The 69281-nt window shown below is 41.0% G+C and overlaps 3 protein-coding genes across 3 annotated transcripts; 2 read left to right on the forward strand and 1 right to left on the reverse strand.

The window, feature by feature from the left end:
- Positions 1–5365: 5365 nt before the first annotated feature.
- On the forward strand, positions 5366–7267 carry LOC145785687 (kelch-like protein 9). Its single transcript, XM_082597378.1, has one exon. The coding sequence runs from the start codon at positions 5366–5368 to the stop codon at positions 7265–7267; it is 1902 nt and encodes a 633-aa protein (XP_082453504.1).
- A 6560-nt stretch (positions 7268–13827) lies between these two features.
- On the forward strand, positions 13828–33567 carry LOC145785612 (solute carrier organic anion transporter family member 3A1-like). Its single transcript, XM_082597289.1, has 13 exons — positions 13828–13940; positions 15117–15279; positions 15625–15698; positions 16715–16853; positions 20342–20546; positions 20740–20801; positions 21354–21610; positions 21957–22089; positions 22858–23041; positions 30064–30196; positions 30994–31216; positions 31331–31473; positions 31818–33567. Exons 1-13 carry the CDS (start codon positions 13842–13844, stop codon positions 31944–31946), a joined length of 1944 nt encoding a protein of 647 aa, XP_082453415.1. The 5' UTR covers positions 13828–13841; the 3' UTR covers positions 31947–33567.
- A 638-nt stretch (positions 33568–34205) lies between these two features.
- LOC145785357 (putative ATP-dependent RNA helicase DDX43) lies at positions 34206–47008 on the reverse strand. The gene is made up of 17 exons (XM_082597012.1): positions 46777–47008; positions 41382–41474; positions 40968–41012; positions 40792–40847; positions 40156–40300; positions 39695–39752; positions 38998–39144; positions 38655–38808; positions 38259–38377; positions 37957–38067; positions 37728–37869; positions 37332–37520; positions 36785–36912; positions 36271–36380; positions 35778–35906; positions 35456–35553; positions 34206–35381 (listed from the first exon to the last, which is right to left on the reverse strand). Exons 1-17 carry the CDS (start codon positions 46922–46924, stop codon positions 35241–35243), a joined length of 2013 nt encoding a protein of 670 aa, XP_082453138.1. The 5' UTR covers positions 46925–47008; the 3' UTR covers positions 34206–35240.
- Positions 47009–69281: the final 22273 nt, after the last annotated feature.

Raw genomic sequence — 69281 nt, forward strand, 5'->3', positions numbered from 1 at the left:
CAGTAGGCTACAGGCTTAGCCAAAGCAGCACCAGTTTTTAAGTCAGAACAACAGAAATCGTTCAGTGATATGGAAATCAGTAGGCTAGGCTTAACTGCATCAGATTTTACGTCTGGAAGAAGTTTTACATTGCCTAGCCTATACCATAGTACGAGAATGATTTGTTATTGGTGAGAAACATCTGAAGTTACATTGTCACGATTTCTTTCTATCTCTTACCAGGAAAAAGACTTGGAAAGGTTCAATGACGTAGTTTAATGGGTCAAACCGAAAAGCAGTCAATTAAATGTCGAATAATTCTACTAGTGAAATGATAATCTGACTTCTTGAAGAACTTTAACGAACGGCTTCTCAAATAACTCTAATTTCTGCATCAACTACCAATCCACAACTCATAGCACACCTCTCATAATCAACTCATAATAATCATCATAATAATATCATCATACAAACTACACCACTATTTATATAGTTGGTTGTTCAGTCCAGTAACCTCGAGAATGTTACGTAGTGTTGCATCACACGAACTCATCGTCGGTCACGTAGCATTTAAATGTAAACAACAGAAGTCTCTAGAAAGTCACGTAGGGAAAATGATTCCAGAAAACACGTTTTACATAATACAGATTTCGTAATCAGAGGTTACTTCAGGTCATAACCGATAATAACATACCGCTCAAGAATTCCACAATGAAAACAACACGCTTGTTGAAGATACAAAGCAAGCCATCGCAAGGCATTGCACCTTGATTGTGACATACATCTACAATGATCGAAAAATACTTGGAACTTTACGCATTTCATTCAAAAATTTGTTTATTTTTAAGTTGGTGGGCCTATACAGTTTTACTTTTGTAGTACTAAAATGGGCTCCTCTCAAAAGTGAAAATACAAAAAACTACTCGTTTTTCCGTTACAATGTTATGCTTGGAGGAAAATTTGACTGACCCCCTCCCTCTCGGAGCCCCTGCCTGTTGCACACGAGCTCTTGATGTTGGGTTTTCCAGAGAGACAAAATCGACTGTTGTGTTTTGTCAAAAACAACTTAGGTGTGTGTGCGGAAAATGTGTTTAGCTGTTTCGTGCCACCCCATCAGCTTCAGTGGGCTTGGTTCGCCCGAAACACACAAAGATAGAGTGCCCTGTGTTGTTTTGGACATCGGGGGGCAGGAGGTCACTAATGGGCAAGAACTCATGATGTTAGGTCTCTCAGCAAGGCAAGTCGACCCTTGTGTTCTGTCAGAAACAACTTAGGTTTGGGACAGGCCTACCGATAAATAAAGCATTTAGCTGTTTCGTGCCACATCCCAACTACCGGGTCGCGAGAACACTCTATCTAGGCCTACATGTAAATGGTCATTAAGAGTGCGAGTTGGTTGAAAGTACTCAGCTATAAAATAAATTGATCAGGATATGGTGAAAATACTTGCAGGCTTCAGCCATGCACCAAATACAGTCATGCAAAAACATCGAAAAAAACTTGTAAATTTTCATCAATTTTGCAAAATTTTCTAGCTCTCTCATAATTATTGTTACGCTGGTTGTTAAAATGTTAAAATCCCATTAAATAAAATCCCATTAACATAATGAGTAACATTGGAAACCAAAGACGTAGACTATAGCCAGGGGGCGTGGGAAAGTAGGCCTAATTGCTTTCCGAAAATGTTTAATTTTTCCCAAAAAATGGGTTTAAAACATGAATGTTTTAATTCAATGAGATTGCTCGATTAGGCTACATGGCGTGCATCGGTGTACTCCTTGCGACGTACACCTGACCCACGCTGCATCCGACGGCGATGTCTGTTTCCGGTTGTCTACTCTACTTATGACTTAAATTTGGTACTACCCACTACTCGAAATCGATCATTGGGTAGAGGCAATTATCGTAAAGTTTCTTGCCCAGAGAAACAACAGCAAGTGCGGGTAGCTGGAGTCGAACATGCAGGCTCTCGACTGCGAGCCCAACGCGCTAACCACTCGGCCACTGCTGCCATATCTGCCACTATATCTGGATCTAGACTAGCTGGTAAAAAAATCAAACTCCGGCTCCTGTTTTTGCAAAGAACTTTAGACTCTGGCAGAGTCTGGCTCCACTCTGACTGCGGCTTTTAGAAATACTCCAAAACTCCGGCCAGAGATGGGCGTGATCTTGATCTTGAAGATCACAAGTGATCTTGAAGATCAAGATCGTGATCTTGATCTTGATCTTCAAGATCACTTTTTTTTTGGTGATCTTGATCTTGATCTAAGATCACTTTTTTTTGTGTGATCTTGATCTTGAAGAACAATAAGATCAAGATCACCTTAACATTGAATTTTACTTCCTAGATAGAGGCATTTTTTTAGAATTCGTACTGTACAAAGTAGTTAGTGGCAACTACTAACATTAAGCCACTGTTAATATGATATGTGTCCAACAAAAGACGATTTAAAGTCTCCATCTAATCTGGTCAGTGTTACCATTTCAAAATTGAAAAGTTTTCTGTGTTGGTCGTAATAAAGAAGTCAACTTCCGTGTACTTTATGTTGACGTATAATAAAAAATAAGTTAACTTTGTTCACAATTTCCATGTGTGAATTTTAAAGAAATTTTTTCTTTCTTTGACCCAATTTTAGATGTTTCAAAACTCTAGAATGGCGGTGTTAAAAAATCTGGACTCTAGGACGCCGACTTTGGTCATGTAAAGTGGTTTATTGCAGCAAATCAACCAGACCAAGACTTGTTTAGGGTCTGAGTATGGAGCGGTTTGTCTGACCGCAAACCTCTGAACTTTTTTGATAGCAGACAACAGCATCAAGGTTGCCAGATGGGTAAATGGTGCAATAAACATTGACATAATGCAGTGAAAGTTAAAACTGCTTAGTAACACGAATAAAAACTCCCACATGAACCAGACAAAAATTTGGTAAAAAATGATGCAGTTCAAAGTTTTTTTTATTTATTTATTATAAATAAAACGTATAAAACTAATTGCAAATTTTGCGACTTTTTCAGTACTCCTGTAATTAACCTCGGTCTTGGGTGTGACGTTGCAGTTCTACGCAAAGTACGTCAACAATTGATAGGCCTAATAGCAACAGTCACTAACTTATTACAATTCTTAGGCCAGCGATCGAGTAGTAAAAAGTAAAAGTTAGCAATACCAACTATATACCTTTACCCAGGTTGCTTATAATAATTATTTTTTGCAACATCATTGATCAAAAAATTCATTTTTTTTCAAGTACACAAAAAGTGATCTTGAAAGTGATCTTGATCTTCAAGATCACGATCTTGATCTTCAAGATCACATAGTTTGGTGATCTTGATCTTCAAGATCACCTATTCTTGGTGATCTTGATCTTGATCTTCAAGATCACCAATACTGGTGATCTTGCCCATCTCTGACTCCGGCTATTGTACAGTTTTTGTACCCTACTGATTCCGACTTTTTTTTCCAGAGTTGCCAACAATATCTTTGTAATGTCTGATCTGAATTCTGACTGAAATACTGAATACTAAAAAGTGAAAAATTTCGATGTTTTTAACTCCAGGTCAGCACCGTCAGCTCAGCATATATTCAATTTTTCTTACAATGGATTAAAGTAGAAACACATGAGTTGTTTTATTGCTTCGCTAACGTTTCATGCACACTGACAAGGCGCATCATCAGAGCTAACAACATAAAAAATAAAACATCAAAATTATATAGGTTCCCTAGCGTAGCCTAATGCAGTGTGGTTATAAGGCAAGAGAAAAAAGTGTAAAATACATTACCGTATTTCAAATAGTCAACAAAAAATGGAAGAATGATCACCTAGTTTAGATTAGATTATACATATGATTGTGTAGTTTGCATATGGTTAATGGCTACCGTATATACGGTACGGTACATTAGATAAAATAAAACTTTCGAACAACTCAGTGCAGGCCAAAACAATTCAGTACAGGGTAGGCTTCATGCCTATTTTGGCATAGTTTGAAACGTTATTGTAATTTAATTTTGTCTTAAATGTTTTGTTTGTCTCGATTGACTGATTCTGATATTGCTTCAGCCTGTAGGCCTACTTAATTGTTCTAAACCTGTGGTATGCAGACACTGTTGTCAACAATATCTTGTAGGTTGAATCAGAGAAAGCTTGTCAAGCAATAATGGAAAAAATAAACTATACTATAGCTAATTGGAAAAGAATATAACATTAAAATAATCACACAAATGGTGATTAAATTACAAGAATAGAGATTAAGATTAACTATTGAAAATATCGTAGTTAACCAAGTCAATTCACCATTGCTTTTCTTAACCGAGATACATAACATTAAGCATTAGGCTACTGAAAGTGGTAGATGTAATATGGAAATATTGAGACAACTAAAAATAGCAAATACGGTAGTAACTTTGTGAAAATAAAAACATCCAAGACATCTACACTTGAAAACGAGTTGTAAAATTATATAGCCTACCGTATATTAACTATTTTACTGTACAATGACAAAATATGGACATTGTCATCACAAATGGCAAAATGATTTCACTCGTTTAAAATGTGAATTGATAGAAAATGTTAAAATTCTCATAGAATTAGACGAAAAACAGTATAAATGAAAGTGCGCTATTGAGAATGCACACCAAAATAGAAATTCTACAAACAGTTGTAATAAGAAAACTAATGTATATATATTTTGGCTAAATGATTTAAAGTTATTGTATTCAAAGACAACTATTAGAAAGAAAAATGAATGGAAAATGAAATACTTAATGCAGACAACCAAAAATTTAGATTAATAATGTTGAAGGCTGGACAAGATTTGACTACAAAACTGCAATTGAAATATTTTACAGCAGAAAAATTTGGCCTTTTATTCTGTCTAATCTTCGACAAGAGAAAGGAATGAAGTTATGATGATAAAAATATAGCCTACGCCCTACAGTCTGTACATAATTATGGTTTATTTTAAAATCAAAGCACATAAGTATCTGCGGTTTATTGCAAGCTTCTGTGTTTCAGTTAAAAGTGTGGTACCATGACATGGTGAAATATAGCTAATAATAAGCAAAAGCATGTTATTGTCTATTTTTAACAAAATGGTTACTGATTTTAAGATGCATATCATGGGTAATGCGACTAGCTGTTTTTGTAATCTTACAGTTATAGCCTGGCTATTAGTTAAACAAGAGTGTCATATCCATACAAGCACTGATTTTACAACCAACGTAATATTGCAAATTATCAGAACTAAATTTTAGTGGGGTATTTTTTCCAGGAACTGTGTTTAACATTATTCACCATCGTGAAAAATTGAGACTAATAAGCTTAAGTTTTTGCCTGTTAAACAAGCTTGCCTCAAGTTTTTGTTCAGCAATATGATGACTGAAGATACGTCCATGGAAACAAATAAATTTCCACACTTACATCCAAATTCATCCAACCCAAGTGTAACTAATGCCTTACCATCAAGTTTGGCTGTTGTTTCATCTAATGCAGATGGTTGCTCATACACCTCAACAGGTCATAAATCATTAGTTCTTGATGGACTAAATGAGCTTCGAAAATCTGAGTATTTGTGCGATGTTCATCTGATGGTGGAAGGGAAGAAATTTAGTGTTCATCGTGCTATATTGGCCTCATGTAGTCCTTATTTTCGTTCAATGTTTACTTCTGAAATGAAAGAACGCCAGCAAGATGTGATTGAACTTCACGGAGTATCTTCAATTGGTCTGCAAGCTGTACTTGATTTTATTTATACATCATCTGTGAATTTGACTGTTCAGAACATGCAAGATATTCTTTCAGCTGCCAATCATTTGCAAATTATGTCTGTCTTGGAGTTTTGTTGTCAGTTTTTACAGTCTGAATTGTCAGCACAAAATTGTGTTGATATAAGCAAAATTGCAAAGTTTTTCAATTTAGCTGAAGTTGAAGAGTGTGTGAGAACTTTTATCCTTGCAAATTTCACACAATTTGTTCGCACTGATGAGTTTCTCCGTCTTTCGGAAAAAGACATCTGTGCTTTATTAGCGAGCAATAAGATTCGAGGTCATTCTGAATTAGACTTATTTGAAGCAGCACATCGTTGGTTAAGTCATGAATCTTCTCGATTATCATCTGTATTTTCTGTAATGCAACATATTCGTTTTCCTCTTATCTCTCCTGATGACATTGATGAAAAAGTCCACAACATTCATTACATGCAAACAGATGCTGAATGTCTCAAACTCTTGCTTGAAGCAACCAAGTATCACATGTTGCCACACAAACAACCATTACTACAGTCTGCTCGCATGCAGGTTCGTTCAGTTATGCCTTGCCTGGTTGCCATCGGTGGTAAAGAATCAACAAATCATGTGTCTCGAGAAGTACAGCTGTTTAATAAAGAAGCAAGTCAGTGGTTACATTTAGGTGAAATGGATTTGCCTGCTTATTGTCATTGTGTTGCTGTATTGAATGATTTTTTATATGTAGTTGGTGGGCAAGAGATGTTTGACAACAACGGCAGCACAGCGATGTCTAATGTGTGCAGGTACGATCCCAGATTTAACCGGTGGATGAAAATGGCCAACATGTTGGAGACACGCACAGATTTTCATGTCAGTGCCATTAATGGCTACTTGTATGCTATTGCTGGAAGAAATGACACCGGTCCTCTTAGTTCAGCTGAACGATTCAAAGTTGATCAGAATAAGTGGGAGTCCATTGCTGATCTTCCTCATGCTGTGTGTGCTCACTCTGGTGCACCTTGCTCCGGGATGATGTATATTGCTGGTGGCTTTGCATCTGATGGTTTTCAAAGGGAAGTGTATTGTTATCATCCTCATGAAAACAAGTGGGAAGCTAAACCAAAGCTGAAAACTGAGCGAGGCTTGCATTGCATGGTCGACTACAAAGAACGGCTCTACTGCATTGGTGGCAACAACAAAACGAATGGAGCACGTCGCGATGTCCTTACCACTGAAATGCTTGACTTAAAGAGTTCACAATGGACTGAAGTTGCCCCTTTATTTGCTGGACAGAGCGAAGCTGGAGCTGCTGTTGTAGATGGGAAGATCTATGTTGTCGGCGGGCACACTTGGAGGGAACGGAAAGATGTACGCACTGTTGCATGTTATGACCCCGAGCGTGACACTTGGGAAAAGGCCACTGACTTTCCTGAACCTCTGACCAGCGTATCATGTTGCGCACTTCGCATTCCAGCTATATTGATGTCAGAACTTCCTGTACAACAACCTCGTCGACTTAACAACAGCAATGAAAACATACAGGGTGAGGAAGATGTGGAAATGACATAGGAATGTTTTTTAGAGTAGGCTAGTCTACTCTACAGTCTTGATGCTTGTACACTTTGTTATGCACTTTTACAAACACACTGCTTTGTACATGTATTTGCATAAATCATAACAAATATGAGTTGTGATTTTGGTAAATGTTGTTTTTGCAAATTTGCAGATCTTAACTTCAGAAGCCTTTGTAATGCAGTGTGTTGCATACAGGTTGGCCTCATTTTTTCGCAATGCATTAAAGATTGTTTCTTTTTTTACAGCAAACTTTAATTTAATGTTTCATGGCTGTTCTCATGATCCTTCTTTCAAGTTCATTTTCTTAAGAGTCAATTTTTTTAAATGAGAGGCCCATTTTTCTTGGCAGCTCTAGACATGAGCACACTGAATGCATGGCCAACTGTTGAAAAATATAGATATTCTTTCTTTTTTTTATTAAATCCACATTTAAACATTGTTATTTGTTTTAACAATAAACTTTATACAACTGGAAGACTTTAACTTGACTAACATTATCAGAACCAGTCATGTGTACCAAGAAAATTTTAATAAATAGAATACGTTACCTACCTTTTTGTTTTGCCTGAGTTGTTAGCTGTAAATCAGCATTCAGTTATTGCAGTCATTTAGAACTTTTGCGCTTTAAGTTGTCCAGCTCTCTTTGTGTGAGATACAAGAAAAAAAGAGATGTGTGCTTCAAACTGGTATGCATAAGCTGACAAGAGTCCACCTTTCTGCTCTATAATAGCTTGCAAGTGCGTCATCTTTCATGGTTATATATTATCAGATTTAGAAAAACTATAGTATGTGTATAGATGACTGCATGTGAGAATTACTCTATGTAAATATATTTCTTACTGTTGGTAAAATTAAAAGTATATATTTATGTTGTATAATACTTGACAAAATAATTTCAAAATACTACATTATATATCCATTTGTAACAGTGCTTTCTTGAATAGACTAAAAATTTATAGTGTCTAAATAAGATGATAGTGCATAAGGCAAGTCACATTAGAACTTCTAGCCATCGAAATAGTATTTTCTAAATGCCCCTTTTTTGTGTGCTGCATATGCCAGTAGGTTTATAATAACAACATGACAGCTTTTAAATGTATATAATTGATGAAACATTGAATTGACTTTGTGATGATGTTGTTATTTTCAAAATTTCTGTTATTGGAAATCTATGTTTGTTTACAGTATTTTTCCCACTGTTTTTTTTGTTGTTGAAATCTTTAACTCTTTTGCTAAAGTTGTTGTTTTGGCAGTGCTGCTTTCGAATGTTCAATTTGTAAAAAACATAAATTCAATGGCTGTGAAGCGGCTGATCTTGCATCGCAGTAAAATTTTTCAGATTATGTTTATATAATTGTTTCATTCATCCAATCTACTTTATTTTTGACTCATCTGCTGATTGGCCTTTTGATTTTGGTGAGTGGTGCAACTCACATTAGATTTCTTGCAATCATTTACCTAAACTAAAGCTAAGGTGTTTCCTATAACATGTCATTGTCAAAGTATGGTACTGGCTATGTCGGAATGGCCCGTTTCGGCGAGTCCGATTCGACTAGTCCGATTCGGCGAGTTCCCTATTCGGCGAGAGCCTTTTTCGGCCAGTGCCCTATTCGGCGAGTTTTTGAAATTTTTAAAAGGAAATTATCGGGTACCGTAGCCTAATTACAATTGCCGTTTTTACATCGTTTTAACGTCGCTAAACGTTGAAATCGTGCTACATCGTTTTAACGTCGCTAAACGTTGAAATCGTGCAGAAAGGAATAAAAATAAAATGTTTGAACTATTAAATTAAAATTCGTCGTGTCAGTTCAGTTATTTTTATTTTTGACCATCATATCAAAAAAATACACGTCAACATAGCAAAGGTAGAAGCGACAAAACGCGAAGGTTAAAACGTGCTTGAATTTGTCATGTCAGTTCAGTTATTTTTATTTTTGACTATCATATCAAAAACAATACACGTCAACATAGCAAAGGTAGAAGCGACAAAACGCGAACGTTAATACGTGCTTGAATTCGTCATGTCAGTTCAGTTGTTTTTATTTCTGATCATGATATTAAAAACAATTCACGTCAACATAGCAAAGGTGTAGAAAAAGGTAGAAGCGACAAAACGCGAACGTTAAAACGTGCTTGTGACCGAAGTAAGTTATTGAGTTGAAAGAAATTTGGCAAGGTTGCATCACCTTCAGAAAAATTTAAGATATGAAGGAAAAATAAAACAAAGAAAATGTCATAAAAAAAATAATGTTTATGTCTATAAGTTAGTACTTTTGAATAGTTAAAATCATAGGCGCCTAACTATTTTATTGGCCGTGGGGGCGAAAGCGTGTTTCATCAGCAGCAACGTAAATTCAGCGAAATGTCACGCAGATGGATGACGTAATTATGTCGTCACACTAGGATTGCTTTTATTGCCACACTCGGAGTTATCGCTACGTTCGACCTGCCGTTAATTATTATAAACAAAGCTCGACCAAAACACATGCTATGCGTCTGCGTTGGCTAGCGGTTGATGGACTGCGACTCTTTAAGCTAAGCACAACATAAAGTTTAGCAACGAACTAGATTTATTAGCATGAAACAAGAGACGAAAAGGTTTACTAAAAGGTATACTGTAAATGGAATGAAAATACTAACTTGATCATATGCTTGAAAATATACCTGTTGAAAGCAAAATCATTCATGTTTGCATCAATTCAACAGCACGTCACCTTTAATAAATTTAAAAGTTGCTGACATCCGTAAACAGCCCTTGAAAAATAGTTACAGAGAGACGTTTGATTAAGTTTTCGACTTGACATTGCTCCCTTTTCACTACAATATCGCAACTTATGGCTGACCAGCTTTCAAGTTCCAATTCGCTGTAAAGATGAAAACAAAAGATGCGCATATTCCCCGCCTTTGATCGGGTTTCCATGGCAACGGACGTGTGTGCGCCATGCAGTTTGCTCGAGGCCGTTGTTGTGTTGATTATGCCGCTTGTGCGACTGTGGGCAATGCGGTTTGTACCAGCCCTTGTTACGTTGGTTAGTGGTAACCTCGGGCCGAGACTTCAAGTTCATTTTCACAGCAAGCGATTCACTGCCGCGACAATTCTCTGCAGAGGTTTCGACTTTCGAAAGCGACAGCGAGGCAGTTTGCAAGCGCATTAAGTTAAACGCACGCTGCGTCAACGTAGCAAATTATGTTGTTTTTGAGTGCATTCAACATCTGATGACATGGAATCGACGCAAAATGGTAGATTTTTGCTATGTCACAGGCAGCAAAATCATTCATTTTTACATTGATTCAACGTCTGCAGACGTTAAATCAACGTAAAAATGACAGATTTTTTTGTCGGGGGTGGGATTGTAGCATCGCTACTCGTTCTAGTGATTATTTACTGCGAAGCTGTTGCGGTTTGCATTTAAAAATGTTTTCCTGCTGCCGATCGCTAGTTCATCTATTGTTTTATGTATCAATGCCGCATAAAAAGTTGCTCCCACGCGGAAATATGCGTGGGGGCCTGGTCCCCACGGCTTAGGCGCCTATGGTTAAAATGATTAGTTTGGATCAACAAATGTGTGACCTACACTCCTACAGCTTAGATTGAAAGGAAATTATCGGTTAGGCTACCGTAGCCTAGTTATCCCAACCAGCAAAAATTTGTTCCAAGAACCCAGTTAGCCTAACAGTTCATTTTTACATTGTAGTAACAGAATGAAAAGGCTAACCAAGTGTGTGGCCTATCGTTTTAACGTCGCTAAACGTTGAAATCGTGTAGAAAAGGGTGCTTAGGATACGTTGAAACTGAGAAACATTCACAGAAGCCCTACGATACGTTGCATTTTTAAGATAATGTATTCAGACGTTGAATCAATGTACAAATGAAATGTTATGCTAAATGGGTTCTTGGAACAAATCGTAGGGCTTCTGTGAATGTTTCTCAGTTTCAAAGTATCCTAGTCAGCAAAAGCTCCCTTTTCTACACGATTTCAACGTTTAGCGACGTTAACACGATAGGCCACACATTTGTTTAGCCTTTTCATTCTGTTACTACAATGTAAAAATGAACTGTGTTCTTGGAACAAATTTTTGCTGGTCGGGATAACTAGGCTACGGTACCCGATAACTTCCTTTCAATCTAAGCTGTAGGCCACACATTTGTTGGTCCAAACTAATCATTTTAACTATTCAAAAGTACTAACTTATAGAAATAAACATGATCTTTTTTTTTTTGTAACATTTTCTTTGTGTTATTTTCCCTTTACATCTTAAATTTTTCTGAAAGTGTTGCGACCGTGCCAAATTTCTTTCAACTCAATAACTTACTTCGGTCACAAGCACATTTTAACGTTCGCGTTTTGTCGCTTCTACCTTTTTCTACACCTTTGCTATGTTGACGTGTATTGTTTTTGATATCATGATCAGAAATAAAAACAACTGAACTGACATGACGAATTCAAGCACGTTTAAACGTTCGCGTTTTGTCGCTTCTACCTTTGCTATGTTGACGTGTATTGTTTTTGATATGATGGTCAAAAATAAAAGCAACTAAACTGACATGAAGAATTTTAATTTAATAGTTCAAACATTTTCTTTTTATTCCTTTCTGCACGATTTCAACGTTTAGCGACGTTAAAACGATGTAAAAACGTCAATTATAATTAGGCTACGGTACCCGATAATTTCCTTTCAAAAATTTCAAAAACTCGCCGAATAGGGCACTCGCCGAAAAGGGCTCTCGCCGAATAGGGAACTCGCCGAATCGGACTAGTCGAATCGGACTCGCCGAATCAGACTCGCCGAATAGTAGCAGACCCGGCTATGTAGGCACCGGTTGATTTGGCTTCTTGAAATACATCATGTCTGACTAATCATCAGCAATTCAGCATGTACTTTGATTACAAGATCTTGTTGTATTTTAGTTTATTTTTCCTGAAGAATGAATTGCGTTTTGAATTGAATTTTGGTTCAGTTGTATTATAAACATGCTACAATTATCTGTCGCTAAATGTTGAGATTTAAAATATAAGGCTAAAAGATTCTGAAGAAGCAACTAGAAGTTTTTTTCAATACTTTTTTTGTCAGTTGAAAATGTGCATGTGCTATGGTAATAGTCTTTGAGGTATCTCATTTCAATATAAAAAAGCTGTATCCTTGGTGACATTATACATAGATTCTATTTGAATAAGACCTTCTGATGATCCGTTAGGTGAAACAGTCTGTAAAGGCTTCAGATAGTAATAACTATATTTGATTTAATTCGCTCTGCTTTGCTTTCTTGCTTAGCATTGAGCACTTTTTGTAGTATTAATAGTTTTCATTGTTTTAGTTTTTCTTATATATCTGCAGGTTTATGAGGAGTCAGTTTGCTAGCAACTGAAACAAAATTTGAATTTATCTATTATTGTTCAATCAACGGTTGAACCAAATAATTCTCACCTGGTTACTTTAAAATACCAAAGTTTCAAACTAAACATGTGCTCCTTTGCATGATGTGTTTCACTGAAATGCATGGTATGGTAGGAAAGTATGAAGTTTTGAATAGGATCAAAAACATTACTGTCGTATGGAAGTTATTATTATTTTTTCATGTGAAACTAATTCTTCAAAAACCCTTGACCTGGAGTTTTCTGATTGTGTGATTTGCCTTCTAAATTTCGTGATCACTATATTAATGTTTATTGTCATGCGTTTTTCTGTTTATTTAGAAATTATTTTTACTCATTGTCTAAATGTCTAACCTACCCGCCACACAAGTGTAAATATTGAACCAGCTCAGTTTGCTTGCCTGGCCATATTGTGTTTGGGTATACTTCAAGGCAGAGGATTATTTTTCTCGTTAAATGATACTTGATAAAGCTTTTTTGTCATACTCAAAAGCAATTTTATCATCAAGGCATGACTAAGTTGCATTTTGGGTTTGATACAATGTGATTATTTATGCAATTGTCAATATTTATTAAGACGCAATTTGATAACTTTTAACCACCATTGATTAACTACCATTTGATTTACTACCATCATCAAGTCAGAGTACCATTTAAGAATTTAAAACTTCGACATGTTTAGACGGATTGGGTCATTTCAAGACATGCTTTAAACATGCTTTGAAATGAACAACATTCCACAAAAAAAATATATACAAATAACATTACAGTGTCATGTTGTGGTAATTATGTTAATTTATTTATTCATATATTAAACCAAAACCAATGATGAAACTATATATAACTTGTATGGCTGACCATATTGTATCTTTTGCATATTGAATTATTGCTGTTGCAAAATATTAAACAATTTTAATGCGTTTTTGTGTATTTTTGATCACCATTGTTTAGATGGGTTCATGTTATTATTGCTTGTGGTGAAATTTTCTTTATTTTCTCATTACAGCATAATTTTTATATGGTTTTTGAAAAATTAGATTAGCGTATGTTTTTTTATCTTTAAATACCATTGTAGTCATGTAGCATTTTGTCCTGTGTTGAATCAGTTTTACGTTTGGTTCTTTAAGAAAGTCAAGATGTGGCATAACATCAATGTTTTTTTTGTGGTGCTGTCAACTGTCTTGTTGGTAGAGATGGGCTGTTCCAGATACACCAAAAGTATTCTCACTTCACTTGAAAGAGAATTAAAACTCACTAACAAGCAACTAGGTGTTCTAGGTGCTGCGCAACAGGTAGGTAATTTCAACTTCAACACCTAATATAATGAGTCTGCTACTATTCGGCAATTTTTAAAATTTTTTTTTAATTATTGGGTGCTATTACATCGTTTTAACGTCGCTAAACGTTGAAATAAGATCCTAACCCTTACCTCTAACCCCAACCCCTAAAATGGAAATGATAATTAGGGTACGGTACCCAATAATTTAAAAAAAAAATTCAAAAAATCGCCAAACAGGGCACTCGCCGAATCGGACTAGCTGAATTGGACTCGCCGAAACGGGCCATTCCGTAATATAATACACTAAATAAAACAAGCTGGTTTTGAAACTAAATAAAATTTATTAGTAGAGCTTTCCTCTTATTCATAAATAAGTTACTATAATATTATTAACATATCACAATTAAGACAATAATTAATATAATATTATTAAGATAATAGAATAATATTAAGATATATTATGATTCTATTTGAGTAAGAGTACTGATGAAGCCGCCTTTACGGTGGCGAAAGCTTTACTAATAAATTTTATTTAGTTGCCAAACCTGTTTGTTTTATTTGTTCGACTGATATTCTTTAACATAAAGATCCTAATAAAATTTAAATCTGCAATTGTCTCAACAACGAGAAGCCAGAACAGAGGTTTAAGAGTGACACACCAGAAACACTTTATTACTTGTTATCTATAGAGTATTATATAAAGAAGATTAAGTTCCTTTATCTATTGCTGTGTTGCTAAACTATGTATTGTAACTTCACTTATATATATAATATGTGATCTCATGCTTTTAAACATAAATGGTATTTGCTAATAAGGGATTTTAAGTTAGTTTATTTTTTAAAATTAAAAAGTGTGTTCATTTTCTTGTGTGGACACAAACTTGTAACATGATACACTATCCCTTAAAGCTTAAACAATAAATTGTTTTCTTTTTTCTGTATACCAAGCAATCTGGATTATATTTTTATGATGGATAGAAATGCGTTTCTTCCCAATAACTCTTCAAATGCTGATTCAATCAGGCTTGGCCTGTCTGCAAACAATTTGAGCCACTGCTACAAATCTGGAGATAGTGTTAACCACTTATCCACACTTATGTTTATTGCGAATTAAAATACGGTAAACTTTTACTAGCCTAGTGATCATTTTTTCTGGAAACAAACTGAACTGTTTTTAATATTATTTCAGATTGGTGACCTTTCGATTTGTCTCTTTGTGAGTTATTTTGGTGGATATCGCCATCGACCTAGAATACTTGGTGTAGGATGTCTGTTGATGACAGTCGGGATGCTTCTATCAGCATTTCCTCACTTTTTGATGCCCAAACATGATGTGGTGTCAAACTATACAGGTTGGTACAGGCATTGCACATGCTGCAGTGTCAAGGTTAGCAAAACGCACATGTAGTTGAAGCGCTAATAAGTGTTCAGTCACGTGGTCATCTGAAGAAAATGATTAGGCTTATAACATTCTCAATTGATCTCAGCATTGCTTCCTGAGCTTGACAAAAATCGGTGGCACATTTGTGGTGGATATTTGTACATGACATTTGCATATTTCATAATAACATCGATTATTTTAGACTTCATCTATTTATGAGATGCCACGTTACTACTATAGAATACTGTACAACATTTTAAAGCGCATAACTACTTGCCGCTTCTTCCTTTTGATCTTATTTTTCAAACCACTGCAGGTCATACCCCAGCTTTATGTGGAAAGATCTTTCCTCAATTTAATCTCACCATGCCCAGTTCAGGCAAAACAGAAGTGAGTAAAAATATGTAAGTGTGAGTTTCACATTTTTTCTAAATTATAATAAATGAGGTTTAAGATATGTTCTGTCCGAGTACTCTTATTGAGTTCACAGTCTTTCCTTGATCTTCTATAATAATTTAGAAAGCCATTCAGCTATAATTTCAATACCTTGTGCATAGTACGGGATAATTCCAACTACATTCTTACACTGTAGTATTATCTAGTAAGTGTGTCGTTTCAGTTTTAAAGCACACTTAAAAGAACTGTTCAAAGATAGTCTGCACTTCAAACCCATTGAAAACATCCATCAGGAAAGCGTTGATTTTGTTCCATTGCATTCATTCAGTCAAAAAATGCCTCCAGAAATGTTCGCGTTGTGCTTGATTACTTTAAAGTGCACTGACACAGTGTAAACAATTCAGGATATTTTATATAATAAGCACTAATTTGTGCTTATTGGCAGTATTTTAGATAATACAGGAGTAATCATAATTGTGTGCATCACCAAATGCTCTTCATGATCTTTTTTGCACAATACTCGATTCAAACAAGTCTCAATGACCGCGTGTTGCAATTTTGGGCAGGCTAGATCAGCAAAATTAGTCCTTTTTACCTTCATTTAGCGGTGGCATTAAATCAATCTGCTGCAATCTAAGTTTCATTTAAGTTTATTTTCTGCATAAAATTTCCATTAAAAATGAACAAATTTTCACTTTGAAAGATTTGGCATTTTTAGATTATGACAATTCTAAACTAGATTATATAATATTTCAATGATACATAGCAAACAGGAGTTTGAATTATCAAAAGTATTTTCATCAGGTTACTTTTTCTTTTAATTTTTTTGTTAAGCCAATGAAGATTTTTACAATGAGCACAGTGATAAAACCTGAAACGGCATAACAAACGTGTTTTTTGATTATAAATAATACGATAGTGGTATTTGGTATAAGATGCTACGACATTATGATAATGATTGGAGGTCTATAATAACCTTGAGGTATAGCTTAAACACCACTGTTGCTCAGATCTCCACGGGCGGAGGTTATTATGTTATAATTTTGATTGGGCAAATTGTATTTGGATTTGGAATGTCTCCTTTGAAACCACTTGGTTTTTCATACATGGACGACCATTTGCCCAGAAGCAGATCAGCTCTCTATCTTGGTACATCATATATTAGTGGTCGTAAATGGTGCATGAGTGACATAGTTTACCATATACAAAATGGAAATATTGTACCCATTGGCACTGGCGCCGACTTACGGGGTTACGGGGTGGCCACGCCACCCCGTAACCGCTGTGGAGGGGTGGCAGCCACCCCGTTTAGGTTACATTACTTACTGCAAATAAATGTAATTTGAACGGACGTTTAAATCTTTTTTTTGATCATTGGTTTTCGCTTCAAGTCAACGTAAAGCAAGAGGTAAACCAATACAGTATTGCGAAGAAAAATTAATGATTGTTTTTGTCACAAGCATGATACTCGCGTAACATCAAGCAAGCTACGTGAAGATTACGCAACACGTGGCTACGAGTTTTTTCCTTGTTGTTGCGATCGTTTTATTTGTTACTTGTCATAAGTCATTGTTACATTTGTTAGGTATGCAATGAAATTTATTAATCAATAAAATACGATCTTTCCATTGCCTCCCTCAAAAATCTTTTTTGAAACATTTTAAACTGCTCATAATGTCGCTATAAATTATGCCAACTATAAAATACTTGGAAATAAAATTATCTCGATGATTGATAGCTCCACCCCCTAAATCAGTGGTTCTCAAACCTTTTCAGCTTGTGGCATATTAGAAAAAATATAAAATGCACGCGGCACACTTACAAAAGAAAAGTTGCTTTAAAAAAATTATTTTTACGTGTCAATGCGATGGATGTGCTTGTTTGTATCAGTATAAGCTTCGACTGAAACGAGGTTGCATTGTTGACAAACATATACCCGAATTTCATCGTCAATTTCAAGCAGTCTCTCTCGTTTACAGCTTTTAATTTCAGTCAAAACAGAAAAGCCATGTTCACATAGCCATGAAGATGCAAATGGCAATATAATTTTGATTGCTTTTGCACGGATTATGAAATAGAATTTGGAAGCAGACAGCCAAAACGCATCCAAGTTTTTTTGTGGAAACAGCGTTTGAAAAAATGGGTCGTTTCGTAAATCGATGAACTGTTCTTCTTCTGCAGAAAGATTGCTTGATTCATTGCTTCCAAATGGTGGGAAGTACTGTTAGCAATAGCTAACATAGCAGCCCAATAGTGACGTGGCAATTACCCTGCTGTATCGGCAATGCCATAATTGGCTTCATCGTCACATGTGCTTATTTATCATTTATTGAAGGAGTTAAAGCGCTTTTAAGTCGCATGCTTGTCTGAATGGCTTATTTTAAATATTTATACAGTTCTTTTCCAAAATTTCAAAGATTTGCGGCACACTTGAGAATCTGTGGCGGCACACAGTTTGAGAATCACTGCCCTAAATGAATATCTATTTTCAAATTTCATTAAAAAAATGCAATTTTTGAAACTTATTGAGTTTTATTTAAAAAGTGCACTTAGCAAAGTCACAGCAGTTTTAACGTTCTGCAAATTTGCACGTTAACATGATTCTATTCGAGGAAAGCTACACTCCTTGCCAATTCCCATAATAAAAGCAACCTTTTTCAATTACTTAAAATTTTGCATTTTGGATTATTTTCCGATTTCAATTGGAGTGTACTGTCATCTACTTCATGCTTTAATTTCTGCTTTGTTATCTACTTCATGCAGTAAGTTAATATTGCGTGGCAAACTGTGAGGCGGGAATGTATTGGTCTGACATAGGAGTTGCTTGTTAAATCATAAAAAAAATTACGAAACGTCGTACTGTAAAAGTCTGAGGCGGGAATTTATTGGTCTGACATAGGAGTTGCTTGTTACACCATAGAAAAAATTACGAAAAGTCGTCCAGTTAAAGTTTTCGCCGACATTCCAGTTTTATTCAGCTTAAAGATGCCATCGAAACGCGTTCAAAATTGCAGCCCTCCATTGAGTCATTTTTTGTTGCGTCTAGTCAGGATTTCAGCCAGCATGAAAGTGACCAAAGCCTGAACGAAACGAAAGTGTGCCAATGCTAAAAAGCGTTAGCACGATCAGGGAGGTGGAAGAACCGAGCACGAGCAGGATAATCGTTATTGAAGGGAGAAGCTGTCAAAAATCGTGGGAGAGTGAATTCCCGTGGCTAGAATACGATAGATGCAAAGATAGAGCATTCTGTCCGATTTGCAACTATGTCGCAACTGCTTGATCTATTTGCAAGCAATGAAACAATTTCATTAATGCTTCCAAACATGGTCTGCATTGTGAAAATATACTTTGCCTTTGAAAATATACTGAAAATATATCGTTGCCTTCCACCACCTGCGAGGCGGAGCGATCGTTTAGTGCACTCAGGCGCATAAAAACCTACTTGCGATCTACCGTGACGCAACAGCGATTGAACCACGTCCTAATTTTAAATGTTTATCAAGCTGAAGCTTCACGGTTACAACTTGACCAGTTGATTAACAGTTGGATTGACAGAGCTGCTGTTCGCAAAAATACTTTTGCCAAATGTCAAGTGTCAGAGCAGCAACGTAACAATAAAATTCACGACATACCTCCTGTGCTTTGTTTTAAAATTGCTTTGTAAATTGCCGGCTCGGTGGCTTAGTGGTTAGTGCGCCCGTCTCTGAAGCGGTAGGCATGGGTTCGATACCTTGTCGGGTCATACCAAAGACTTTTTAAAAATGGTACTGAATCTAATTCCTGCTTGGCACTGAGCAATGGAGTGGATTCGGGTAATAATGTACTCAGTTGCGCCTCTATACGGCTGCATTGACACTGTCTGTTATGTAAAGCGCTGTGGAGCAACGCATTCTGCGATGGATACAGCGCTATATAAAAACTAACATTATTATTATTAAATTATCGAGCTACAAATCAGGTGTGAAAGACAGTTGCATCTACGAAACACGCTTAGTAAAGATCAAACAAAAACATGCAGTTTGAAAGTTTTTAGGTTGCCATGTTGTGCTATCCGCCACCCCGTGCAAAAATAAAAGTCGGCGCTTATGGCCCATTGGTACAATATTCAGCAAAGTAAGTTGCATAAAAATTGCGATTGTCTTTCTTTAAAGGTCTGATAAATTCTCTCAGTGCTCTTGATTCAGTTGAATAGCTTAATTTTGTCCTTCAAAAACTCCGAAAATACGGCCACCTTGATTCATGTTACAACTTAAACATATTTCTCATTGAAAGAAAGCAATTTGGGGTGGAATTGGTTCAATAAATCCAATCCCGTGTTAAGTTTGTTTTTTATTTGGGCTGAAGTTTTACTGAATATATATTTTGCTAATTTTTTATTATAGTATATAGCTTTTATATCCACTGCTGCTTATTACTACTAATTTATTATATGCAATAATACATCATCGCGTAGTTACTAGTTAGGGTGGCCCCTAGCAAACTGTACTGCTATTACTTTGTTTATTTTATTTTGTAGTTCGATAATGGAGTTGAGTTTTTCGTACCACAAACAAGTGGTTTGGTTATGTTTGTAGCACTGCTATCACAAAATATCGACTTAAGCATGTTTTCTTCCTTTTTCGTTTTTTTTTCACCAGGTGTCCTTATCAGTACTCAATTTGGTGGCCCTGTCTTGGGCTTTTTGCTTTCGGCATGGACAACTTTTTTGTGGGTGGACCTCACTGACCCCCCTACAAAGATGGACCCTCGTAACCCGGCCTGGATATCCGCATGGTGGCTTGGGTTCTTAATCTTTGCTTCTGTAAACGCAGTGGTTGGTGTGATGTTCTTCTGCTTTCCAAGGTCAGTTATTGCTTCATCACGGCAAATTTTGTTTTTGATAAAAGACTTGTTTAGTGTTTACTCCCGTGCGGAATTAGCTAATATTGTCCTTGTAAGTTTAGCCCAATTTCATATTTCAGATCATTTATTACTATTTTATTTTAGTAAGCAAAATTAACAAACCTGTTCTTTATCTTTGTTTTCTTTTCTTCAGAAAAATACGTGGTAAGACTTTTGGAGTTCCGTATGATTCCAAGTCCGTTGGAGAGAGCAAAGGTATGCAAGTTTTTCTTTGTGAATCCGCTTGTAAGTGGTTCATTTATTGGGAATTTTTGTTTAACCACGTACACGTCACACGTAGTGCACCCTATTGTAACGTTAAAATGAACGATTTTTGCTCTCAGAATTGCACTGCGAACTGAGCCGGATAATCGCATAGTCAGTTTATCTAGCTTCTATATGCATTTTAACCGCTATATGCGAGATATCTGGATCAGATTGTGCACTTATATTTTGTGGTGAGATTTAGGAACCTTCGCGATAAAACGGTTTATGGTGTAGTGTGGTTGTACTGCCGTTATGGCTTCAAAAGATTATATAACTCTGCACAGAGTCTGCATGCTTTGGAGGTTTGTTGTTGAAGGCTTCCCAGACATCAAAATCCGTCATTTTTACATTGATTCAACGTCTGCAGACATTGAATCAATGTAAAAATGACGGATTTTGCTGTCTGGGTTGTTTCACTTTCCTGTTTGAGGCGTGGCTAACAACTGTAAAGTTTGACCCAATGCGACTTTTTGCGTTTGATTGATTTATGTCTATTCTTAGGAGAAAGCAAAGAATGTTCTTCAGAAACCAATGATGCGCAACGTCAGCTGTTCATAAAAGACGACATTTCACGTGACCAATCTGCCACCAATCAAACCTCTCAAAATAACCTCTACAACGGTGATGAGAGATTGCGCCGAAATCTCACCAATTGGTCGGGAAATCTTTTTTTCGAAAGGCGCTGTGATAGTAACGTTAACATGTCTTTCAGGGAGCACTTGCAGCAGTTACTTTCATCAGGAAAAAGTCTTTTGGAGGTTGGTCGTCGTAGAATTTAGATGCGCACCCGTAGTTGGTTTTCAGCTGTATATTTACGTCACTTTTTTTAAATCCACGTCTCTACCAGAAAAGCTATAGCCTATGTCATTATATTCTTGTACCATAGTGTCTCCTTTGCGCATGTATCCTGCGTTTAGTATTACTATTGTTATTTTTCCTGTAATCTGTAATGAGAAAACTGTTGCAAGTAAAATGAAAACTGTTTTTGCTTATTTGATATGAGATGTCTTCAAAGGAACATCACACTTAGATCAAAATTGACTTATTCGACTTATGAGCTCACTGTGCTGTAGTTTCAAATTAACAATTATTTTTTTGTTGCAGAATAAACTCTTTATTCTCACTGTGATTGGATCTGTCTTCTTGTGGGCTTACATTGTGGCTTACAGCGTTTTTGTCATTAAATACATCGAACAGCAATTTTCTTTGACTACTTCTCGCTCCAACGTTCTTTTTGGTAAGTTTTGTGTACTCTCATTGAAACGAAAGGGTCTTCTTGAGCCTTCCCGCTATTTTCCATTTAAAAAACAAAATTAAGTACAGAATTAAAGCGTCAAAATGCGCATTTTTCTGTTCAGAGAGGACGAATGGTTCTATCACTTCATTTCGTTCAAGTTTGAAAGTTCATGAAATGTCAAGTAGTGTGTGGTTATATGGTCTATTTTGCTATTGCCGAAGTATTTGTGTCTCCGTGCAATGAACAGAACGTTGTGAGCATCAAGATAGTTACAATTTAAAACATTTCATCCTTGAGTTTTGGAGCTAAGTGTGCATTTTCACATTGCATGCCAGATAATGGAAAATTTACTACAGAACAGTTGACTTTCGGTCAAAATCATAATCAAAGGTCTCCAATCATCATAATCCATAGTCGTGTGTAGATTTCAGTTCTTTTACTCTTCTGTTCATTCGGTACAAAGCAAACAGTTTCAACACGATTGTATTGAGGCGCAGCTTTGTACATTGTTAGCCTCACGCTCTATTCTGTGTGCTCAGCAAGAACAAAATACACTACCTCGTAGCCTATGTATGATCTTTAGTATAAACCGAATGCCAACATTTACCAAGTAGGCACCCTTTTCATTAGGTCAGTGAGCAATACAGTACTATTCAGGAAGCAAACGCTATGTTACCTCTCACCACTTTTTTAGCGGAAATTCATGAGTTCTCATCTTTTTTTGAAAATTTAATGTTTTAAAGACGTATAAAAGGTGTGTTCTAACAGGTTTGGTTTCATCTCCGTTCACTGTGATGGGAACAATTCTTGGCGGATTGATCATAAACCGCTATAAGTTCTCCTTGGCTGGGATATACCGTTACCTCGCGGTGGTATCAGGCTTAGGGCTTGTGGTACACTGCGTGTGTTATCTTCTTGTGTACTGCGACAACGCTGAAGTGGTCACAGACTTGTAAGTGCTGTTTTGTTTTCTGTGAAGTTGAAGTTTTAAAGTATTAATTTAAATTAGCGTTGTGTCCCAGACAAAGTTGTCACCACACTGAGACGGTATATTGAAACGTTTCTGTTGTTGTAGTGACAGCAAAGCGCTCTTCCTTACGTTGGTTTGAAGGACAGATGTTTTGGCTGGTAGCAAGCAGAGTTATTTTTTACACGTTTACGTACGGAGAAAAAGGAGATGTCAAATACACTGGACAACATTTTTTTTTAACAATTTTGTTTATCATAATTTTAGAGTGTTTTGTATGTTTTTTGGGTCGCTGAATTTAAAAATGGCGTTAAAATTTCTGTGATGTTAATGGGTCTGTCACAATTTATAATTTAATAAAATCATGATTTCAAGTTAATATTTCTCACAAATAGCTCTTACATGGCAAAAAAGTTGCGCACTACATCTACATCCCGTACCAAACTCCAAATGTAATCTCCCATCATGACTTCATCCCACCTCCCGTGGTATCCTTTTTCCGTAACTAAAATGTCTTGATGAAACCTTGCTGAAACCTTTCACCCTGCTCCTCTCTTACATCGCCCTAGTTACACCGAAAAAGTCCACTGCTGTTGTGATGCTTTCATCATTTTCTTTTTTTTTAATTGTAATCATTTCAACAGTTTTGCTATGTACATTGTGTTTTGTCTTGTTATGCATCTTTTTCGCAGCAGCCAATAAACATCTATCTATCTATATATCTATCTATCTGTCTGTCTGTCTGTCAAATGAGAATGCAAATAGTGCAATTTTAAGGACATGCGGCATCCAAGCTTTTGGTAGCTTCCAATCAAATTTGACACGACCATAACGTGGTCTGCTCTTGTATAGTTACCAAGACATCCTTCCACCGTCATTCGAAAAGCTTGCTAATCCCTTTTTTCCACAGCAGTCATTGATTCGTCCAGTTTTTTTTGAGGCCAACATTTTCCTTGTTTGAGCCCAACAAATATCCCACCCTTTAGCTTCAGAAAGGTTTGGAAACATTGAGCGAATGTGTTGAAAGGCACAACTTGCTGGACCCAATGCTTTACAAACTGTTTAACAAGCCCAAGTTTTTATATGTGAAGGTGGAAGTAATACTCTACTCTTTTCAATGAGGGGTACGTTTTTGACATTCTAGAAGCCCGGGGTGAGTTCTTCGCGTACTGGCCCGTCTTTTATCAAGTAGTGCTGCTCATCTGCTCTGCTATTCCACAAAATAAAGAAAGCAAGAATGTTTGATATAGCCTTCTTGCAAACCCCACAAGAAAGCAATCATTTCAAATTCTCCACACACGTCTCAATTGTGGTTCTTGTACTGTGTCAAGTCCAGCAATATTTTCACTGATTTACGATCTTTCATTGGAACAGAAAGTGCAATTTAGTAGTTTAAACCATGCAACTTGGGTCGTTTGGGCGCTTCATTTGCTTTTCTCCTTTTTCTTACCAAATTAAATCATCTAATAGCAAGCCAGCACTATCAACTGTTCATTGCAAACTCCTCTAGTCACTAACGTTCTTTAGACGAGTCAATATAAGGTTGAACCCCAAAAAAATTGATACAAAAAGTTTTTCAACGGATTCAGTTACCTATGGGCCTACTAAATAACATACTAAAAGTCTACCAAAATCGGACCTCCAGAAAGGGGTCATTTTCAAGATGGCGTCCAAGATGGCCGCCGGGATGTTATATTGCCTATATCTCAATGGCTATTCAAGCTAGAAAGGCGGTTTAGGTGTCTATCCCTAAGTTTTCGGGGTCAATGAATCGAATTAAATAGGTTAAATTACGATAGGCTGATTATCTACTGAGATACGTATGATTTTTATATAATATACGACCTGGGGGAGCCCGGGGACATTTCGGACGCAGCGATAGGCCAACATCAGACAGAGCAGAGCACGATATTAGCAAATTCACTTGAGGCTTGAGATAAACCGCAAACAAAATCATCTTGACTTCCATTATGTAACACGAGCTTGAGAAAAGTGGTTTTCCAACATTTCAGTTTCTATACTTTTGGCAGCTTGATAAGCCGAATAGTGGTAAAATTTTCAGAGACAACTCCTCACTTTTCATCTGAATAAATTCCATATGTATTAGTGCAAAACGGTTTCCAGTACACTTTGAAATAAAACATTTTTTCGAAAATAAAACACTCGAAAATCCGTCCGTAGTATCCCCAATCTCCCCTAATAAGATGGAATTATCATAGCAGCATACTACATGCGGCATAACAGGTCCTATCAATACAGGCATCTAAGAAAAACTGCAACCAACAGGAGGCTCATATTTGGCCTCCTACAGTAGATGAATACAGGGGATTAATCTGTTCCTTTGCTAGGAGCGATTGGAACACTGATGAACGGCACAGGACTTCAGGACATTCTAGGGGTAGTTTACTGTGAAAATTCTGTAGCCCATATGCTAACAGGCAAAGCAGTTCAGAGAGCATTCCATGGTCATCTGCTTGTGGACAAATGTCTTAGCCGAATGATGGTATCAGAGATGGAAGATGCTAGTCCCGAATTCGCATTGATTGTTCAAGAGTCTGAAAGGATGTATATTGCACTATCAAACGGTGAGATGGCATTAGAAACTGTATTGATATCAGCGACCCTCAGGAAGATAAATGAACAGCTGGAGAAAAGAAGGATAGAACTGGGTGCTAGATCCAAGACAAGTCAATTGTGGCTGAATTTCCAAAGCATGGTAAAAGTTTCCAGGTCACTGATAAAGGCAGATCGAATAGGTTCTTGGCAGATGCACCTACGTGCTGTCAGTGACTGCATGCCGATATTTGCCGCAGCTGGGTATTACAACTACTTGAAATCGGCATACTTCTATATCCAACAGATGGGACAGCTTCACATTAACCACCCAGGTGTATTCAGGAAGTTTGAAAAGGGTTTTCATGTTATCCGTCGCAGCAGCCAGTTCTGGGCAGGCCTCAGCTCAGATCTCGTCATCGAGACAACATTGATGAGGTCGTTGAAAACCACTGGGGGTATGACGCGCGGAAGTGGAATGGATGAAAAGCAGAGAGCCCTTTGGACCATGTCCAGTCCAGGTCCATAACATCAGAGTACAACATCTCTATGCAGGAGTTTACAAACTTATCATTCACGACATCTGAACAGCACAAGGATTCAACAAAGGCAAGGATGAAAAGGGACGCTGCTGACCTGGAGAAGATCAGTTCAAAACTTGTCGTATGTTCACCTTTCTTGCAAGATGCTTCGTTATGGAACGTTGTCACTGGTGTTGTAGCCGATAATAGTGTGAACGTGTACGAATATGAGACTGTTAGACAAAAAATCTTACAAAAAATGACAGGACAACCTGCATTCGCATACTCATTCAGTAGAAAGGATAAAGCCAAGACCCTTGGGCAAAAATCTGCTATCAAGGTCGCTCCTGATCGAATCATTGATACTGCACTTCCTTTTCAACGTTTCATGGTGGTCTCCCAAGCTGGACATCTATCACTGGAGCAAGTTATGTGTTACGAGCTTAGTTCTTTCCCTCCTGCTCTCTTTGAATCGAGACATGTATTTTGAAAAGCTGATAAGTCACAGTTAGCACACGCGATCTGTGATCACGCAAGTAATGCAATCCTACATTCTGTGCCAAAAACGGAGTGCCACGTACTTGATGGCGGTTCACTCCTTCACCGCATACCATGGCAGCGTGGACAAAGCTATAGTGAAATAGCACGGTCATATGCTGATTTCACCATCCGGCAATATGGATCCGGTACGAGCATTGTGTTATTTGTGTTTGACGGCTATGAAGAAGGGTCGACCATTGAAGACAACATGCATCAAAGAAGAGGACGTCATCTTCATCCCGTTGTCAACTTTACAGCGGAGACTATGTTCACAGGCAAGAAGGAGGAGTTCCTTTCACAAGATGCCAATAAACAAAATTTGATTTGGATGATAAGTGGTAAACTTCGGGAACAAAATTGCACCGTCGTAAATGCATCTGGGGATGCTGATGTAGAATTTGTGAAGGCCGCAGTGGAGACATCTCTTATCCATACAACAACGCTGATTGGAGAAGATATAGATCTCCTTGTGTTAATTGTTTACTATGCACAAGAAGATAGTAAGGGCCTTTATTTCAGGTCAGACAAGTCCAAAGCTGATGGCAGTACCAAAGTATACAACATCAACCGTTTGAAAAAAATCTTTGGACATGACATGTGTTCTGAGTTGATATTTATCCATGCCATGACTGGTTGTGACACTACGCCTCGGATATTCGGTGTTGGCAAGAAGACTGCTTTTCGGAAACTTGTGCATGGAGATCCTGTTCTTCGGTCTTGTGCTAAAGCATTCACTGCCTCAAACCAGACCACAGAGATTCGATGACCTTGGGTGCCAAGTAATGGCTGTCTTCTTTGATGGCCAGAGCACAGATTCCGTTGCGACAATATGATACAACACCTTCAGCAAGAAAGTTGTCTCTGCTTCATCATTTGTAACGCCTAAGCGTCTGCCACCAACTGAATCTGCTATACCCGATTTCACTGTCGTCGAGTTTACTACCAGATAATGGTCTGGGTGGGAAAAGCAGAGAGTATGGATGTCATGAATTGGGGGTGGAACCTGCAAAAGAATCGGCTCATCCCACTTCTGTCAAAAATGAAGGCTGCTCCAGACAGTCTCTTGAAGGTCATTCATTGCAACTGCTCCACTGCCTGTAAGACACTCCGCTGCTCCTGTATAGAATACGGACTACCATGTACCGCTGCATGTGGACCATGCCAACTGCAAGAATGTGACAATCTACATAACAAGTTTCTTCTAGACAAGTCGGAAGATGATGAATAGAGACAGCCGTAGGCAATAAGACAACAAACGAGTTGATCACCCTGGTTTACGATGTACCTTTGTAGCCTACTGTTGCAATTCCGATGATTTTCTGAATGTGTCTGTGTCCAGACTTTAATGGTACGCCATTCTTCAGAACAGATCAATCCCCTGTATTCATCTACTGTAGGAGGCCAAGTATGAGCCTCCTGTTGGTTGCAGTTTTTCTTAGATGCCTGTATAGATAGTACCTGTTATGCCGCATGTAATATGCTGCTATGATAATTTCATCTTATTAGGGGAGATTGGGGATACTACGGACGGATTTTCGAGTGTTTTGTTTTCGAAAAAATGTTTTATTTTAAAGTGTACTGGAAACCGTTTTGCACTAATACATATGGAATTTATTCAGATGAAAAGTGAGGAGTTATCTCTGAAAATTTTACCACTATTCGGCTTATCAAGCTGCCAAAAGTATAGAAACTGAAATGTTGGAAAACCACTTTTCTCAAGCTCGTGTTACATAATGGAAGTCAAGATGATTTTGTTTGCGGTTTATCTCAAGCTTCAAGTGAATTTGCTAATATCGTGCTCTGCTCTGTCTGATGTTGGCCTATCGCTGCGTCCGAAATGTCCCCGGGCTCCCCAGGTCGTATATTATATACAAATCATACGTATCTCAGTAGATAATCAGCCTATCGTAATTTAACCTATTTAATTCGATTTATTGACCCCGAAAACCTAGGGATAGACACCTAAACCGCCTTTCTAGCTTGAATAGCCATTGAGATATAGGCAATATAACATCCCAGCGGCCATCTTGGACGCCATCTTGAAAATGACCCCTTTCTGGAGGTCCGATTTTGGTAGACTTTTAGTATGTTATTTAGTAGGCCCATAGGTAACAGAATCCGTTGAAAAACCTTTTGTATCAATTTTTTTGGGGTTAGGTGCCTTTTTTCCGTATATTGACTCGTCTACTTGCCTTCAATGGCTGAATAAATAACAAAGACTTTGCCACTAGCCCAACTCTCCAGGAAATGTGGCCAGTTGTAAACAGCCAAAACTTTGACCAATCACGTGTTAAAAATTTTCACATTGCTAGTTTGTAGCTTTTCACAATCATCTAGCAAGTGATAAAAAGGAATAATAAATGATTAAAGCAAGTTGCGTGATATCGAACAGCACTTCAAAGAAAATTGTAACCTCAACTAATGCACAATATTTCGACTAATTTTCAAATATCAGTAAAAACACTTTTCTCAAATATCCTTCAAACCATTGACAGTAGGCAAAAACTAGCACCAAATTCGGCACCAGCGACCTCAAAAACATATACAAACACTGAATAAGATAAACAAAAATTGTTGTTTTGTTTTATTTATGCAGACAATTTTTTTAAGGTTTCTTTGCAAAACAATATTGTTTTTATCAAAGCAAAACGATCCATTTTTGTCAGTAAACTGCAAAACATGTGCTTTAAATTGTGCATTTTGGTTTAGGCACCATGTTCATGTAAACTACACTTTGGTTTTACGTATAAGAGCCCTCTTGCTAAGCTGATGGTACTTGTTTTTGCGGATATGTGGCATTGCACAAGCCTGAATCAGAACATCTACGTGCGGCTGTCCTGTAACCAGACTGTAACTTTTAGCTTAGTGGCGAATAAGAATTTTTGGAATGTTTTTTTAAGCTAATTGGGTGGGATGGGATTGTTTTGAATAAGTTTTCTTTGGGTAAAAAAACAAGAAGCAGTTTTTTTGTTGTGATGAATTTGGAATAATAACAATTACAAAACTGTGTGCGGTTATTTTACAACTGGCGAGTTTTAGACTAATCGAAATGAATTTTTTGAACATGTTTTTAAACTGACGTGACTGAAGAAAAGTGGTTGAAACAAATTCTCTTTGGGTGTAACTTTAAAGCAAGTGTGTGTGGTGACAACACTTGTGACGTCATTGATGCATGAACTATCTCGCCTGCAGCCAAGATGTTTTCGATTTTCTAAGTTTAAACAAGGCGGTTTCAATTGTTCTCATATACCCTATGGAAAAAATGATGTGCGGTACCGTAATAAAAATGTTTTAACCACCTGAAGGATCTACAGTATGTGCACGCGTTATACAGAATAAGAAGCCACTGATATAAACCTTTGGGAGTCGTGCTATGTTTATTTTCACTTGCAGGCAGCGCACATGTTCTCACAACTGCACCTGCATGAACCGCTTTGAACCTGTTTGCGCTGGCGGTGTGACGTATTTTTCTTCCTGCTTGATTGGTTGCAAAGCTTATGCTCCTGATTTTCTTCACAAGACATTGGTATGAACGCAAATTATCCTCATGCTTAATATTAGACAGTTAGCACGTTATTTTATATGGCATGTCACTGCATTGACTACGCTATTGAATCCTTCTAAGATACCTATTTTGTCAGCTTCATAGAAAGATTATATCACTCCGGTTCATCCCGCATATCTCACTGATCACCCGTGAGAATGTCATGAGTAAAAATGACCAAACTTACCTTTATGTTATAACACGTTTTGTTGTTAAATTGACAACAGTCTGCGCTCTCATGAAACGTGTAAGATGCCATAGACGGTTTTGTTTCAAACTTTCTTTCGTATACAGATTTTAAACATCCAGCGTAGTTTATAATAGCAGAGACACTATGCAGCAAAAGTAAACACATGACATTTCTGTGATTGTATGTACAAGTAGCCTACGTTGTACAGATGAAATGTCTTCTTAATTTATATTGTTAACAAACTTTGTGCGCCACGCAAAACTGTTGTTTACCAATGGTGTAAGGTTTTGAAATTATTTTTGTTTAAGATTTAAATCTTATGTCAAATTTCGCACATCTTTTCGATTTTTTTTTTGCAAATTTTGCACCCTGCGCAAAGCTCTGCGTCTTGAAGACATTTTCACACGATGAAAACTCAAAAGAATTTTGAAGTTCTGGCTTTTGTACTGGCCGTATCTTGATCTTATATATAATGCACGTTAGTTCTTCAATAGAATTGCGATTGTTCCATGCAAAAATGTAAACTTTTTAGTGCGTAAACCCGCTACGCGACCTTCGCTCAATGTAACGCCTTTGTTTCCAACAACAGAATTTCACCAACTGCTCGTGCATTCTGAGTGGCACCGCCATCGCAGGCAGATGCAGCAGTAACTGCGTCTCGTCTGTTATTTACTTCATGGTGCTCAACGGGTTCGGGGCTGTGATGTTCGGGAGTCTTTGTTCCGCCAGTCTCGTTGTGATCATGAGACTCTTATTTAACAAAAACAAATCATTTGGTCTCGGTATAACGCTGGTATGCAACAAGTTTTTAGGTATGTGGTTGCTAAATTATTAATTTTACTTCCATTCAATGTCGAACGATGTCTAAATCATGTTGAAACAATATTTACATTTTGATATTTTGTCACAATGTAGAATTTCTTCAGGTGCCATCCCTGCTCCTATAATAGCCGGTGTCATTATAGACGAGGCCTGCAAAACAAGAGGCTTACGTGGAGGTGCGGCCTGCGTTTTGTATGACCTTCCTCTTTTCCGTCTCTACTTTGGTACAATGCTTTTTACGTTGAAGGTATGACAGATAACCGCTTTGCTGCCAAAACATTAATCAAGTTTCTTTGTGACCGCTTCTTTGTTGGCTTGTGCTCACAGAAGCAGTGTGTTTTGTTCGTTGTGGAATTTTGTGACGATCCACATGGTCACTACACGGTTAATTACATTTTAACATTGCCGTGCTTAGCCAGTTGGCCACTTTTAATTTTTGAAACATGTTTATGACACCACGTGAGGCTTTAACCATATTTCCAACTCATTTGCCAAGAATGTGCTGATGTAGTTACCAGTCTGGTGAGAGAAGTACAACGTTTATACATTTTCCTAAAGTCATTGAATATCAATTTGTTACTTCTTTTTCAGATGTTGTCCTTTATAGTTTTTGCGGCTATTGCCTTCCTGACCCGCAAAGATAGCTTTCGTGAAAATGCAAAGTGCGAACAAAAAAACATCAAGACTTCCCAAGACTCCTCTGAACAAGATTCAGCTTGACAATGAGCCTCCTGCACAGTAAAATAAACTGAGTTTTTGTTTGTTCCGGTGCTTCGCCCCTTCGTGGTGCTGTATTGGCTTTTCCGCTGTCTTTATACTTGTCATTCCTTGTCCTACACCTGGCGTCATTTTCTGTATTTTTGTATATGTAATTGTACAACTGGCAAGCACGTCGTCTTTGCGTTGTTGTGACGTCCCTTGGGGTTTAAAATGATAAAATTCTTTAAGTTTTGTTTTGCTGGACGGTGCCAAGGTTTCGTCTACCGTGGGAAATTTGTTGTTCCTTTGCTGCCACGAAAGCAATTGCTTTATTTTTTCTTGCTGCATCCATTCCGTACGAGGTGTTTACAAAAGTTACATTATAAACACGCACACCTCAGTTAGGACATCCAACAGGATCCGTGTTAGTGTGCTCTGAGTAAAACAGTAGCTGACCAGCCAATCAGCGCCGAGTAGTTTCGTCATCAGCCGGTCATACCACTGCTGGCAGATGACCTCCATTTACATTTCCAGACCATTTTGTTTTTCACTGTTCGCATCCAAGTGATACCAATCTTTTTGGTCTCTAGTTCTATTTCGCATCTCTTGGTGCCCACTCTGTGGTTATAAAATCGAAAAAATGACAAATGCGTAGCAATACCCACCCCAATAATGTTGAGAAGGTCAAGCTATTGTAGTTGAATTTTACTGAGCGTTTTCATACCTCTCGCATTGTTTGGATACTTTAATTAATGGTGCCAGTTACTGATATTCAACGATGAATGTTTGTATACGGTTTGTTTTACTGTACAGAGTGGGCCAAAAGTAGGATTACAGTTATGAAACTTTGACCAATTTGTTGGAGAACAAGTTGAAATGTTGGACAAAATCTTTTGGTCAGATGAAGCTTGCTTCAAATTATGTGGTTAAATTTAAAAGTACCCACATGAAAACAACAAATTTACTTTTAGACCCAAATCCTACTTTTTGTAACTGTAAGCCTACTTTTGGCCCACCCTGTATAAGTGTATATCATGTTATTGACTATTGTAGATTGACCGATTTGCACATTTCTTAAACCGCAAAAGGTTTCACAGAAGCAATCATGGAATATTTTTTATAACTCAAGTCGCTTTGCTCATCGCGTGGTACTTTCAATCCTTCACTGTTAACAATTCTTTGTTTTCAATTTGAAATGCAGCAAGAAGTTATCTATGGAGACTGGAGAGCACAGATTTGTCTTGGCAAGACAGATAATGCCATTCTTCTAAATGGACACAAAAATTATCTTGTTTGCGTCAAGGAGATTGTCAACCACCACTTACAATCCAGGATGCAATGAAAAAGCTAACATCTGTTCTTTTTCCAAGTGCTAACTCATGAAGAAAATTTGAGGTTCTTTCTCAATTGCGTTTTTACGCTTGCAAAGACTTGCAGAACGATGATTACGGTATATTATTAGCCAAATGCATTATAAACAATCCTTACTTTACTTGTTTCTAAATTTGTTGAAGTAGAATCATGTGTGCTAATTAATTCTTGTCTAAATCACTGTCTTGCAATCGAACTATTTTGCTTTTTGTCTCGATGAGCGAAGTACCATTGTCGACTTTCACTCTACGGTGCTCACAATAAAAAAAAATCAAATTTACAAACGTTTTCTCCCATGGTGGGAACTGGGCAAGGGAATAGTCATTTCGATTGCGTGGGTTCCATTCCCACCCTCTGCTAATGCTCTTTTTTCTTCTTAATGACTGTAATCAATCGAGTTTATAAGGAAAATTGTCCTACCTTTCTTAACCAATGCGCCGCGGCGCAATGGTGGTAGCTGGTTCGCACGGAAAACTGTCCTATGTTAAAGTGACTACCTTTTCCCATCGGGCTCTGAATGATCTCTACTTCATCGCAGTCTAAATTCGAAGGTTACGTCGATAACAAGAAATGGAAATGGATAACAAAAATTTTTTTCTGTTGGAGAACTCTTGCAAGCTCGTTTCAACGCGTGCAGTATCACATCGTCTACCAATGTCCTATATAGCCTACCGACCCCAGAATAAATACGTGGACCTGACAACGCTCGATGAACACACAGCCAGGATATAACAACGTGACCTGCGGCGGCGTCACCGCAAGGAGAACGTGTGCAGTCCTAGCTACAAAACTCAAAAGCACCAGGAGGTAACTAGTTCGAAGCTGAAATTAAATTGCTGTGAGGTATGGAACGTGGCTAGCACATAAGTTAATGGTACACCAAGACCAACAGAACTGTGAAAGAATGTGTAGGGAAAATGTCAGTGTGTTTATTGTACGCCAAGCTAACAAGAAAAATAATGCACATAGCAATGATTGATCTTTACATAAAGATTCAAACAAAACTTGTGAACGCTGCGACGTGTCGCAGCGTCATGTACGATGTTCGGCTACACTCTTCCTGTGGAATTGGTGCCTAGACAGCAAAATCTGCCATTTTTACATTGACTCAATGGAAAAATAACGGATTTTGCTGTCTGGGTGGCCGTCACTACCAGCAAGGTTATTTCAGTCCATGCAAATACCGATGTCGTCAGCCACCCTTGTTTTCGTATGCTCAACAAAACCAGTTCAAATATCAAAAGGCAGTTGTGAGAGCTGGGATCACGTTTGGCGCGCAAACGATCTGAACAAATGAAGTGTCTGTTCAAATACCGCATGACGCCCTTTAGGAGGAAAACCACCCCATCGCGTTATATCAGTAAACGACATATGGTGGGATGAGAAACAGCAATAAATAGGCGACGTATGGTATTTGAACCAAAGTTCAACATCAATGTGACACTCCTTAATCGTGAAAAAAGGAAGAGCTAAAAGAATTTCATTTCAACCCTGTTTGAAGGGAGTGAACTCTTGGCTGTTCGAAGTGACATATTTAAGTCTGTATTAAACTAACCACAGTGGTAAATAAAAACGCTCAAAATTTAACTGGGATAGTGACGACTTTGGCAAAAGTGATGTCAAAAACCAAGCTAATTTTACGAGTGCTTCATCACTTTTTCCCAAAAAGTTGTCTGCAAATTAGCCTACCAAGAAAAAAATGTGACATTATAAAGGCAAACAACTTTCTCAAGCGTGCTTTGCACTACCGTAGCATGACTTGCAATGTGTCTGTGCCGATCTTACGTCAACTCTTGTAATCAGACTATCCCTGATCGATGACTACATCACTGGCAGGAAAGAAAACATGGACACTGGACAGTATAAAAGCAGAAAAAAGTAACATTATCTGAGCCACATTGCTGTTCCAGCAGCAAGATGATGATTCGGATGTTGGACAGGACTTCACCAGCCACCGCGACGGTATCCTCCGCGAGATCTTCCTCGGCCGCCTCTTCCTCCCCCACCACCACGCCTCTGCATAGATTTTCGCTCTTTCATTGCAGCAAATCGATCAGCCATTTGATAAAGCTCGGCTGGAATTTCCTGGACAGAATTTTATTTTAAATAAATTTTAGATTAGAACCATCCGGTCAAAATTACAAGACCCATTTAGTCACCTGTTGCGCTTCCTCCAATATGGCAATCAACTCCTTCGCTGTTCCCCAATCATCTCTTGTGACAAGTGAAATAGATACTCCAGTCCTGCCAGCGCGACCTGCATAGAAGACAATGACAGAAGCGAACAAACAAGCAAAACCGGCTAGCTCTAAAGAAGGTGTAGCAGTCATCATCATTCGTTCATCTTATCTCCAATAAGTGAAACATGAAGTTTGTTCCCGTTAGTAGGGTTATCTAATGAAAGGTGTAGTGATAACAATGAAAATACACAAATAAATCTAATATCAAACAAGTTTTTGACAAGCTTTGACTCGCACATACCTGTCCTTCCTACCCGGTGAACATATTCCTCAGTGTTGCGTGGAAGATCGTAGTTGAATACGTGAGTGATGTCACGCACGTCAAGACCACGTGATGCGACGTCAGTGGCGATCAATATGCGTGTGGCACCTGCAAGTTGGGGCGATTTAGCACACTCAAGTAAACACAGTTCAAACCAAACTTCTGGTGACACTAAATTCTTCGTCAATGGAGCTTTCTAAGGCGTTTTCTACTATAAAAAGCTCGTACGAAAGGTGTAGAAAATGATCAGTGACTGTATTTTATTTTCCATCTTGTTAACATACCAACCCTAGCGCTTTGTACAACCCTCTGCTTGAGACGACATAAGCCAGGCGCGCTAGTCTAGCCAAATTAACGGCGACACACATCATAGTGTATGTCTACAACAGCCGAGCACATTAAGACAATTTTAAGACAAAAGTTACACAAATGTACAAGCGGCCAGTAGTAGCAAGTTGTAGTGCATTCTAACCTGTTTTGAACTCATCCAAGGCTTGCTCTCTGTCGTACTGCTCCCGACCTCCGTGTATTGATTGACAGTTGATATCGATGTGGAACAAATCGGCGGATACGTTGTCACAACTAAAAGATAGAAACTCGATTGCAGACTGACCGAAAATAAGATAAGACTTGCATTTGAAAAGACGCACAACAACTATTTATCGACACAAACCCAATTCTACTGTTGCAATGACCATGACACCAAACTAGACCGACTACTGCAGTAGACTGTTTAACCCACGCTGTTCTGTTGATAAAAAGATTTATCCATTTAAATTCAGTTAAGATGTGACATTGGACAAGTAACAGCTCCAGCGCCATCACAAGAATACAGGTTATATTGGGCAATGTTAATGCGAACGAGTCATACAACCAGTAGTAAAAATATGTGTAAACCCAATGCTTCTCTTTCCATCACTTGTTATATTGAACCAATCGAACCGGCAAAGTTTTTAAGACTTATTGACAGACGTAGAAGAACGTACGTTGACTTTCGTCCGACAAACACCAAGACTTTGTCTTCATCGCCCATCTCTTCTATGAAACGAAGCAACCGCTCTCGTTTTTCCACTTCTTCCACAATCTCGATGATTTGCTCCACTGTGTGGGTTGCCTGCATGAAGACAAAAAGCGCATTACAGAAAAAAGTTGCAAACAGAAAACAAACCGTTCAGATTGAGAAAAAGTTAAATCGTTCAAATCATAAAAGCCTGGGATGGACCCTCCGTTAGCATGCAGGTAAATAAAAACATAATTCACAAATGTAACCCAAGGTCTTCTTCGCTCGCTTTGTTGCTAAACATTGGGGCACCCGTCGGTTAGCCACTGATTGGTGTCTTTGTCAATGGAGATTAGCCTCTCACAACATGGGATAGTCTGTACAGTGGGTAGCTTTTGTTTATATGGCCTGCTGTTTACGTCTTAAACGTCACATGTTCAAGTTGATTTTGAAAAGATAATCACAGAACGCCGGTTACGTAAACAGTTTTCACAACAATTTACACTAAAAAGTTATCTTTTTTCTTTTCTTACCGCTAAATCCAGAGATCCGACGTTTACTTGAAAAGGTTCCTTCAAGTGGTTGCTGGCCATGCCGCGCACGTTGGGTGGCCATGTTGCCGACGTCATGATCGTCTGCCGATCCGGTCTGATATCAATCAAAATTTTATTGATCTCCGGTTCAAATCCCAAGTCGAGCATTCTGTCGGCTTCATCCAAAACCTGAAATAAATCGCCTTCTTTTGATACACTGCAAAATTACACCAAAACGTTAATGCTATATATTCTCAGCAGGAAATAGTTGCCGTTTTCACAACGTTTCAATATCTGGCGACGTTATGGCTGGGATAGATACGTTCTGCGTCGGTAGCTGAAACAAGCACAAATACTATAAAAAAAAAAGGTGTACAGGCTTCAGCCAATCCTTACCAAGAAAGTCACACTCATCATGTCAATGATTTCACAAGCGAGGAGATCGTTGAGTCTGCCTGGAGTGGCGACGATTATCTCCACACCGGCTCGTACTTGGTCGACCTGCTGTCGTCTGTCGCCACCTCCGTAGATGCAGACGCTGCCAGAAAAAATTCGGTCGGTTAAACGTCTAGCGACGTCATATCAACGCAAAGAAAATGGCTTGTTTGTTGAAGATGTGACTCACCATCTCATGTCTTTGTACCGGTATTTCTTTATTTCTTCGACGATTTGAAGGGCAAGTTCACGAGTCGGTGTGATTATAACCGCGCTTGGACCAGATCTCTCCTCCCGTGGCCTGAAAGTTAACTAAAATTTGAGAAAAAGTCTCTTGGAAAAGTCTTCTACACTAGCTACGTTAAAACATGTTCACAAACGACTGGTCAGGCGCTTTTGCTACTTGACAATGTAGCGTCAATTTTTAAGTCATGAGACGCAAAGGGTCAAACAGCGGTTGAGAGAGAGCGAATGAAATTGTCGGCTGCTTACGTGGATTGTAGATCGATGTGGATCATGATCGGAAGTAAGAAAGCCAGTGTCTTCCCTGTGCCCGTCTGTGCGATGCCAATAGCGTCGTAACCCCGCAAGGCGACCGGCCAAATCTGAGACTGCAACAAAACTTGAGTTAGCAGGTTTCGAGAAGGCACACCTGTTGGGCATGCACTTTGGGCGCCGAAAACCTTTGTAGCGAATGCACAGACCCACAAGTAAGTTGGCGGTGATTTGACACAAGGCAAATTAAGTATTTCGTAGAATACCAGCACAATGAATAGCTACTTGTAAAAGATCTTTTGATATACCAGACGTGCTACTCTACTTTTGCTTTGGATCAGGGAACAAGAAGATAACGCAGAACATGCAGATAATAGTAACTTTTTTCCGTACTTGGATAGGGGAAGGCTTTACAAAACCTTGCTTTCGAATTTCTCTCAGAACCTCAGGATATTGCGAAAAGGCTTGCTCGAAAGTGAGCACTGGATTCAGAATAGGCCTGTTTAAACCAGATAGATCTTTGATTGTCAGGTCAAAGTTGTCCACCCTGAAGAGCAAGTAATAATATCGGTGAATTTTGAGCCCATATAACATTTTCACTCTTTTCAGTTGTGGAGTTTGCAAAGCAGCTTCATTTCCAAAGCAAACCATAAACGAAATCTTCAAACAACACAATGTTTTTTTGCCAAAAGATAAAATTTCTTATATGATGCAAAAACAAAGTAAAAGCACACACCTCCATTGGGCTACTTCGCGGTCGGACATATCAGCAACGTCGGGATCTTCAACGTAGAAGTTCTTCCGTATCGCAGGAAGGGCGCCCCACTTCTTTTCAGAGAAGATTTTCCCTTCGCTCAGTATAGCATCCCAGTCTAAATTTCCACTGCAAAGCGACATCGCCATTTTAACTATTTAGACTCAAGTAGCAAGAATTACATCACATTCATAGACTTGTGAAATGAAGACACATTTACAAAACCATGCATGGAGTGGACCTCATAATTTACCATACTGAGTAGTAACAAGAACAGTGAGTAAACCACATTATAAAAGCAACACTGAACAACTTGTATTACAGTACTAACAAGTTGACAATATCAAGTAGTAACACTAACAGTTTGTCTGTAATCAGCTCGCTAAGTGGTAAAAATTGTAATTATTGCTCAGTTATTCAATATTAATTATTCACAGTTATTTAATTTTTGTTTTGATGTAGTAGGTTATTTCCTAATAAGGGTATAAAGAGTTTTGCCGAAAACGTTAGAGTTTAATTCGTATGTTACTTTGTTAGTTATTGTATTGATTTTTAAATAGTGTCATTTAATCCAGTTAACTTGTTGTATTTCAAAAACTACAGCGTAAAACCAACACAAACATGATCCAGACTGTTCTGTTTACTAAAAAGACCAGACTATAGATAGAATCCTACTCACTTTGCAAGGAAGCCTGTCTGGGGTTGGCCATTGTCTTGTTCATTGTTTGTTGATTCGTCTGAAGAAGCAAAGTAAATTGAGATGAGGAAAATTATTTACCGTTAAGTCAACCATGGGCCAAACCCAGGACTCTTCAATGGGAGGCAATGATTAATTATCATATCAGGACGGGTGCTGGCGAAATGCAGGGTTGTTGAGTCGGGCGAAAAATGCACGACTCCGATTTCTCGGTTTATAACTGGCCGACTCCGACTTTAGGGTTGCCAGATTTTTTTTCATTTTTGTCTTTTTCGTTTTTTTTTTTTTTTTTAATTTAAATTCACTTAAGTTGTAATTGAAATTGAAACGGCAACTTTCATTAAAACTGACAACACTTTTATTTTATTAAAAATTGAATAAGATTATTCACCAAGCATTTAGCTAAATAACATGATATGATCTGGCTATACTAGTATACTTGCCTTTGGCTACGCTCCTGGTCTTGCCATAGTATTTGTCAGTTTCATCTAAGATTTCTTGAATTAATTTTCGGGCTGACTCAACACATTCAGGTTTGCCACTAATGGCAATTGGAACTGCATTGCCACCCCCTTCGTCCTGGAGAATCTGAAAGTAAAATAATAGCAAATAGGTCAAAGTACCAATTTGAAACCACTATCGAGAAAAGCATCGCATATTCAAAATATTGTACTTAGATTAATCCGACGCTCAAAAAACACTGCTCTGCAGTGGATCGAAACGCGACGGCCGTTCCTACGTAGCAACGACTCAAACGGTAAGAAAAAATATAGTCTCAAGCTTTGGAAAGAAGCTATGGAGCTTCTAATTTCAACAATGGAAACAACCTACTTTAATTCACAAGTGTAGACACATTGACACAAACGACCTGTTTTAGCCTGATGCTGCGCGTTTGCTGCGGTGGTGGCAGTTTGCTATTAGCTTTAGGAACACAGTTTCCTAAAATCCCTAGTCATGTGCATTGTGCAATGACTGCAGTCTGCAACAGCGAACCCGCAGCATCAGGCTGAAACAGGTCGTTTGTAAAATAACAACGATTATGCTGCAAAAAGCGAAATTCAATCTACTACATAACTTACTTTAATTCGGGCACCGGATTGCTTTTGCATATCTTTTATATTGGATCCTCCACTTCCTGTAGAAAGACATCCACATGAAGTGATTGGAATGTAACTTACTGCAAATGATTACTAGATGCAATTTAAAGGCAATGATATTGCTTGTGAATTTCTATTTAAATAAAATTCCAACTTACCGATAATCCTTCCTATAATGCTGTGGTGCACCATGACTTTCTCAGCTGAAAACAAAAAATAACCTGCAGTTATGGTTTGTCATGACTTTTTAGCAACAATTGGACAACTGTTTCATGGCATAAATCGTATTTCAAATTGCAAGAAGCACAGAAAAGAACATCTGGGCCACAACATATTAAACTGAATGAACTGAGATTCCAACTTGTTAATTCTTGATAAACTCAAATTGTTTAATATAGAAATGTGTACTGTGGATTGCAACGACATGCACAAAACCTTATGCATTTACCATTGCTTTGCCTGCACTGATCTAATCTTTTGTGAAACATAAAATCTAGTTAAAATACTCAAAACGCATCACAGTAAATCTATTGAACTACTTAAAATAAAAATAGTTCTTAATAAAAACATACCATCATCATAATTTTGACGTTGGTTTCTTGAGTAGCCATTTTGGCTTCTGTTATAGCTGCTGTTGTCGTAAGACCTTTGAAATCTCTGGTTTCCTGAACACAATACATGAAAAAGTGATACTTATGCAGCAAATGTAGACAGCATATACATTTTCTTCCGTATATACAAAAGAGGCAAGGAAGTCAATTCAAGCTAGTCAATACTTATGAGACACAACCACATTCTCTGACACCTTTTCAAGAGTCATGCATGGCCTTGCAAGGGTTTTCATTACTCAGCGATGCAACCAACTGATAAACAGACTTTTTTTAGGGAAACAAACAACTTGTACAACAGCAGCAATGAAACAATGATATTTAAAGAACAATGTTAGGCTATTGAAAGAACAACGACAACTTTAAATTGCTTGTACCTATGCTGAGACGTCTAAAGTGTTCTCTTTGAAGAAAACAAAATAGGTGTCTTAGAAAAGAATCTATTTTCTATCACGGATCGGTTTTAAAATAAAAATAACTTCGCAAACCAGCGATATGAAAAACGAAATATATGTATATGACAATTATTTATAGCGGTTTAAACACACTTTAAGCAAGATTTGAAAAATAAAATAGACAATATACTGCAAAAGTTGAGGTCGGAAAACTGTCTAGCAGAAGATCTGGGAGGTGAGCGTAGCGAGCCAGAAATTGCAAAAGCATATAAAATTTAAGTAATTTTTGGAGGGTATGTGTAGGGTTGCAAAATTCCCGGGAATTTTCAGAGCCGAAACTTTCCATGGAAATTTTGGGAATTAACGGGAATTTTCGGAAACATTCAAAACAATCTTAATTTGATGTTGAAACAGGAAAATAATGGCCTTATACTGTTTAGAATAAAAGTACTATGTATAACTAAAATACTTAAGAACATACAAACACATGGTTTAGTTTAATAACTCCAAAAATGAATCATCACCAATCTGTTTTTTACAAAGAAAAACAATACTGAGTCAGTTACAAAGTCGTTGTTCTAGTTGCTGCCGGTTAGTAGGGTTGCCAGAGGTTAATATAAAAAAGAGCCCAAGCTTATGCAAAAAGTAGCCTAATTTTTTGGGGGTTCTAAAATGGAGCCCAAATTGGAGCCCAAGCAAAGAAATAGGCTATTATACAAAAATTTTCAGAGCGCTTGATCATCAGTTCCAAATTATAAGTGTTTTTCTAGTTCTTCACACCTTTCAGACTGATTGGCAACCATGCATTCACTCAACTGTTTGTTAAAATAACTAAAAACAAGTAGGCTACCGGCAGGGATGGGCAAAACAGAATACCGAATATAGAATAACCGGTTGTGAAGCCTAACCGGTTTCAAAATGCATATGAAATCGGATAATTAAAACCGCTTTAACGATCGACTCCGTACCGCTCCGTTTGGTCGCAACGAATTCGCTGCAGCGAAAGTAGAATTGTTTATCGATTTAGTGCAATCCAGCATAGGAAAAACGTACGTGTTCACATTAAAGAAATCTTTCTTGTTAAGCGCAATATTTTTGTGTAACTGCCACATCTGCTTCTTCAGAGAGATGTTTTTCAAGTGCAGGTTAAATTGCCACTAGTGTTGGGCGATATCGAAAAAAACAAAACGATACAATATTTGAAAAAATACTCGATATTTCAATACTTTTCGATATTTTTGTTCTAATTAAGAAAAGAGTTTCTCAGTCTTTGAAATTAGCCTTGTCAGCAATAAAAATGCCGAGGCCACACGAGCGCTTGTAAAGGTTAGACATTCCTGCCAGTCGTTATGCCACTGCCATAGATTTGTTCCTTAGTCAATACCCTGATGGAGCTCTGCGAAAGAGGCGTGTGGATGGGTATCAAAGCACAAAAGCGGAAAAACGTGGACGCTTCATTGCGAACGACGAAGACAGTGTAGATTTACAGCCAAGCGATGAGCCTCTTGATGTGTCTGATTCCAGTGATGACGCGACAACCTCATCCTCCGATACAGCATCTGATGATTCTGACAGCTAGTTCTTTATCAAATAGACTTTGTGTTGCTTGCAGTATCCCAATTGTGCCGAAACTATGTTAGTGCATACGTAAATCGAGGCAATCTGCTCGCAGGGAGCTATTAATTTGTTACTGGTACCTGGTTGAGCAATTAACGTTATTTTATGATAATTCAACGTCGCTAGATGTTGAATTAATGTGAAATAAATGTAAATTTCTTTTTGGGCATTGTTATTACGGAATGTTACGCAATATAACCCGCCGGGAAAACTAAATCGATTTGTGCTGACTCGAACGTTGAATTAACGCGAAATTAACTTGCTTTTCCTCCCCGTGAGTTATTTAACGTGAATTACCGTAACAGTGTGCGTATCACGTTGCTCGCTTTATCGCTACTTTTGGCATTATTACATCACAACAAATCAAACAGTGCAGTCGTGATGGACTAGTTTCTAGTGTATTTTTCGCTTTTTGTTTTACATATTTTGGTATAATTTTTTTCGTAATAAACGTTGAAAGCAATTGCCGAGGCAATTTCAACTTTTGCCGTTTGGCCTCGGCAACGTTTTGGTAAGGGTTTGCAGTTACGAGTTAGGGCTGTGATAGTTAAAACATTGAACAAAATTGAAATAAATATTGATATTGAAAAGATATCGTATTGTATCGAAAATTTTAAAAAGCCTAAATTTGTTACACTGCAATAAGCAATTTTGTGATGTTCATTGTTTTTGTAAAATCATTAAAATGTGTTGATGGTAAAAACGGTCAATTATTCTAGAATAGATATCTGTATTCTATATTCGGTTTCAGTATTCTAGAATATTCTAGAATAGCCAATTATTCTATTTTGCCCATCCCTAGCTACCGGTACCACACCAAGTAACACAAAAAATGGTTTAATTGGTTTTCGTGATGAGCTAACGCATCAAGAGTGTTCCCCTCAAGACCATCAACAGTTTTGATAACCCACCAAGGTCGATCAACGTAGAAACTATCTTTTTTGTCTTTTGTTTTTACTCATATAAATTGTTAAAAAAAAATTCACTAGCCTTTTTTTTCTCACTTTTCTACATTTGTAAAAACTTTATTAAGGTGTTGCGACCATGCCATAACTGAGTGTTGGCATCATGCACGTTATAGCGTCCGTGTTTTGTCGCTTATACCTTTTTCTAGACCCTTGCTATGTTTGACATATATTGTTTTTCGTTGTGATGGTCAGAAATATAAACAAGCTGAACTGAATCAGTTCAAATCAGTTCAACTGATGTCCACTGCATTTTCATGAAAACCTGGATCACTTATGTTGCCAGGATTGCCAGATATTAAAGCCTAAACATGCATATTTTTGAAAATTGGCATCTTTATACCAAATTGGTAACCCTGCCTGACCGAGACCTCCAAAAACGCTGCTCCTCAATGAAATAGGCCTAACTACGAATTAGGTAAAAATATTAAACATGATACAATTTTTACATAAAAAGTTATATTACATTTAAAAAAAAGTAGCCCAATTGGGCGCCAGCCAAAAAAGCGCGCCCAACGCGAATTTTTGGCGCCTGGAGAAATCAAAAGTAGCCCAATTGGGCGTAAAAGCGCCCAATCTGGCAACCCTACCGGTTAGCATCTCCTCCTGCTCGGCTACTTCAGATGATGTACGTACCGTACTAATGACTGTTCTGGCAGCGTCATCGACTTCAGAGTCAACTTCAATTTGAGTTGACTTGTCTTCACAGGGCTCAAACAATGCCAAGTTTGTCCTGACTGATACTAGTTTGTCCATCCTTTCATTTGCGAGCCTATTGCGGACCTTGGTGTGAGTGTTCCCAAATATGATCACTTGATCAGTATTTTTTTAGATATTGAAAAAGTATGCGTAAGCCTCATTCTTAATTAACACCAAATTAGTATTTATAATAATTAAAGAAAATAAGAAATGCTTAAGATAGGTTTTTGATATTTTTTTCTAATTGATGAAATATTTAACAAATTTTTTAAACATAATAAATGCCAAATGAAAATTCCCCAATATTCCCGGGTCCTTCAAAATTCCCGGAAAGTTTCCAAAATTCCCGGAAACTTTCCACCCCTTTACAACCCTAGGTATGTGACTAAGATAGGGTACGTGACTCGCTACAGCTTGCAACCTACCTCATTCCCTGCACACTTGACCTCCGAGTTGGTGCCCTGAAAAGATCTAGAGAAAAAATACAGCAGGTCCGACGCCGAAGTCATCAATCAGAGTTTCTGCAAACGGTTTCAATTTTCCCTGAAGAGATTGAGCAAACATTCTGGCATTTTTCCTTGAGCAGGTCGATTTCATAGACCAGAATTTAGGCATTTTTTTCAATGTTTGCTTGAAAAGATTGAACTAAAAATACAGCAGCGCCAAGTCGCTGATCAAAGTTTTTGCAAAATTTTCCTATTTTAAGTGGCATTAATTATGCTGAATAGATAAGGGGTTCCTAACTTTTTTTGGCTGCACCTCCCTTGACGTCACTTGTAAAATTTTATGCCCCCCTTTCTTGTAAATTAATAAATCAATGTCAAACTACATAAATGTGACCAACATTTCTGGTTACGACTTGTACAATACAGTAGCATGCTATTGCAACAGCCTACCGCCTTTGTACCACCTTTAGGGAATCATTACGGCCCCTAAAGGGGGTACGCTTCAAAATTTAAGAACCACTGAAATACATAGATTAGAGAGCTGTCCCTGAAATGCATTGTTCAAGTGCACACTGCAAGAGTCGAACTAGCAGTCATGCAGTTTCTTTGTGTATAAAATTTGAGCACTTGAGTTATTGAGGCAGACTATTTTACAGCTAACAACATATGCGCATATTTTTTGGGTAACATCAGTTGCGTATTTTTTAGGCAACAACAATCGCGAGTTGCTAATCAAATTTTCGCAAAAATTGTTCAATGTTGTTGAAAAGTATTGGGAATCTTTTAATTGTCAGAAACAGTTGAAAATCAATTGATAAGTATTCATGACCCACCAAAAAAACAAGCATGACTTTCTCTGTGACTTTGAAAGTTTGCCAAGAAATGTTACTTGGTGGTGAATACAGCATTTCAGTGGCAGCTCATGATCATTAGAAATAAACCGTAGGCTACAATCTTAGAATTGCCAAACTCCGATCAGAGACTTCAACGCTGCTGAATTTCTATCTTAATCCTTGCAAGGAAAAAGTGAAAGTTGTTTACAGAAACTTCTATCAGCAACTTCGGCGCTAATGAATTTTTTCTCTTCATCTTTTCAGGGGACTTAATAAGTGTATCCGTCTCAGAGCACATATATAGCTTAAAACATACCAGTACATGTAAGCTACGCAAAAAAAAACATTTTGAAAATAACTATGGTAAGGTAAAAAATGTTAACACTCCTGATTAGATTGATTACCTCCTCGGCCTCTTCCTCTTTGGTAACTTCGATCACTACGATCAAATTCATGTGATTGGTTGTAATATGAATTGTACGAGTTGTACTGTTGCTGTGGAGCTGCATTCAGTTGATCCAAATCTTCCACCCAACCATCATCATCATTCATATTAATTTTTTAACACAAATTATTATTTTTAAACTTGTTTAAAGTTATAATTGCTTTGTAACAGTATGCTTCAACTGAGGATACAACCAACTGCGCAAAAATCAAAAAAAAATAATTAGCAAAAGTCTTAATAACAAACCAAATAACAGGGTTGATCTCTAAAGTGGTCAAAACTGGTTTTGACCACTAAGCGGTTTAAACCTGGTTTTAACTGGTGAAAACTAGGTTTAAACCGGTCAAAACCCAGAAAAATATTTTTATGTACCGGTAGTGAATGGTCGGCTACCTGGGCTATTTAGAAAAATAAAATATTGTTGGAATAAATTCTTGTACTTCAGTTGGCTGTGCAAATTCTTCATCGTTTTACCAAGCATATTGTGGTTCATCAGAAACTTATTTTTAGAATTTGAATTTTCTCAATAATTAAAATAACCAACTGATTAAAATAACAAAAATAAACGGAGAAATTGAATATTTTTTTGTTCAAAATCCAGCATTTAGGTTATTGTTGATCAAAACAAAATATAGTTGAACATCATTACTAAACATGGAGGGTAATATTTTTAATTCAATTGAAAAGCAACTTGATTCATACACTAAAGGGGTTTTGACCAGTAATAGGTGGTCAAAACTGCCCGGTTTAAACCGATCAACCCTGCCAAATAACGTCTTTTCACTAGCATTTAATCTATTAAAAGTTAGTGCGATACTGACGAGCCCAGCCTCATGGGTGAAACACGGTGTCTATCGCTGTCAATTCTTGTTACAAATCGGGGTCCACGTCTTTTAGGCGCTGACAGTTAGGCGCTGGTCTAATAGGCGCGCACACTGTGGCGTCTGGATATTTAGGTGCAGAGCACTGTGGCGCCCGTTCATTTAGGTGCTATTCCTAGTAAAGTCTGTAGATTGTATCAGCTTGGCAGGTAGGGGCGTAGGGCAATGCTTTTCACACAAAATATTATATTGAACAGGAAAATATATTGTTTTGTTAATGCGTGTGCGTTGTTGGTCATGGCTTCAGTGCGTGAAGTTGCTTAAACTGGCAATGCTTTTTCACACAAAATGTTATATTACACAGAAGAATATATGGGTGAAGCTGCTTGAACCGGAAATGCTTTTCACACAAAATGTTATATTGAACAGAAAAATATGTTATGGCTTCCGTGAGTGAAGCTGCTTAAACCGGCAATGATTTCACATAAAATGTTATATTGAACAGAAAAATATGATGTTTTTATAATGCGCGTGTTCAGCATTTATTTGTTGTTAGTCCAGGTTTGCGCCGGCGAAAGCTTTATCAATAAATTATTCAAGTTTCCGAAAATGTATGAGATTGAGTTCACTTTTAGTTAGGTCAAATAATAACTAAACATCAGTAAAAAATGTACCGTAGGCTGTACTCAAGCGGGCGGTAGGCTTGAGTGAAGAGTAACTTAGTTTTCCGTCAAAACCCGGACTAGGTTTAATAACGAGCGAAGTCTCACCATTATGCTTGCAACTTGTAGCCAAGGTGTAGCCTATATGCCCTGTAGAAATGTATTCATGTGAACAGTAGTAGAGCGTCTTACGCGTTCTCGTCACATGGCCAATCCATCCCGAACAGAAGTAATTTATATTTAATCTAAATTACCAGACATTTTTCACACAAATCTGTTGTATTTACGCGGTAAAAACATGTCATGTGATCGACGTAGACGCACAATCTTGACATCAAATGAAAGCATACATCTTCAGCTATCCAAAGATGCAAAGCTTTGCAATAAAATTTAAAACATTCTATGTACAACTAGCAACTTTCCAAAAGGTATTTTTTCTAATTTCTAAAAAAATTAAAAATCGGCAGAAAAGTGTACTTCATTATAATTTTTACTACCCAAGCACGATACAATAATATGAAAATATATGTAGTTTAATCGAATGCCAAAACAATTCTGCACATGAGAAAAAATTTACTTTGTTTCTGCGCGCAATGCTTTAGGTTAGGAGGTACAGCAGAATGATTATGGAGAAATTTGAAAAATTTTAAGCAAAAAGTTTACGTAATTTAGCCTACAGTCTTTTTGATCGAGACATTCCAAAGTAAGGGGTTGCCTAGCCAGTTTTGACTGCCAATTCCAATGAGTGAAGAAAAAAAATCCACTGTGTCCCCATCTTTAAGAAGTCCTCATCTGATAACTGCACCGCCAAAATATTTTTTTTTTACTTAGCCAAAAAAGGACAGGCAAAGACTATGGATCTGCCATCATTTACATTATTTTTTTGCTTGAAATAGGCTACCTTTTAACCTTGGACGTAGGGATACTTCCTTGGTCATCATGGCAAAAATCCCAAGACGTGTGTATACGTCCATGGTCGCGAAAGAGTTAACTAAAAATGAACTCAATAATGTTGGAAGCTTCAATAATTTATTGATAAAGCTTTCACCAAAGCAAACCTTGACTAACAACAAATAAAACAATAATAAATCAATAAAACAACAATATATTTTTCTGTTCAATGTAACATTTTGTGTGAAAAACATTGCCGGTTTTAGCAGCTTCACTCACTGAAGCCATGATATAATTTTGTGGCAAGCTGCCAAGCTGATACAATCTACAGACTTTACTAGGAATAGCACCTAAATGAACGGGCGCCACAGTGCTCCGCACCTAAATATCCAGACGCCACAGTGTGCGCGCCTATTAGACCAGCGCCTAACTGTCAGCGCCTAAAAGACTTGCTCCCACAAATCGGCAACCGAGAAACATATTATTGATTGGATGGTCTGAATGGCTAACGTGGAAGCTACAACGTTATGGTTAGCGAATCGCAGCTGCTCGCTGTAGTAGTGAGTGCTCAGCCTTGTGCTGATAGCCAGGAAGAACGCCCCTTTCTTCCCAATGTCCTCTGCCCTGGCATGAGTGGCGCCTGCTGGTTTTGTTGGCTCTTTTCTTTCCACAAAGATAAGAGAAAGGCGCCGGCCCTCGACTGCAGGCGCATCGGTCGAGGGGTCATCCCTTCCTTCCTCTTCCTCTGTCATCCGCTCTCAAGTCTTCTGGCGCCAAGACCTGGAAAGCACTTCCACTTTGCCCCCCCCACCTGACTTTATACCAGAACTTTTCCGTACTGTTCTATCCCATTCAGGCAAGACTTCGCTCAGCCCAGCTGATGCTGACAGCTTGCCTGATCTAGATGTGCTGTTTCTTCCTCGCCTGTCTTCGGCCGGACCTGGGTCGGAAAGTGGGGACTCTTCCGACTCGTCGAACAGCAAATCTCTTTCCTCTTCCTCCACTTCCTCGCCTGATAGCCCAACCACGAACGGTTACGGCCCTACTGTCAGTGCGAATCCTTTTCTATATGCACCTCTACGCAAGCCGACCTCCACCGGAGCCGTGGCAGTGGACTCGCTCGGTTTATCCAAGCCGGCTTCGCGCCCATCTTCTCTGCCTCGGACGGCTACCACCGGAGCTGAAGCTGGGGACTCAATCAGCTCTCCCAAGCCGCCCATGCAGACCTCTTCTTCCAAGTCTCTCCAACACTACCCATCTCAATCCTCCTTATCTTTTAATCCTGTTTCCATCTGCCCTATACAATCCTGTACCTTGACGCTGTCTGCCGAAGCCCGACCCTTTACCCCACCTACCCAAACCACCCACAATGAATTCCATTCCACTATCTCTTCCCAAACCTTGACTCGACCCCGAAGCGACACCATGGCATGCAACCAAGCCATGCATGACCCCGGACTCCCACAGACTACCCCAGGGATGTCCATCACACCCAACACTCAACGATCCATCCAAGACCCTGTTGAACCGGTCAGGGAAAGTAAGACGAAGAGCTCCAGGCGGGCTCTTTGCAGTTTAGTGAACCTTACTTTAGCGGGTGGCATAAATTTTGACCAGTTCTGCATTGAATTGGAAGAGTGGACCGCTGGCACTTCGCCGCCCAAGAGGACACGTCCTCGCAAACCACGCTTCAATCGTGGCGCCCGGGCTCGCGCGGCTCGCCGTCGTTCGAACGGGGGTTCTCCTCGGTCGGACGGCGGGGGTTCGCGCGGGAACGGAGCCCGATATCGTAGGGGAGTGGAGTTGCGAGCCGCCTTCTCGCGGGATGCGAAGGGAACGGTCCGTCGGATCGTTGAAGGAAAAAACTGCGACCTTCACTGCGAAATTCCCCCTCAAGAAAATGAGGAGAGATTTCGACGTGACATGGCCGCTCCTAAAGCTGGGAGTTGCTCGCGGATGCCTGAGTGGATGAACGCCCACCGTTACGAGTATGGCAATGTAAACCTCTCCCTCATCGATGACGGTGAAGGTCCCATTACGGCCCGGGAGGTGGAGGCGGTCCTCCAGTCGCTTGATGTCGGTTCCGCCCCTGGTTCTGACGGATTGTCCTACGGTTTCTGGAAGACCCTGGACCCAAGAGGGGGACTCTTGGCCAGCCTTTTCGAGACCTGCCGGATCAACCGTCGTGTACCGGACCAGTGGAGAACCAGCAGGATCACACTCATATGCAAAGACCCTGAGGGTGATCTGCACGACGTCAGCAACTGGCGGCCCATCTCCATCTGCCGAAACATATATAAGATTTACGCCGCCGTATTGGCCCGACGCCTGCAGCGATGGGCGGTGGAGGGGAATGTTATCAGCCGAGAGCAAAAGGGATTCATGCCCACGGAGGGCGTTTACGAGCATGTGTTCATGCTCGACACCATCCTCTCGGATGCACAGTCACGCAAAAGGCCTGTGTCGGTTGCGTTTCTGGACATTCGAAACGCCTTTGGCAGTGTCCGGCACGAATGCATAGCCGAGGTCCTGCGTCATTTCGACGCCCCCACAGACCTTATTGAGTGCATCTCCGACATATACGTCGCTAACACCTGCACCGTCCGCTGTGGCAATGGTGAAACCGACCGTATCCCTGTGGGGCGGGGAGTCCGTCAGGGCTGCCCGTTGTCTGGGCTGCTATTCAATTTGGTCATCGAGGTGCTCCTCAGGGGTGTCCGTGACAAAACGGATTGCGGCTACAACCTTCCTGCTAAAGAAGACGTCAAAGTACGTTGTATGGCATATGCGGACGACATCTGTCTCGTTTCTTCCGATCGCGAGCAGATGATCTCCCTCTTATCTACTACTGATCCCTTCTCTTCCTGGTCCGGGCTACGGTTCAACCCACGCAAGTGTGGCACCTTATCCTATAGGAAGGCGTCGGCGTCTCGTCTGCGGGTCGACCCGGAACCTTTCTCCCTAGCCGGGGAGGAAATCCGAGTCATCCCCAAAGGCGAAACGTACAAATATCTTGGCGCTCGAACCGGTTACGCCTCGGATGCGTCCCTTACCCAACCTTTCATCTCCACCCTGGAGAAACACATTTCCTCTTTAATGAAATCTTTCCTTACTCCAAGCCAGAAACTTCTGGCACTTAATTCTATCATTCTTCCGTCCGCGTCATACCATCTGCGAGTGCGGCGCTTCAGACAGTATGAGCTTCTGAAGCTCGATCGACTGGTATTGCAGTGTTTGAAGGTGGCGTGGCGTCTTCCCAGGTGGGCGTGCAGCGCTTTCTTTTACTGTAAGCCTGCATTGGGGGGCTTTGGTGTGTTGAATCTGTGTCGCGAAAGCGACACGCTTTTGATAGCCTAGGCCTTCAAGATGCTGACGTCTCCTGACGACCGTGTCTCTGCCATCGCTTTCGGGCAGCTTAGGCGTTGTGCCAGTCTGAGGTTCGGCACTCCAGATCCTACCCCGTGCCAGCTAGCCAGTTACTTGAATAAGGACCCCCCACCTGAAGGTGCCCGTTCTCGACCGTGCCCAACAGGCGAAAGCTTGTGGGGCCGCGTCCCGGCGGCTACCCGTCGTCTAAATGTACGTTGGTCCGCACGCCCGGATGGCGGTCTCGAGTTGACCGCGGGGAGCTCCAAAATCACCCCTCCCCTAAGAAAAAAAGTGGTTCCGACCCTCCACCAACACAATGACTTGTGGTGGAGGAGACAGTGGGAATCCAAACCTGACCAAGGCAAGACGGTCAGTGCCCACTGTCTGTCCGGATTTTCGAATTCTTGGACTCGGCGACCGGAGCTCCTGGATCACGCGAACCGTGCATTTGCTTATAAAGCCCGCCTAAACCTACTTCCCTTGAAATCAAAACCAAGCCATGGCCACCCATATAAACCTGCCATATGTCGCGCGTGTGGGAAAGCGGAAGAGACTCTCTCTCATATATTGAATCACTGCCCTACCGTGATGCCTGTTGTCACGGAACGATACAATTCGGTATTGTGGGAGATCGTGAAGCATGTACCTGCCGAATGGCAACCCTTGCTTACCATAGATAGTACGGTTCCACAACACGTGGAAGCGGGCGGTGCTGATCTGCGCCCTGACATTGTCCTGCAACGCCCTGACGGTGTCACGGTTGTATGTGACGTCACTTGCCCGTTCGATTACGGCGCGGATTCCCTTCGAAAAGCCGCCGACAGGAAACACGACAAGTACGGCGAGTTATGTGTAAACATATTGGAAGACAGGAAGCGCCCTTGCAGGGACGTCCTGTCACTTCCGTTCGTCGTAGGCTCCCTCGGGAGCTATGCTCCGTTGAGCTCTCGGGCTTTGGCGGCCTTGGGTGTTCCTGCTCGTGGGGTAGCAGAGGTGGCTAGAAAAGTGGCCTCCCTCTCAATCGAAGGTTCCCTCCGTGTCTGGAAAGCTTGGAACGCCGGGCTCACTCGTGGAGGGGCTACGTCATAGAAAAGACGATTCCAGCGATCAGAAGCTCAATTCCCCAACAGCAGAAGCTCTGCAGTAAGCATCCGAGCGCGCAAGACAGCAAACCTCAAAACCCGCCAGTAATTGTGTGACGTCATAGTATGTTAAATCCATTGTTTCATTATCAATTTACCTGTAAACAATTGTCGTTTCATCAGCATGCTGCAGCTCAATGAAGAATACAATCATCATCAATAAAATAAAATAGCAATATATGAATTAAGTATATATTGCATATCGTGAATGGACTCATATCATCATCAATGACGTAATATCATTAACAACACTGGATCTGTATTTTCATATTTCAATATTTTAGATTATCACACACTACCTTCTCCCGATATGCTGCTCTTTCCCGCTCGGATCAACCTCGCGTTGCTTTTAACTCATCGATAATCATGATTTCCCGATCAACTCGATGCAACCTCCAAAGTTTCATCCCACTATTATATATTTTTCCTGGTAACGTAGCCTAGTCATATCTACGCTTCGATCGCTAGTCCCCCCGACCCATCTGGGCGAACCTGCCTCAACGTCTGGCCAGTGCACATCCGTGCTCGTTGGTTCAACGTCAACACTTTTTCGGTAGGTAAAGCATACAATATATTCCCACTTACCATCTTTTTTTTTACACCAATTAATTGAGCCTTTGCTCCAGATTTTAAATAATTTTCGTCTCCCACGAGTATTCAAATCGTCCTTGTAGCTAAGCTTCTCTTCCTCGTGGGAGACCCCAAAGTTTATCCGCTCTGCCGACGGGCAGACCGGGTATAGGAGTCAAACGTACCTGTGTTACGGTCACGTGATGGAGACGTGGGCGCTGCCTGGCTTTATAAAACTTCTGTCGCCCGGCACGTCGTGAGCTGACCTTTTTGCGTTTGCAGAAAGCAAATCCCGTCTCCCTGGCCCGTTCCGCCATTCTAACTTTTGCGGACGAGTCGCACAAAAATCTCGATCCACACTTTCCTTCCACAGGTACCTAGACTCCCCAGCCTGGCCCCCGCGACCTAAGCTGGTGGATTTCCCTTCCGGGTGCATCGCCACCCCATAATCACGCCGCTCCCCGCCTCCACGGGGCGTGGCAGGCCGGTTCTTTAAAGTCTCTGACCTGGCTATGTTTATTGTGTTCTTCTCGCCGTGTCAATTATTTTGTACTCGTGCGTCGTTGACCAAAATAAAACAGTTCATCATCATCACCTTATATCATCAACTTATGTCTATAAACCAGTGTCATCTTTTTTTATAACGCTCCAGTCTCATCAAACCCAAGCATTCAAAAATGAACAAAGGAAAGGAATAAAATGTCTAATGTACATGGTTTAACAGCAATTAAGTAACTCCAATCATCACTATATCTCTATGTATTAATCAATCAATTGTTTCGAATTATCTTACGCTGCCTTCGCCTTGTAACGCTGTTCTTGCCCGCTCGGATCAACCTCGCTCTGCTTTCAACGCATTGATCAACACGATCCCCTGATTAACTCGATGCAGCCTCAAAATTTCCACCCCAATTTTCTACTTTTTCCTGGTAATGTAGCCTATCAGTGCCTCTAGTTTCAATCGCTAGCCTCCCCGACCCAGCTGGGCGAACCTGCGTCAACGTCTGGCCAGTGCACATCCGTGCTCGCCGAATCAAAGCTTACTCTTCTCCAGTGAGTATGTATTACAATCCCACCTATATTTTTTGTTTCTATTGATTAATTGAGCCTCTGCTCCACATTTTTATTTGAATTTTGTTTGCCACGAGAACCAAATTATCCTTAAATAGTTGACTCTCTTCCTCGTGGTAGACCCCAATTTTATCCGCTCTGCCTACTGGCAGACCGGGTATAAGAGTCAAGTACCTGCGCCGAGGTCGCGTGAGGGAGATGTGGGCGCCGCCCGGCGGTCAATTACTGCCGGTTCCAGCGTCCACACGCGACGGGTCGCCCGGCCCGTCGCAGGCCATCTTTCTGGGCAATGCAGAAAGAGCCTGTCTCCCTGGCCCGCTCCGCCATTCTAAATTTGCGGACGGGTCATGTAACGTTTTCGATCCACACTCTCCCTCCACAGGTACCTCGACTCCCCAGCCTGGCCCCCGCGACCTAAGCTGGTGGACTTACCCCTCCGGGTGCATCGTCACCCCTAAATCACGCCGCTCCCCGCCGCCGCGGGGTGTGGCAGGCCGGTTTTCTAAAGTCTTCGACCTGGCTATGTTTGTTTGTGCTCTCTCGCCGTGTCAATTATTTGTACCCGTGCGCTGTTGATGCAAATAAAACAGTTTAACACTAGTGGTACGATACTGACGAGCCCAGCCTCATGGGCGAAACACGGTGTCTATCGCTGTCAATTCTTGCTACAAATCGGCTGCCGAGAAACATCCTAATAAAAGCTGCCTTCTAATCACAGCATGCCCAATGCCTTCTTTGAAAGTTAGACATTTGTTGTCCTGTTTGTAAAGACAAGGAATATACCGGTAAAGTTCTTAAAACTGGCAATTCTAACCACACTTTAATCAGTTCAGTTTATTGTTTTGCTGGTGATAAAGAAACAAAAAGTACATACAAATTGAGTGTCTATCAGCACAACAGGATGGCAACGAAAGACCTGTAAGGTCATCTATGTCAGCTACTGTACCACCCATGGAACCTAATCAGATAATTAGGTTCCATGCAAACACGCCCCTAAATTGTTTGACTTATTCAAGCACATGTGCAGGGCCACAGGCTTATCCACAGCTTTACCATACCACACTTGGAGGGATGCAACCTAGTTCGTACCCTGAACACTTCGTACCCTCAGTTCGTACCCTGAAAAGATCGAGAGAAAAAATTAAAAAAGCGGAAGTCGCTGATCGCAGTTTCCGCAAACATTTTTAAATTTTCCCCCTGAAAAGATTGAGAGAAAGATAGCACAAAGCCGAAGTTGCTGATCGCAGTTTCCACTAACCGTAACCCTAACCCTCAGTCATCGCAGCTTCCGCTAACTCTAACCATAGAGTACTCTATGCTCTAACCCTAACCCTCGCTGATTGCAGTTTCCGCAAACATTTTCCGTAGTTCCCGCTATCCGCAGTTTCCGCTAACCCTTACCCTAACCATAGAGTACCGGTAATCTATGCTCTAACCCTAACCCTCGCTGATTGCAGTTTCTGCAAACTTTTTTCCGCAGTTTCCGCTAACCTTTACTTTAACTCTAACCATAGAGTAATCTATGCTCTAACCCTCGCTGATCGCAGTTTCTGCACATATTTTTCCGCAGTTTTCGCTTACCCTAACTCTAACCATCGAGTAATTTATGCTCTCTAATCCTAACCCTCGCTGATCGCAGTTTCCGCACATATTTTTCCGCAGTTTCCGCTAATCCTAACCCTCGAGTTTTTATGCGTAAACTCCGATCAGCGACTTCGGCTTTGTGCTATTAAACTGCGATCAGCGACATCGGCTTTTTTTAATTTTTTCTCTCGATCTTTTCAGGGTACGAACTGAGGGTACAAAGTGTTCAGGGTACGAACTAGGTTGCACCCCACTTGGAGATCATTGATCCAGATAGACTGATAAAACAGTGACAGTGTAACAATAAACCTGCCAAATATAATACCACAGGTACAAATTGGTGCAGTTACTTATGAGTTATGTTCCTAATGTTGCAACAGAAGTTTTGTTTACTATTAATAATATGTAAACCACACAAATAATGACAATGAATCTTTAAAAGCCGTGGTTCACTATTGCATAAATACCTACCTTACTACGGTACACTACGGTACCGGTACTTATTGATTCGCCACTCGGTCCTACAAGTGAATTCAATCCTGGGAATCATGCACATTCAGTTTTGGTGATATGAAAATTTGAGAAGTTATTTCTTCCATGAAAAGCTAACGATACCTTTTGTTACTGTACTTTATTTCCACAATATCCCTTGTTCTACATTCCATCAAAGAAAAATAAATTGAATTGAAATTTCCACACACAGAAAGTCATTGAAAGCAAAAAGACTGATAAACCAGAGTTGCCAATTTCCAAAGTAATTTCAAATCAAGTTAAAACTTTAATTTACTTAAATAGCTGATTTGGCATATTTTAAAAAATTTGAGTTTGTTCATTTTTTTTATAAAATTGTTATATAAAATGTTCAATAATTTTTATCTTCAAAGTTTCAGATTTCCTAAAATTGGGAAAGAACGCTTTTATCTGGCAACAATGAACAAGTTGATTCAACAATTTATTCTTCACATGGAAACTTTGATGTTCTCTTTTCAAAATTGAAAAATTACGTTATTTCAACTATATTAGTATCAAATAGTGCTCAGCGTTGACAGCCAATAAATGGTTGGCGTTAACACAGCAGTCCAAAGTTTTGGAATTGTTTTGTCAGAAGGACAGAACTGGTATCTACAATTGGTACCAGATTGGTGTCTCTTGTTGGTATGACATACATTTGCAAAAAACATTTTTAGTTCTATATCAGCCCCGATAGCACAATTTGTTATTATTTCTGGTCATCACAACAAAAAACAATATATGCCAAACGAAGCAGAGTTCTTGAGAAATGTAGAAGCTCGTTTGGTTGAGCCCCTGATTTTATAAACGAAGAAACTTTATGCTCAAGCAGAGCAGGTTCGACTCTCAGAGTGTGCTCTTGAGCAACGCATTTCATGGACAGTTCAGTTTGGTTTTATTTCTAACCATCGCAGAGATAAACAATATATGCCAAACATAGCAGATGACGGACGGCCCTCCGTTTAGCGGCACCTAGTGGATGAAATACATAGATGCATAGCGCTCAAGTCCGCTTTCCCGCAATGCAGGATAAAGATATGAAAAACAAACAAACAAATAATTAATCGGATTCAATCTTTATCCTCGCCCTGGGAAAGCATCTTGCAGAGCTTAATCCTGGCAGTTTCGCATACGTGTACGGTAGTCTACTTGTAGTTTGAATCACTGACGAGTCACCGAGATTGACATAGTGAATATTCCGATTGTTGAAGTCTTGTCGCCGGGAATTATTCTATCTAATTAGGTGCCGCTGAATAGAGAACAGTCCTTAACGTGCGTTGCTCAAGCACACACTTTGAGAGTCGAACCAGCGCCGTGTGATCTTAAAGTTTTTTCGTTCCAAAAGTCATGCGCTAACAAATTCAGCTAATTTGGCCCCATTTGACTTGGCTCGCGTTTTATTTTTCGGTTTGGCGGTTTTCGGGTTTCTTTTTAAAATGTTAGTTTCAAAGTATTTATGTTGCATTTTTATCCATAACAAGCTTTCAAAATATTTGCTTTGTTAACCATAGTCAATTTTAATTTAAATCTGTTTGAAACAATGCTTTTTATGGTCAACCTGATTGAAACATTAAGTGCTGAAGGTTGAGACTTATACCATACAGTAGGCCTACTGCACAATAATCAGGTTGTCAACCTTCAATAGTCCCTCTTTCAGACCACAGTTGAGTGAGTTTACTGATCACTGAAACCGAGCCGCTGACAAAGAGTAAAACTCACAAATATAGCGCTTTGTTCTTTTTAAGTGTAAATAAATACCTATATGCTTTGAATCATTTTTTAATTAACTTAGCCTACTTGTAAAAAATTTCACTTGTTTTTTGCAATTTTTGGACGGTTTAAAACCTTTTTTTGGCTGGAAAATTGTATAAGCTGTAGCAAATTTGTATGCAAACTGCAACTCAGTTATGGTTTGTTTTTATTTCTGACCATCACAACCAAAAACAATGCATGACAAACATAGCAGAGGTCTTGGAAAAGGTAGAAGCGACAAAAGTTGAACGTTACGACGTGAGTGATATCAAAATAGAACAATCAATTTAAAATATGGCACGTTCGCAACACCTCAACTGGGATTCCTGCTTTCTAGCTCATGAATTAGAGATGTACAAGAACCCGATTCGGATCAGATCTTGCTATTTTTCACCGGATCCGGATCGGATCTGGATCTTGTTTTTTTTTCAAAGAAAGGAGAACGTGATTAACTGTTTTATTTCGATCAACGACGCACGAGTACAAACTAATTGACACGGCGAGAAGAACACAATAAACATAGCCAGGTCAGAGACTTTAAAGAACCGGCCTGCCACGCCCCGTGGAGGCGGGGAGCGGCGTGATTATGGGGTGGCGATGCACCCGGAAGGGAAGTCCACCAGCTTAGGTCGCGGGGGCCAGGCTGGGGAGTCTAGGTACCTGTGGAAGGAAAGTGTGGATCGAGAATTTTGTGCGACTCGTCCGTAAAAGTTAGAATGGCGGAACGGGCCAGGGAGACGGGCTTTGCTTTCTGCAAACGCAAAAAGGTCAGCTCACGACGGGCCGGGCGACAGAAGTTTTATAAAGCCAGGCAGCGCCCACGTCTCCATCACGTGACCGTAACACAGGTACGTTTAACTCCTATACCCGGTCTGCCCGTAGGCAGACCGGATAAACTTTGAGGTCTCCCACGAGGAAGAGATGCTTAGCTACAAGGACGATTTGAATACTCGTGGGAGACGAAAATTATATAAAATCTGGAGCAAAGGCTCAATTAATTGGTGTAAAAAAAAAAGGATGGTAAGTGGGAATATATTGTATGCTTTACCTACCGAAAAAGTGTTGACGTTGAACCAACGAGCACAGATGTGCACTGGCCAGACGTTGAGGCAGGTTCGCCCAGATGGGTCGGGGGGACTAGCGATCGAAGCGTAGATATGACTAGGCTACGTTACCAGGAAAAATATAGAATAGTGGGATGAAACTTTGGAGGTTGCATCGAGTTGATCAGGAAATCATGTTTATCGATGAGTTAAAAGCAACGCGAGGTTGATCCGAGCGGGAAAGAGCAGCGTATCGGGAGAAGGTAGTGTGTGATAGTCTAAAATATTGAAATATGAAAATACAGATCCAGTGTTGTTAATGATATTACGTCATTGATAGATGATATGAGTCCATTCACGATATGCAATATATACTTAATTCATATATTGCTATTTTATTTTATTGATGATGATTGTATTCTTCATTGAGCTGCAGCATGCTGATGAAACAACAATTGTTTACAGGTAAATTGATAATGAAACAATGGATTTAACATACTATGACGTCACACAATTACTGGCGGGTTTTGAGGTTTGCTGTCTTGCGCGCTCGGATGCTTACTGCAGAGCTTCTGTTGTTGGGGAATTGAGCTTCTGATCGCTGGAATCGTCTTTTCTATGACGTAGCCCCTCCACGAGTGAGCCCGGCGTTCCAAGCTTTCCAGACACGGAGGGAACCTTCGATTGAGAGGGAGGCCACTTTTCTAGCCACCTCTGCTACCCCACGAGCAGGAACACACAAGGCCGCCAAAGCCCGAGAGCTCAACGGAGCATAGCTCCCGAGGGAGCCTACGACGAACGGAAGTGACAGGACGTCCCTGCAAGGGCGCTTCCTGTCTTCCAATATGTTTACACATAACTCGCCGTAGCCTACTTGTCGTGTTTCCTGTCGGCGGCTTTTCGAAGGGAATCCGCGCCGTAATCGAACGGGCAAGTGACGTCACATACAACCGTGACACCGTCAGGGCGTTGCAGGACAATGTCAGGGCGCAGATCAGCACCGCCCGCTTCCACGTGTTGTGGAACCGTACTATCTATGGTAAGCAAGGGTTGCCATTCGGCAGGTACATGCTTCACGATCTCCCACAATACTGAATTGTGTCGTTCCGTGACAACAGGCATCACGGTAGGGCAGTGGTTCAATATATGAGGAAGAGTCTCTTCCGCTTTCCCACACGCGCGACATATGGCAGGTTTATATGGGTGGCCATGGCTTGGTTTTGATTTCAAGGGAAGTAGGTTTAGGCGGGCTTTATAAGCAAATGCACGGTTCGCGTGATCCAGGAGCTCCGGTCGCCGAGTCCAAGAGTTCGAAAATCCGGACAGACAGTGGGCACTGACCGTCTTGCCTTGGTCAGGTTTGGATTCCCACTGTCTCCTCCACCACAAGTCATTGTGTTGGTGGAGGGTCGGAACCACTTTTTTTCTTAGGGGAGGGGTGATTTTGGAGCTCCCCGCGGTCAACTCGAGACCGCCATCCGGGCGTGCGGACCAACGTACATTTAGACGACGGGTAGCCGCCGGGACGCGGCCCCACAAGCTTTCGCCTGTTGGGCACGGTCGAGAACGGGCACCTTCAGGAGGGGGGTCCTTATTCAAGTAACTGGCTAGCTGGCACGGGGTAGGATCTGGAGTGCCGAACCTCAGACTGGCACAACGCCTAAGCTGCCCGAAAGCGATGGCAGAGACACGGTCGTCAGGAGACGTCAGCATCTTGAAGGCCTGGGCTATCGAAAGCGTGTCGCTTTCGCGACACAAATTCAACACACCAAAGCCCCCCCAATGCAGGCTTACAGTAAAAGAAAGCGCTGCACGCCCACCTGGGAAGACGCCACGCCACCTTCAAACACTGCAATACCAGTCGATCGAGCTTCAGAAGCTCATACTGTCTGAAGCGCCGCACTCGCAGATGGTATGACGCGGACGGAAGAATGATAGAATTAAGTGCCAGAAGTTTCTGGCTTGGAGTAAGGAAAGATTTCATTAAAGAGGAAATGTGTTTCTCCAGGGTGGAGATGAAAGGTTGGGTAAGGGACGCATCCGAGGCGTAACCGGTTCGAGCGCCAAGATATTTGTACGTTTCGCCTTTGGGGATGACTCGGATTTCCTCCCCGGCTAGGGAGAAAGGTTCTGGGTCGACCCGCAGACGGGACGCCGACGCTTTCCTATAGGATAAGGTGCCACACTTGCGTGGGTTGAACCGTAGCCCGGACCAGGAAGAGAAGGGATCAGTAGTAGATAAGAGGGAGATCATCTGCTCGCGATCGGAAGAAACGAGACAGATGTCGTCCGCATATGCCATACAACGTACTTTGATGTCTTCTTTAGCAGGAAGGTTGTACCCGCAATCCGTTTTGTCACGGACGCCCCTGAGGAGCACCTCGATGACCAAATTGAATAGCAGCCCAGACAACGGGCAGCCCTGACGGACTCCCCGCCCCACAGGGATACGGTCGGTTTCACCATTGCCACAGCGGACGGTGCAGGTGTTAGCGACGTATATGTCGGAGATGCACTCAATAAGGTCTGTGGGGGCGTCGAAATGACGCAGGACCTCGGCTATGCATTCGTGCCGGACACTGCCAAAGGCGTTTCGAATGTCCAGAAACGCAACCGACACAGGCCTTTTGCGTGACTGTGCATCCGAGAGGATGGTGTCGAGCATGAACACATGCTCGTAGACGCCCTCCGTGGGCATGAATCCCTTTTGCTCTCGGCTGATAACATTCCCCTCCACCGCCCATCGCTGCAGGCGTCGGGCCAATACGGCGGCGTAAATCTTATATATGTTTCGGCAGATGGAGATGGGCCGCCAGTTGCTGACGTCGTGCAGATCACCCTCAGGGTCTTTGCATATGAGTGTGATCCTGCTGGTTCTCCACTGGTCCGGTACACGACGGTTGATCCGGCAGGTCTCAAAAAGGCTGGCCAAGAGTCCCCCTCTTGGGTCCAGGGTCTTCCAGAAACCGTAGGACAATCCGTCAGAACCAGGGGCGGAACCGACATCAAGCGACTGGAGGACCGCCTCCACCTCCCGGGCCGTAATGGGACCTTCACCGTCATCGATGAGGGAGAGGTTTACATTGCCATACTCGTAACGGTGGGCGTTCATCCACTCAGGCATCCGCGAGCAACTCCCAGCTTTAGGAGCGGTCATGTCACGTCGAAATCTCTCCTCAATTTCTTGAGGGGGAATTTCGCAGTGAAGGTCGCAATTTTTTCCTTCAACAATCCGACGGACCGTTCCCTTCGCGTCCCGCGAGAAGGCGGCTCGCAACTCCACTCCCCTACGATATCGGGCTCCGTTCCCGCGCGAACCCCCGCCGTCCGACCGAGGAGAACCCCCGTTCGAACGACGGCGAGCCGCGCGAGCCCGGGCGCCACGATTGAAGCGTGGTTTGCGAGGACGTGTCCTCTTGGGCGGCGAAGTGCCAGCGGTCCACTCTTCCAATTCAATGCAGAACTGGTCGAAATTTATGCCACCCGCTAAAGTAAGGTTCACTAAACTGCAAAGAGCCCGCCTGGAGCTCTTCGTCTTACTTTCCCTGACCGGTTCAACAGGGTCTTGGATGGATCGTTGAGTGTTGGGTGTGATGGACATCCCTGGGGTAGTCTGTGGGAGTCCGGGGTCATGCGTGGCTTGGTTGCATGCCATGGTGTCGCTTCGGGGTCGAGTCAAGGTTTGGGAAGAGATAGTTAAATGGAATTCATTGTGGGTGGTTTGGGTAGGTGGGGTAAAGGGTCGGGCTTCGGCAGACAGCGTCGAGGTACAAGATTGTATAGGACAGATGGAAACAGGATTAAAAGATAAGGAGGATTGAGATGGGTAGTGTTGGAGAGACTTGGAAGAAGAGGTCTGCATGGGCGGCTTGGAAGAGCTGATTGAGTCCCCAGCTTCAGCTCCGGTGGTAGCCGTCCGAGGCAGGGAAGATGGGCGCGAAGCCGGCTTGGATAAACCGAGCGAGTCCACTGCCACGGCTCCGGTGGAGGTCGGCTTGCGCAGAGGTGCATATAGAAAAGGATTCGCACTGACAGTAGGGCCGTAACCGTCCGTGGTTGGGCTATCAGGCGAGGAAGTGGAGGAAGAGGAAAGAGATTTGCTGTTCGACGAGTCGGAAGAGTCCCCACTTTCCGACCCAGGTCCGGCCGAAGACAGGCGAGGAAGAAACAGCACATCTAGATCAGGCAAGCTGTCAGCATCAGCTGGGCTGAGCGAAGTCTTGCCTGAATGGGATAGAACAGTACGGAAAAGTTCTGGTATAAAGTCAGGTGGGGGGGGCAAAGTGGAAGTGCTATCCAGGCCTTGGCGCCAGAAGACTTGAGAGCGGATGACAGAGGAAGAGGAAGGAAGGGATGACCCCTCGACCGATGCGCCTGCAGTCGAGGGCCGGCGCCTTCCATGCCTAACAACAGAGACGTAGGAAGGCCCAGGCTTGGTCATCATAGGGGGCCTGGTTTGGCTCTCCGACGGCGTCGGGTCATTGCTCGGCCAGGGAAGGCAGGTTGGCAATTGAAGGCCCTTGGGGCAGGATCGCCAGTGCTCTAAGGCCCCATCCAGCTTGTAAGCTCGAGGGAGAACACGGCAGCACCTGCTACAGGTGATCAGGAACTCGGCGCGCGAACCATGGAATGCTCGCATATGGTCCTGATACGCCTGCACATCTCGGTAAGGTCGAGATGCCCTCCTGCAAGTGGAGAAAGGACAGAGAAGGGGGAATAGATTGGGGAGGGTGAGGCGAATAGGGCAGACGGACTGCAGTCTATTCGACCTCAGATATAGTGGAGCTGACTCGTGGCATGCGACAGGTAAGCCACTGTGTGGTGTGGGATCACGGATCGGACACTCGTCGCCACGACGAAGCAACGAGTTCGTGAAAGCAATAGAGTCTACCGGTGAGGCTTCACCATCTGGGTTGAGTGGGACTGAGTGCCCATTCACAGGAACCTGCTTCCTCGTCGGCCAGCCTAAACTAGTGGACTCAGCAGACGGGGAGGTAAAATCAACACCGGCCAGGTTATCTTGAAAAGTCTTTGAACCTGTGCGACTTAAAGGGCGTGACATAATCAGTAGAAAATGTATAAATATAATATATAAAAAGTTGGTTAAGTTTAAGATGTTTCGGAGTTTACAGCGACAGCTCAAAGTTTAGAAATTAAAGGTAACGGATTACAAAAACAAAGAACTACTGACGGATTACAAGAGGGTTGAATCAGAGGTTACTACTTAAAATTTGATAATTATTTTTTTTACATAGACTCAACGTTACTAAATGCAATTAGGCTTTGAATATCAGTTAATTACGGTACTGCAAATAAGTTTGATGAGCTAGGAGGTTAAAAAAATGCTTTGAGAACAATTGACTAAATAGTCAATTGTGACGTCACTACTGAAAACTTAAACCAAAAAATAGGGTGACCCTTTGATTTGAAGTACGATTAGTTAGGATCGATATAAACAATTGTTCAAAAGACTTTAAAGATAAAGAGAGGATTATTGTTCAAATTATACGGTATAGAATTTTAACAAGATAAGGTTATGATTCAAGTGAACACTTCAAGGAGAAAGGAAGTAATGGAAGATGCGTGTTTCAGATGCAAGAAAAGGAAGATTTGGCAGACAACTGGCAACACTAGATTACCAATGCAGGAGTTTGAATGCCGAGATTTCGAAAATTAATTGAACAAGGGTGTTTAATTTGGGTAAAAAAAAGGATTTTCGGATGGATTTATTATTGCAATAGAGGCACAAGTCTACGAATTAATTAATTTAAGTAGCAAGATACTAACTGATTAGAATTAAGGTTAAAAAATGAAACAACAAAGTGAAATGAAAAAATAGGCTAGGAATTAATTTAAAACTCGATAAAGCTAAATTTAGGTTAAACAATGAACATATAGCAATTACTGTAGTACACAATTAACACGACATAGATAATTACAGTTTTATATGATTCCTTTCTTGTGAAATGTTTTTCCTTTTCTTCTTAAACCTTGTTCTTCGGGGGAAAAGATAGGGATACCAAGCCCGGGCTGGAATTGCAGATCCCAGGGTTTGATTGGGGTGGAAATAGTTAACTAGGATGGGGGTGGGGATAAAAAAAAAGGGGGGGGGTTTTCAGAACAACTCACTTTTTCTTTAAATTCTTTCTTTTCTTGACTGAGATTTGGAACTAAGCATCCAGTTATTCGCAGTCGCACGACAGAACGGTGATCTGAATCTAACTTTAAGCTTTCTTTGTAGCCTTTTCTTTATTTATTTCAGCACTTTCGCAATAACAACTAAATCATCTGACTCACTTACTAATCTCTTTTCAACTTTTGATTTCTTTGCGTTGGACTGCAGAGTCCACTGATCCAGCTGACGTAGGCTACTCTCTTCACTTCTGTCGCACTCGCAGATGGTATGACGCGGACGGAATATTCGACCACCGCTTTACCAGTCAGTTTAACTCTTATCTTTGTGGAAACAAAGAAATAGCCAACAAAACCAGCAGGCGCCAGGGCAGAGGACATGTGAAGAGAGGGGCGTTCTTCCCGGCTATCAGCACAAGGCTGAGCACTCGCTAGTACAGCGAGCACAAAGATAAGAGTTAAACTGACTGGTAAAGCGGTGGTCGAATATCATTGTGGCAGAATTAGTAGTGCGATACTGACGAGCCCAGCCTCATGGGCGAAACACGGTGTCTATCGCTGTCAATTCTTGCTACAAATCGGCTGCCAAGAAGCATATCGTTGATTGGAAAGTCTGAATGGCTTGCGTGGAAGCTACACCGTTATGGTTAACGAATCGTAGCTGCTCGCTGTACTAGCGAGTGCTCAGCCTTGTGCTGATAGCCGGGAAGAACGCCCCTCTCTTCACATGTCCTCTGCCCTGGCGCCTGCTGGTTTTGTTGGCTCTTTCTTTGTTTCCACAACAATAAGAGTTAAACTGACTGGTAAAGCGGTGGTCGAATGTCATCCCTTCCTTCCTCTGTCATCCGCTCTCAAGTCTTCTGGCGCCAAGGCCTGGATAGCACTTCCACTTTGCCCCCCCCACCTGACTTTATACCAGAACTTTTCCGTACTGTTCTATCCCATTCAGGCAAGACTTCGCTCAGCCCAGCTGATGCTGACAGCTTGCCTGATCTAGATGTGCTGTTTCTTCCTCGCCTGTCTTCGGCCGGACCTGGGTCGGAAAGTGGGGACTCTTCCGACTCGTCGAACAGCAAATCTCTTCCTCCACTTCCTCGCCTGATAGCCCAACCACGGACGGTTACGGCCCTACTGTCAGTGCGAATCCTTTTCTATATGCACCTCTGCGCAAGCCGACCTCCACCGGAGCCGTGGCAGTGGACTCGCTCGGTTTATCCAAGCCGGCTTCGCGCCCATCTTCCCTGCCTCGGACGGCTACCACCGGAGCTGAAGCTGGGGACTCAATCAGCTCTTCCAAGCCGCCCATGCAGACCTCTTCTTCCAAGTCTCTTCAACACTACCCATCTCAATCCTCCTTATCTTTTAATCCTGTTTCCATCTGTCCTATACAATCTTGTACCTCGACGCTGTCTGCCGAAGCCCGACCCTTTACCCCACCTACCCAAACCACCCACAATGAATTCCATTTAACTATCTCTTCCCAAACCTTGACTCGACCCCGAAGCGACACCATGGCATGCAACCAAGCCACGCATGACCCCGGACTCCCAAAGACTACCCCAGGGATGTCCATCACACCCAACACTCAACGATCCATCCAAGACCCTGTTGAACCGGTCAGGGAAAGTAAGACGAAGAGCTCCAGGCGGGCTCTTTGCAGTTTAGTGAACCTTACTTTAGCGGGTGGCATAAATTTCGACCAGTTCTGCATTGAATTGGAAGAGTGGACCGCTGGCACTTCGCCGCCCAAGAGGACACGTCCTCGCAAACCACGCTTCAATCGTGGCGCCCGGGCTCGCGCGGCTCGCCGTCGTTCGAACGGGGGTTCTCCTCGGTCGGACGGCGGGGGTTCGCGCGGGAACGGAGCCCGATATCGTAGGGGAGTGGAGTTGCGAGCCGCCTTCTCGCGGGACGCGAAGGGAACGGTCCGTCGGATTGTTGAAGGAAAAAATTGCGACCTTCACTGCGAAATTCCCCCTCAAGAAATTGAGGAGAGATTTCGACGTGACATGACCGCTCCTAAAGCTGGGAGTTGCCCGCGGATGCCTGAGTGGATGAACGCCCACCGTTACGAGTATGGCAATGTAAACCTCTCCCTCATCGATGACGGTGAAGGTCCCATTACGGCCCGGGAGGTGGAGGCGGTCCTCCAGTCGCTTGATGTCGGTTCCGCCCCTGGTTCTGACGGATTGTCCTACGGTTTCTGGAAGACCCTGGACCCAAGAGGGGGACTCTTGGCCAGCCTTTTTGAGACCTGCCGGATCAACCGTCGTGTACCGGACCAGTGGAGAACCAGCAGGATCACACTCATATGCAAAGACCCTGAGGGTGATCTGCACGACGTCAGCAACTGGCGGCCCATCTCCATCTGCCGAAACATATATAAGATTTACGCCGCCGTATTGGCCCGACGCCTGCAGCGATGGGCGGTGGAGGGGAATGTTATCAGCCGAGAGCAAAAGGGATTCATGCCCACGGAGGGCGTCTACGAGCATGTGTTCATGCTCGACACCATCCTCTCGGATGCACAGTCACGCAAAAGGCCTGTGTCGGTTGCGTTTCTGGACATTCGAAACGCCTTTGGCAGTGTCCGGCACGAATGCATAGCCGAGGTCCTGCGTCATTTCGACGCCCCCACAGACCTTATTGAGTGCATCTCCGACATATACGTCGCTAACACCTGCACCGTCCGCTGTGGCAATGGTGAAACCGACCGTATCCCTGTGGGGCGGGGAGTCCGTCAGGGCTGCCCGTTGTCTGGGCTGCTATTCAACTTGGTCATCGAGGTGCTCCTCAGGGGCGTCCGTGACAAAACGGATTGCGGCTACAACCTTCCTGCTAAAGAAGACATCAAAGTACGTTGTATGGCATATGCGGACGACATCTGTCTCGTTTCTTCCGATCGCGAGCAGATGAT

This window comes from Aplidium turbinatum, chromosome 16 (genome assembly GCF_918807975.1).
Source record: "Aplidium turbinatum chromosome 16, kaAplTurb1.1, whole genome shotgun sequence".
Classification (NCBI taxonomy): domain Eukaryota; kingdom Metazoa; phylum Chordata; class Ascidiacea; order Aplousobranchia; family Polyclinidae; genus Aplidium; species Aplidium turbinatum.

What these genes read in the sequence shown, in the direction of transcription:
- LOC145785357 (XM_082597012.1), bottom strand. Translation starts at nt 46,924, where the DNA reads ATGAATGATGATGATGGTTGGGTGGAAGATTTGGATCAACTGAATGCA. An exon ending in ACGTCAAAATTATGATGATG is followed by an intron (nt 41,013 to 41,381) that starts GTATGTTTTTAT and finishes TTTTGTTTTCAG; the next exon opens with CTGAGAAAGTCATGGTGCAC. An exon ending in TTTGTCGGACGAAAGTCAAC is followed by an intron (nt 36,381 to 36,784) that starts GTACGTTCTTCT and finishes TCTATCTTTTAG; the next exon opens with TTGTGACAACGTATCCGCCG.
- LOC145785687 (XM_082597378.1), top strand. Translation starts at nt 5,366, where the DNA reads ATGGAAACAAATAAATTTCCACACTTACATCCAAATTCATCCAACCCA.
- LOC145785612 (XM_082597289.1), top strand. Translation starts at nt 13,842, where the DNA reads ATGGGCTGTTCCAGATACACCAAAAGTATTCTCACTTCACTTGAAAGA. An exon ending in TTCTAGGTGCTGCGCAACAG is followed by an intron (nt 13,941 to 15,116) that starts GTAGGTAATTTC and finishes ATATTATTTCAG; the next exon opens with ATTGGTGACCTTTCGATTTG. An exon ending in CAGGAAAAAGTCTTTTGGAG is followed by an intron (nt 21,611 to 21,956) that starts GTTGGTCGTCGT and finishes TTTTTGTTGCAG; the next exon opens with AATAAACTCTTTATTCTCAC.